The following is a 72089-nucleotide window of genomic DNA, read 5'->3' as shown; positions in this document are numbered from 1 at the left end:
ATCCACCCTTAAGTCCTGTGCAGCGCAGCTTGCCCCAATCTTCACTGCAATCTTCAATGCCTCACTGGAATCATGTATGGTCCCTGCCTGCTTTAAATGCTCAATCATTGTCCCGGTGCCCAAGAAGTCACCTGCAAAAGACCTAAATGACTACAGGCCAATTGCTCTGACATCAGTGGCCATGAAAGTACTCAAAAGACTAGTATTGAAGCACCTTAAAGAAGTGACCAACTCCAATCTAGATCCTTTACAGTTTGCCTATCGTGCGAACAGAAGCGTTGAGGACGCAGTCAACCAAGGGCTACACTACATCCTGCAACACCTAGATCGCCCTGGCACCCATGCGAGTCTTATTCAACGACTTCAGCTCGGCGTTTAATACAATCTCCCTCTGTATCCTGCAACAAAAACTTCTCGCTCTAGGAGTCCCTGAACCAACATGCTTCTGGATTGTCAACTTCCTAACAGGTAGGGAACAGGTGGTAAAAGCCGGAGCCAACATGTCCAACTCACTCACGATCAGCACTGGTGCGCCCCAGGGATGTGTCCTCTCCCCCCTGCTCTTCTCCCTCTATACCAACTATTGCTCCTCAGCTAAGCAGTCAGTTAAAATCATAAAATTTGCAGACGACACCACAGTCATCGGCCTAATTGAGGAAGGAGATGAGAGGCTAACCAAATGGTGCGCCATGAACAACCTTGACCTGAACCCCACCAAGACAGTTGAAATGCTGGTAGACTTTAGAAGAGAACCGAACACCTTGGTCCCACTAATCATCTCCAACTGCGAGGTTCCACAGGTCGAGACCTACAAATTCCTTGGGACAAGAATATCCCGCGACCTCAAATGGGGCCCCAACATAAACACTACCATCAAAAAGGCCCAGCAGCGGCTATTTCCTGAGACAACTCAGGAAATTCAACGTCCCAATAGAGCTGATGCGTATCTTCTACATGGCAATTGTGGAATCCGTTCTATGCTTCTCAATCACAATTTGGTACGGAGGGGCACATGAGTCCAACAAATGCAGATTACAAAGGGTGGTGAGGACAGCAGAGAAGATCATTGGGGCTGACCTCCCCCCTGTACAGGAACTGTACTCAGCCAGGGTGAAGAAACGTGCGGTGAAGATCGCAATGGACATGCTTCACCCTGGACACCACCTTTTTGACATTCTCCTATCGCGTAGACGCTTCAGAGCGATCACTGCCAAGTCATCCAGAACTGCGAGTAGCTTCTTTCCGATAGCTATCCACCAACTGAACAATGTATTGCAAACTAATGCCCAACTGAGCCGCCCAACTATGCTTACCGTAAATACATGATCTATCCGCAGTATGACATTGTCCTACCATGCTCACCACTGAATATGCAAAACATCCACTGTATGTATGCAAAAAAGTTGAAATGTCTTTGTATGTCACACACCTCCCCTTGTGTTTCCCTGCTTGTAGCTGCAATGGAATCCGCAAAAAAATCCTAGTATACGTGAGTATACATGGCCAATAAAGTTGATTCTGATAAAATAAAATAAGACAATAAGCTGCCAATTGCCAATTACTGGCATGATGAGCGATGGTGGGGGGGGGCAGGCAAAGTTTATTGAGAACAATAAAATTCTAAAATATATTTAACCTCTCAATAAGTGCAAAAGACAGTCTTTTTTTGGGGGGGGGGGGGGCACAAGAGAGGCATCTCTACATGAGAGCGGTAAGGCATTTCTGATTTCCTCCTTGTGTGGCTTGGTTGGCTCCACAAGAGGTGGCGGCATCAGTGGCGGGGGGGAGGGAAAGACAGCAGGGGGACACCGAACTGGGGTGAGGGCAGGAAAAGCATGATGCACTCTCCCCAACAGCAGCGGCAGACAGGGGCAGCAGCAGGAGCAACATTGGTGAGTTGCACTGCTGGTGGGAAATGATGGCACCATGGGGGTAAATGTGTTTCTGGCACTGTGGGGGCATACCTGGCACTGTGGGGAAATATCTGGCACCTTAAGAGCATATGTATATCTGGCACTGCACTATTGGAGGCATACATGTATCATGCCCTCATTTCCACATGGGGTGGCCTTTGGCGGGCACACACAGTACGACTAAGTATTTTTTTAGACTTGAACCATAGGCTGGGGGGGCATTGTTTATCTGGCACTTCTGGTGTATCCGGTATTACTGCGGGTATTGGGGGCATTGTGTAACTGGCACTTCTGGTGGCATGTGTATATATGGCATTACTGGTGGCATTATGTGTATATCTGGCACTGCTGTGGGAATTGTGTATATATATGGCACTGCTGAGGGCATTATGTGTTAAAAAAGTTATGCAACATCTATGCTCCCGCCCCTTTGGTAGCTCCACCCACATCACTGCCCACTTCTGCCCCGCGCACAGTTCCTAAACCAATTTTCCTATAAAAATAGCACTGGCTATCAGTATGTTCCAGGCCACATTTAATATGGGGCAGGAATTCAGGGTAATAAATTATGAAACACCAGTCCAGGAAACATGAGAAACAGTAGCTTGGTAGTTCAAGCCCTTATCCCTGAATAATGCCAAATGTAGGGTCCCCTCACTGCCATGGGGTCACAGCGACACTGCCATAGTAGCTGGAGACAGCCCATTTTTTTCTGTATTTGGTTGCATGAAAAGTGTGGAGAAATCACTAATTTCTCTCTGGAGTTGTGCGTCTTCTTACCTCTAGAAAAGAGGCATCTACAGTACGTATTTCCATTTTCCTCCACTGCCAGGACTCCCGGTTACCTCGTACTGTCTTATTTGCTATATCGGCTTCCCGATGAGCATTGGTGATGTCAATAACATCACCAATCAAAAAAATCATGAACCAAACATGATGAGCTCTTTACAGCAAGGGCTACACTAGCTTGCGTACCCTCATACTCTATCCCTCATATCTTATGAAGGTTTCATGAAGTCACATATTAATGGGGTACAATTACTAAGCATCTGTGTTTTTCCTAAACCAAAACTGACTGTTTTCAATGGACACTGATGGCATTTAGCTGCAAAAAAGAATGACTCTGCCAGACTTCAACTTCAATTGAAACACAATGTCAAAGGGAATTGAAGCAAATGGTGGCGCTGGGATTAGGGTTCCTGGAATTGGGGTATGAATCACTGTAGGGAGCATGGATAGTGCATGTGGGGAGCAGTGAGGAAGGAGTTGGGAACAGAAAGTGAGTGAGGGTCAGTGTACAGAAGGTGTGTGGGGAAAACAGATAGGATGGATGCAGAGGCGGAGTTTCCACAAGGCAAACTAAGGTGCTTCCCTAGGGCACAGCAGGTCCTAAGGGGCCTATAAAGTTATCCTGGCCATCAAAAGTCTTCCCAGAAGAGCATTACACGACTACCATGTAGCATCATGACATCACATGAACCTGCCCGCCCTCCCAAAGCCTCTTTGATGTTCTTTGATAGGATAAAAAAGCAAAATGATTTCATCCACTGTATGTGAGCTGTCAGTAGGTGACACAGATATTAAGCCTTCTTCCAAAAGACCTTGAGAATGATTCAGATTAGTACACTCTGCCGATGTTCATGCAGCTGATACCTTGTATCTTGCCTAAGGCCCCATGAGGTGTACAGTATATCAGCCTCTGGATTTATGTAGGGAGTGTGTAGGCAGGCAGTGAGTATGATTAGAGTGGGGACAGGCTGGAAGTTGAGTTGGAGGCAACTCTGGAAAATGGAACAAAGCTCCAAACCTCCCCTTCTCCGTTGAACACTGAACGGTGGCAGGCTATCAGAGGCACAGCAAGGTATTAGTGTGTCAGCAGCGGGAGCCAGCAGTGTCACAGTGGAGGTGGCATAATTATGATGCCAGCCCTGCTCACTTATGAAAGACAGACGGAGAGGTGAAGCTCTTGAACTCTTGCAGCTTGACTGGGCAGCTGGGCCCCATAGTAGGTGCATGGAATAGAAGTGAGTAGGGGCAGCACTGAATTTACGTAGCTTGAGATGCTGGCACCTGGACTACCTGCCTCCAGGCAACACTGCTCTGTATGGGTGATCGGGTGAGTCAGGCAGCTGCCAGTCAAAGTGTTGGAGTACAGTGACCCCTCATGTGGTACACCGCACCAGAGATCCTGGTTGCTGCTTCTTTTTCTCATCTCCTGGGCCCTCAGAGCCTGTCACTTCCTTAGGACCAGTCCATTGGTGTAGAGGGACAGACACAGCAGTGAAACGTGGACAGCTGAGAGCGGCAGTATGCCGTGTCCATGGCAGAATATGTAACCATGATACAGATCAGTCTCAGGTCAGCCTTGGAGATATAAATAGTGCTGGCAACATTTCAAATATGGCACTGGGTGTGACCTGAATGGAGCTTTCAGCCCGGCAGCCAAATGAGCACTCATAAATTAGCTGTTGGTCTGTGAGCGCCGATTGACTCATGGCAAGTATCTGTCTCAATGGCTGCCTGGCCCCCTTCTCATTATGGCAGCAATGTACCTGGCATAATGGACAGGCCGGGTCTGAGCCAATCAGAGCTAGTGGTCCAGCAGCAAATCAAGAGCTGCTGGAGCCGCTTCTGCAATTGGTTGTCAGTCCATCAGCTCTGATTGATGGATGGCAGCTTCTACATTCATTTGAAATGCTGCTGGCCTTGTCTGTGTATATATGTCTGCCCGCCTAAGTGCAATATGCATTGCTGCCCCCAACGTCAGACAGCCAGCAAGTGTTACTAGCTCAGTGGTGCCTTGTACAACTGCGCATGCACAGCAAAGTTCCCAGGATCCCTAAAGCCCCTACCCCTTATTGGTCTCCATTCCTGGCATCAACATCTCTGGCACTAACACACCACAAGCATCATCTAAGGGTGGAAAGAATATTCTAACATAATATATTACAATTGAAAATCAAAAGAAGCAGCGCTGGAGTTACAATGAACAGATTGACCAATTTAAAGTGAAAAAAATCTTTTTACTTTATGATTACAGATTAAAATAAACATTTATATACATTTACACATAATAACATCACACAATAAAATATAAAAAGAAGGTCTCACTCTTTGATTGGATGTAAATCCGTAAGGGCACTGCCCAATTCAATATCAGTCCAATTGATAAGTGCACTAAACCAATGGTATCTCTGCTGAATGGGAAGACGGAAATAAAAGGAATATTATGGGGGACAATTCACTGGTCCTCTCTATGATCACAGATAGCTGTTATTGCTGCTGGAGGAATCGATGAGGAAGTGTCCGTTTTGTATCCCTCTAAAGTCCCTCTGTTGGTTTTGGGGGGAGTTCTGTGGCTCAATACCCAATTTGGGCACCTCCTGTGTGTATGGAAAAGTCACAATCGATGTTGTAAACACTGAAGGAGGGTGGGCATAGGTTCTCCAACCTGGACTTTGTTTGAGGGGGGGGCAGGAACCTCTAACAGGTGGCTAGGATGGTGTTTGCTCACCTTGGGGTAGATGCTGTAGGTTACCCCGGTCACTATTGTGGTGGAGGTTGCCAGTTGCCCACTTGAGGTCTTGGTAGGGGAACACTGTCTCACACAGGTGGCTAAGGATGGCGTGGCTCACCTGGAGTTCAGTGTCCTGTGGAGGGTTTTGGAGGGAGATTCAGGATGGAGGTTCCCAATAGTAAGCAGAGGATGGACTGGATGATGTTGAAAGTCCAATCTGACAAGAGTGAGAGGCTGCATTTGACGCGTTTCGCCACTAACTTGTGGAAAAGCCATGCCTATGCCCACCCTCCTTCAGTGTTTACAACATCGATTGTGACTTTTCCATACACACAGGAGGTGCCCAAATTGGGTATTGAGCCACAGAACTCCCCCCAAAACCAACAGAGGGACTTTAGAGGGATACAAAACGGACACTTCCTCATCGATTCCTCCTGCAGCAATAACAGCTATCTGTGATCATAGAGAGGACTGGTGAGTTGTCCCCCATAATATTTCTTTTATTTCCGTCTTCCCATTCAGCAGAGATACCATTGGTTTAGTGAACTTATCAATTGGACTGATATTGAATTGGGCAGTGCCCTTATGGATTTACATCCAATCAAAGAGTGAGACCTTCTTTTTATATTTTATTGTGTGATGTTATTATGTATAAATGTATATAAATGTTTATTTTAATCTGTAATCATAAAGTAAAAAGATTTTTTTTCACTTTAAATTGGTCAATCTGTTCATTGTAACTCCAGCGCTGCATCTTTTGATTTTCTGTTTAGCAAGTCTCTTGTAAAAAAACCACAGGGAGTGACTACCCCTGTACCCCAGCAGCCGCTTGGAAGAACACCTCATCTAGTAGAGCAGTTCTCTTTTTTCTTTTTATAATATATTACAATTGTTTATTAATATTTGTTATGTAACAGTACAACCAAATTATTTGTCTTGTATGCAGCATATACATAATTTCTAAATAAATGAAACATCGTTTTTAATTTGTTTTGATAGAAAAGAAAAAAAAACACATTATTCTACAAATCTATCAAATTAAATTAGTGCGTAAGTAAGTAATAAGCTAAGACTCGTAATTACCGTAACAGACAGACAAAGAGTTTTTTTTATGGTTTTATGTTCTGAAACTCATAACCTATAGTTCACCTAAAATGATATATAAAATCCTTAAAATCTTATTTTAGTTCATATAATAAAAATGTCATCAATATATTGTTTCTAAGATACAATCTGGGTAAAATCAATTAATTGGTTTCCCGAATGACCTACTAAAATTGAAATCACACATTGCAAGGATGGATCCCTGCAGTGTTATGTATCTGACAATAAAAGTAATAAAAGTGATAGATAGAGATGACCTTATGTGGACATTATAAGGTATCTGACACATATTTTGCATTTCTCCCCAACTCTTGAATCTACATGAATGAAGAACTGTATATATATATAAGTGCTTGGACACCTATTGTGATCCTTTTTGACCCTCAATATTAGCTTACAAGTGATGAAGTACGTTTGTGGCACTTCATGTGGGCTCACATTCACAAATAGCGTTGTACAGAATAGTTGACAATTGTATCACTGTGCTTTCCAACTGTTGGAACGTCCCAGGCTGTTTTCGTTCTGCTCAACAAACACTCAACAGGTCAGAATACAATGTTCTACCTGTTGAGTGGCAAAAAATGGTAATGTTGATGGATACGACCATGTCCGTTTCTGACAAAACAGATCTGACTTGTTTTAAAGTCGGATCTGTTTTGTCAAAATCCACCTTCAATGCTGTGGGAAATGGCAACATTGAATACGCAGCCACTATTTCCCCTTTCGGAAATTGGATACCCGCCTAAATATCTCTTAGGTCTTGCAGGATTGGACAAGTTCCCATGTTGCCCCTAATTATAACCAAAGCTTAAGATCTGTTACTTCTCAATTTAAATAGTTAGTTAGGCTCCCAAATAACCATAATGTTCAGATTAGATAAAGCCACATATTATGTTCTGTAGATTTCTGTTGTGCATGTACAGTAAGTTATAGATACGTTCTCTAGTTCTCTCTATGGAAACCAGTTCATTCAACCTTAATCCCAATGTCGATATGTTTATAATGTAGTCATGAATACTGTTGAAAATTCAAAATGTCAGCATATTATTGATGTTGACACACTGCATGTTAAAATTATAAACATGTAGCAATTCTGACCAAATATGTCGACAACCTGAATGTCAAAATTCTGAACCATTCCATATTGGGACTCATCATCACCATTATGAATGTCAACAATGTAGCTGCACATTTAGCTGTCTGTTGTTTATCTTTATATTCACAATTTTGGGGGGTCCCCTGTCTCCCAGAGAGGTAAACCACTCTCTCACCCCTTCACTGCCCAACTGCAGAAGCAATGATGATACACTTTGTAAATTAAGTGTGTCATTCCAGCTTTTCTTCTAGTATATGAATTGAATCTTGGGCTCTATGGGCCTTATTCTAGTTCACTCTTTCTGACAAAATCCTTCTTAGATGGACAAAACCATGTGCACTGCAGGGGGGCAGAGGTAACATGTGCAGAGAGAATTAGATTTGGGTGAGTTATTTTGTTTCTGTGCAGGGTAAATACTGACTGCTTTATTTTTACACTGCAATATAGATGTCACTTTGAAGTAAAACCCCACCCAAATCTAATTCTCTCTGCACAAGTTACATCTGCCCCACCTGCAGTGCACATGGTTTTGTCCATCTAAGAAGGATTTTGTAAGAAAGAGTGAACTAGAATAAGGCCCTATGCCTGGAAAGTCATCTTTGTCCAGGAAGACGTGAATATCCCAATGGACTTGCCTTTTAGACTATGCAGTAGGAGATGTTCTGGATGGTGAAGTGGTGTTTAGACATAAAAAATGTCAAAAAGACCTGAGGCGAGGAATCTAGCGGCACGTACAGGAGATCATCAACGTTGTATATGGATTTTACCTCATGAGATTGCCAAGGCCTAAATATCAGTTACACTGACAAACCAGAATTACCATATGAGGGTGGTAGGTACACACAACCTTATCTTAGATGTTCATTATTTTTTTGCTTGTTCAATAATGTAACTAAATTAGATGTAACAAGGGCCGCATAGGCCCGAGTGTAATTAAGAGCCTGTGAATTTGCAGAGTTAAATAAAGCTGTAAACATTAGGATAAGGCCGGAGGCAAATAGTGAGTGGCAGTTAGATCTGGTAGCAGGGGGGCGGCAACTTAGAGAGGGGTACTTATAGGCAGGCAGACAGGAAAGGACTTCCTCTTTGAGTCTGGATTTCATCTGGGACACTCGTATTGAACGCGCGCTGGGGCACTAAGCTAAGTTTGGCACTTATCTGTTGCTCCATTTATATCACTCCTATAGCATGTCAGGGCGTCCTAAGCGCACCGCTCCCCCCCCCGTTGGCTGGCCGACGCCGCCAGCCCCCTGGTCACTGTGGCCGGGCACGGCGGTGGTAAAACGGCGGCCGCGGCCCAGTACTCAGCATCCACGGAGCCCCAGCGTGGCTCTGGGCGTCCTGTCTCCCCTCCGCGACAGCGCGGAATTGTTCCCCCTCAGGCCGTCAGTCCCAGCAGCAGCGGCGCGTCCGTCGCGGGGGTCACGTGCTCCCCGTCAGCTGCCCGCTTGGAGCCCCAGGCCGCGTCTAGCGCGGCTGAAGGGCGCAGCGACACACCACCGCATGGGGGGATGCCAAGCACCTCGGCTGAGGTGCTGGCCGACCCCATGTCCCAGGGATCGGGCTCCCCCGGTATAATGGCGGGGGGGCTCGCATCGCAGACTCAGCATGAAACGGAGCGGGGGGGTAGGAGTACCCCTCCGCCAGCGCTAGGCATCCCAGTGTATACGCTGCCTGATACAGGCAGCTGGGGTGTCTCAACTCCACCCGCACCCAGTGTCAGCCCCATGCAGGTTATAACAGGGGGTCAGGCTGCCTGCAATCCTCAGGGGCCCACCCATAGTCACCCTGCAGGCCTCACTGTCACACCCAGCAGATCCCCTGCTCCCAGGCAGTTTCGCCCCGCCTACAGTGTCCTTTAATGGTGGGCAGCATGCTTTAACTCGCAGCAGCGGTGAGGGCAACGTGCCTGCCCCGGCACAATTGTTTCCGGGGCAGCAAGCAGCGTGGCACCAGGGCTTGGCTCAAGCCCAGGCACCACAAGGTACGTTCGCCGCACCAGCACCCTTGCAGCAGGGTGCACAGGGGTTTGGTCCCACGGCCTTTAATTCTGGTTTCCAGCAGTTCCAGCAGCCCCCCGCTACTCACCACCAACAACCGGCCTGGCCTTTTCCCACGCCAGTAGCAGCAGCTCACATGGGGTACCAGCCAGCACAGCACCATTTGACACACCAGCCTACCTGGGGCCAATCTCCTAGCTTCCCATACTTCCAACAAAGTAGTGGGGCACCACAGGTACCTTACGGTTCTGCTTGGCCGGTATTCCCCCAACAGCCCACAGCAAACTGGGCGTCAGGGCAGCAGCACCAATATCAAAGCGGGGGTTATCCACACGCATATACACGGCAACCTAACTTTGCCCAGCAGCAGCCGCAATTTTCACCCGCAGGGAGCGCTGAGAGGGGGCTGGCATCCAGGGGCGACATAGGGTTTTCCGCTCCTTCAGGCTCACTGGGTAATGCCTTGCCTTTGTCTCCCGACCCACCAGCAGGTACGGACAGGGCCATGGGGGCCGCGAGGTCAACACAGAGTGCCGACCAGGGGTTTTCGCGAAGGTCCGGGACGACGCCAAGGTCATCTACCCCGACCGCCACAGCGACCACCAGCGGCAGGGACTCCACAGGCGTCTCCGGGGACGCTGAACCGTCCGGCGGGATGTCGAGGCCCGGACTTCTGGACCCGCCCGTGACACAAGCAGCGGCGGCAGACCCCGAGCAGGGGGCAGAGTCCTCGGAGGGTGAGAACACTGACAATTCATTGTGTGAATCATCATCTTACCACTCCACCGCTAGCAGCGGGGATGAGGAGCAGTCCGGGCGCCCGCGCAAGCTTGCTAAATTGGTTGCGCGCGCAGTTGCAAAGAAGGTTAGAGGCACAAAGCGCAAGCAGAAAGACGCGCCCGCTGCAGTTGCAGACACGGCTGGGGACAAGGTTCACTGTTCAAACACGGCCATCTCCCGGGGCCTTGGTAGAGGAGTTAAGGAAAGGATTAAGAAGGGCAAGTTTGTGGATCTTTTTACATTAACGGCCGACATGAAAAAAGATTTCGATAAGGCTAAAAAGTCCTCAGCCAATGGGGAGCTCGCCTTCAAGAGCTTCCATAATTGGCTCAGGGGTTTCCTCATCTTTTCCTCGTGCTACCTTAGCACCAGGCCAGAAGAGCATCTGAATGTTCTCCGTTACCTGTTTCTGGTGAACGAGACATTCATTAACTATAGAAACGGGGCCTGGCGGGACTACGACGAGAAGTTTCGCCGGGCACATGAGGGATCCACAAACATGCCTATGGGTTGCAAACACGTGGAGATATGGCTAGAGGTGATAGGAAAGTGCCATCCATCCACGGAGACATCTGGCAGGAAGCCCTTTCTCGGGGGGAAACCCAGGGCTAAGTCTTCGGGCAAAGGTAGATGTTTCGCCTTCAATGACGGCAAGTGCGATAGGGGCGCAAAGTGCCGCTACAGGCATGAATGCCGTTGGTGCGGGGCAGGGCACTCAGGGAAATCTTGCAAGTCAGGGAGGGCGCAGGAGCAAGGTGACGCAGGGCCTAGCAACAAATAAGGCACCCTCCCCCATAGTGCTGGACGAGTTGGCTCGCTGCCTAGCCTCTTACCCTGATAGGGAGGCGGCGCAGTTTTTATATAGCGGTTTCAAGTTTGGTTTTCCCTTACCTATTCCGGAGTCAGTTTTGGTAATATCCCAAAAGAACCTCAAATCGGCGAGGGACTTCCCTGGGGTGGTGAGACAGAAGGTGTATGCCGAGATAGAACTGGGAAGGATGGCAGGCCCGTTTGCCGCCGAACCCTTACCCCGCATGTGTTTTTCCCCATTGGGCGTGGTTCCCAAGAAGACACCGGGGAAGTATAGGTTAATACAACACCTGTCTCACCCCCCCGGGAGGTCCATCAACGATGCCATTCCGGAATCCCAGTGTAGCGTGCAATACCAGCTCTTCGACGAAGTGCTGGATATTGTAAAAGGTTTTGGACAGGGGGCACTCATGGCGAAATTGGACATAGAGTCCGCTTTCCGCCTGCTCCCTTTGCACCCCGACTCTTTCCGTTTCATGGGTTTCAGGCTGGAGGGGGGTATCTTTATAGACAAATGCTTACCGATGGGGTGTTCAGTCTCCTGCTCCTACTTCGAGAAATTCAGCACCTTCCTGCATTGGTGCATACAGGAAGGCACGGGCTGCAGCGGTGTAGCTCATTATTTAGATGACTTTCTCTTTGTGGGTCCAGGGGGCGACGACACTTGTCGACGCATCCTAGAAGGGGCCAAGGCCATGCTATCGGATTTAGGGGTCCCCATAGCCGCTGACAAGACGGAGAGTCCCACCAGGGTGTTGTCTTATTTAGGCATTGAAATAGACTCCGAGGGTGGATGTTGCAGGTTACCGGAGGATAAGGTAGCGAAGCTGCAGGCGCTTATTGAGGATTGCCGGCAGAAAAGGAGGGTCCGGCTACGGCTGATTCAGTCGCTGCTCGGATCTTTCAATTTCGCTTGCCGCATCATTCCGATGGGTAGGGTTTTTTGCAGAAAGCTAGAAAGGGCCACAGCGGGTGTAAGAGATCCCCACCATACAGTTAGGCTCGGGCGGGAGATAAAGGGAGACCTAGAGGTCTGGTCGAGTTTCCTTGAGCATTTCAACCGCGAGCTGCTGTGGCCGGTAGACCCAGCCTCCAGTGTAGAGCTGTAGCTCTACACGGACGCTGTGGGCTCAACCGGATTTGGGGCCTACTTACAAGGCGAATGGTGCTTCGCACCATGGCCACAGTCCTGGATTGACCGTGGTTTCACGGTCAATCTATTACTGCTTGAACTTTTTCCCATCATTGTGGCAGCAGAGTTGTGGGCCAGCCAGTTGGCGGACAGGAACATAGTGTTCTGGTGCGACAACCTGGGGGTGGTCCATGCGATTAACAACCAGCGGGCCGCCTCACCAGAGGCGTTGCGCCTGCTGAGACACCTGGTCTTACACTGTCTGCGACACAATATCCATTTTAAAGCCCGACATGTCCCGGGAGTCAACAACAGCATAGCAGACGCACTCTCGAGGTTCCAGTTCGAGATATTTCGCGAGCTGGCACCAGAGGCTGCTATCACAGGGCTCAGCTGTCCCCCTCTTGTATGGCAGGTCATAGAGTCGGCACGAAGTCACTGGCCCTGATATCTTTGGCCCCTTCCACACGTAGAGCTTACGGGGCGGCTTGGAGGGATTGGTCAGCTTTTCGGGTTTCACCGGAGGCCAGCGGTAAGTCGGTCGAGGACCGGTTGCTAGCCTTCGTCTGGAGCATCATAAACAAGGTAGATCAAAGTCGGCTATGGCGGCGGCTTTGGCAGGGATAGCTTTCCATTCCAAATTGCTTGGGGAACCTGATCCCACTAGGTCTTTCATACTGGCTAAAGCATTGAAAGGGTGGGCTAGGGCACAGCCGGGGGTTCCAGACTCCCGTCGCCCAATTGACGAGTGCATGCTGGAGGACCTCATGCAGTGTTTAAATACAATAGCTGAGAATGTCTTTGAGGCAGCGCTTTTCAAGGTAGCATTTTCTTTTGCATTTTTTGGCGCCTTTCGGGTAAGCGAGTTAGTGGCCGCTAACAAGCACGCGCTTTCAGGGCTCCTCAAAGAGAATGTGGTTTTTCGCGAGGGGCGGATACTATGCAAGATAGGGAAATCCAAGACAGACCAAGCGGGTAAGGGCGCCTGGATAACATTAAGAGCACACAGCACTAAGGCTATATGTCCTGTATCTTTGGCTGAGGAATATGTCTCGGGCAGACCGGGGACCGCGGCACAGTTCCTGGCACACAAGGAGGTGTGGCCTCTTACCCGATTCCAGTTTGCGGCTGTGTTTCGGAGATGTGTCGTGGCTTTGGGTCTCCCCGAGAAGGAGTACGGAACGCATTCGTTCCGAATTGGGGCAGCGACTTGCGCAGCTGCTGCAGGGCTTCCGCCCTCCTCAGTACAAGCGGTAGGGAGGTGGAAGTCTGCAGCTTATAAAAAATATGTAAGGTTAGATAAGTTGTAATAAGCGCCTGTTGCGCTGGCCCGAAAACACATTGTTTACAATCAGTTTTGGAACGGGTAGCGTTCCGGAATCGACGGTGTGAAGGGAATTTTTTTACTTTTTTCTCTGCAGGGGACTTAATCACAATTGGCTTCCCCCAACAGTCCACCAGAGGTTTTTTTAAGATTTTTCCCCTTCACTCGGGTCTATAGTCAATGCATTTCGGTTGTGTGTTACAGTATAATGTTATGTGCTAACCTTAGGTTTTCTCTTTTTCAGCCCCCCCCCCCCTCCCTTGATGACTCTGGGCAGGGTTTGGTTAGTGGGGCACTCCTATATATATTGAGCTGCTAGGCACCCTTTGGCGGTCACGGCCCCGGAGCTGTCTCGGGCCCGGGAAGTGCAGTGGCTTGGCATTAGGGGTTTGCAGTGGGATGGCCTGTGGGACCTACTGGTCACCAAAGCCCGAAGATCGGGCAAACCCGACGTGTTAGTCATACACCTAGGAGGCAATGATTTGGTCAAGCGGACCGGCATTGCCTTGACAATTCAAATTGAGACAGACCTGGCGAAGATACAGGCGCGTTGGCCCGGTGTATTGTTGGTTTGGTCCGACATAGTCCCTCGCTTCACATGGCGGGGGTGTCGGAGCATAGAGGCCGTTGAGAAGGCCAGAAAGAAAGTGAACCACGCAGTATCTAGATACATAGTGGCGAGAGGGGGCAAAGCAATCAGGCATCCCACTATTGTAAAGGATAACCCCAGTCTGTATAGGCCTGACGGGGTTCATTTATCGGACCCCGGCATGGCAATTTTTCTGCAGGATATTCTTTCGGTTTTGGTGTAGTTAGGGCGTAGTTTAGTTGTTTTGGGGTGGCGGGCCTTGTCACACAGGTTGACCCGGCTGGGTAGTGGTGACAAGGCAGTGGCGGTTGAGCGCTCTCGACCAGCACTCAGGTGTGGTGTCAGGTGGTCTCCGTGGGGTATGGCCCGCCCCTCTGCCAAGAAGGTAGGCGAGTCCCGACTCAACGCGGTGGGGCGCTGGACACTTCCTGGAAGTGCCCGTGTCTGGCCCTAGGAGGGGCGTGGCATGCCGCCGCGGAGCGGGCTGTACACACAGTGGTTGAGTGATGCCAGCGAGTGGGGCGACCTGGTCGCCGCCATGAGTGGCATCCGCGTGAGGGTGCTGGTCTCAAGTGCTTCTTCTTGCCATCCCTAAACAATTAGGGTCATACCATCTTTACAATAAATATTCTAGATGACCTTTAAACTTACGCAGTTGGTGTCCGTGTCTTATTTATAGTGTTAAGGTGTCAGTGTGAGTTATTTCTAGGCGTAAGTGTTAGATAAAGGTATAAGATAAAGCAGCATAATTCTCTAGGCGCCTTAGATATAACAAGGGCCGCATAGGCCCGAGTGTAATTAAGAGCCTGTGAATTTGCAGAGTTAAATAAAGCTGTAAACATTAGGATAAGGCCGGAGGCAAATAGTGAGTGGCAGTTAGATCTGCCCTATCGGGTAGCAGGGGGGCGGCAACTTAGAGAGGGGTACTTATAGGCAGGCAGACAGACAGGAAAGGACTTCCTCTTTGAGTCTGGATTCCCACCCTCCCTTCCCTTCTACGTGCTACCTGGCTTTCGAGCCTTTACCAAATTTGATTTTAGATTCTATTAAAATCGGCGGTTGAGCGCTCTCGACCAGCACTCAGGTGTGGTGTCAGGTGGTCTCCGTGGGGTATGGCCCGCCCCTCTGCCAAGAAGGTAGGCGAGTCCCGACTCAACGCGGTGGGGCGCTGGACACTTCCTGGAAGTGCCCGCGTCTGGCCCTAGGAGGGGTGTGGCATGCCGCCGCGGAGCGGGCTGTACACACAGTGGTTGAGTGATGCCAGCGAGTGGGGCGACCTGGTCGCCGCCATGAGTGGCATCCGCGTGAGGGTGCTGGTCTCAAGTGCTTCTTCTTGCCATCCCTAAACAATTAGGGTCATACCATCTTTACAATAAATATTCTAGATGACCTTTAAACTTCTTATTTATAGTGTTAAGGTGTCAGTGTGAGTTATTTCTAGGCTTAAGTGTTAGATAAAGGTATAAGATAAAGCAGCAAAATTCTCTAGGCGCCTTATTGTATTGCAGGTAAAACAAAAAAACATATCTAGCAAAACTAATATAAAACAGTAGTTTTTATTTTTTTAAAGAAAGGAGAAAATCATTGTACAGAATCATTAAACTAAGCAGCACATTTTACATATAAAGAAACATAATAATATTTTGGGTTTGGGTTTTGGATCTAGTTTCATATTGGTGTTTTAGTTTAGCAAAAACCACCTCAACTATTTTGGTTCAGATTTTAATTCAGTTTAAAAACGCTAAAAAAATTTGATAATTATATATATATATATATATATATATATATATATATATATATATATATATATATATATATATATATATATATATATAAAAACTCTATAGAAATCAATAAAAAAAACTAAAACATAATATTTCTGAAAAGCAAAATTTGTATTTAAATTTTGAATTCTGAACTGCAGGAATATCCTAACCAATCTCAGGTCAGATTAAATCTACTTGTAAAATTTGGATGGGGTTTTTAAATAATAAACATTGGCTATATGTCCAACAAAATCAAACACTAGTAACTGTTTATATGAAATACATTTATTAAATGACAAAAAAAAAATATTATGAAACCATATTTTTAATAATTTTTTAGAAAATATTAATATTCTGGAACACACTGGAACAAGGGAGGTATAATTGGTTTCCAAGCAGTGAATGAAGCTTTAATGATTGCATTTTATTTAATATCTGGCTACACTATTATTTTTCGAGATGATTTCAATCACATATTTGCAGGTACAATTAAGAAAAAATGAAGAACATTGCTTTAAACTTTCTGCTGCGGTGTGGCTAAAGCTGATTTTACATGTTGGCTTAACTGAAAGTAGAAACTCCTCAACTATAGTCAAACAGATTTAAAATAAAATAAAATTAGATTTTTACTGTTACCGTATCATACCTCCCAACTCTCGGATGTGGTCCATTGAGCCAAATTCGGTACATGCACCAAATTACAGGGCTAAGCAGAGCAGCAAGTGAAAGGTGACTCCCAACTACCCCCCACCATCAAAACTGCCACAACAGGATACTATGACACACAGGTAGGACAACTGGGCAGTCTCAGTAAAACAAGACTATCCTCCAATATAAGGACATTTGGGAGGTAGGCCATATTGTTGTGTGGTTAGATAAATACAGTATATAGATTTTTCACTGAGCGATAAAATTAGTCATTTCTTCTGTACTCCGTTATTGAGGTAGAAACTACTCACCTAAAGTATAACATACAATTCAATCTACTTGAGAAGATGTAATATTATCTTTTGAACTACACAACATAGTACAACAAATTTGGAGTTAGGTGGGCCAGTTGCCTTGTTGGACATCCAGTGCCAGTGCCGGACTGGCCATACCAGAGCCAATTCCATGTCACTCCTGTCCCCTGACCACTAATTCCAGCTGCAGTGCAAAGGAAGCAGAGTCTAAGCAGTGGGGGCGGAGCTACATGGCACTCAGTCAGTCAGTGCCAGCCCAGAGTCATGGAGAGACAGGAGAGGACTCATGACAGAGGAGATGTTACATGCAGTAATTGTATCATGTGTGTGAGGGAGGAAGGAGGAGTACTGTATAGTGTGTATACATATGTATGTGTATGACTATATGTTTGTATATTTGTGTGTATCACTTTTATGTGTATGTATGTATGTTAATAAAACATATATAGAATTATTTTGCACCATACAATGTATTTGTTCACTCTTTAGACATGATTGTCTTGATAAAATTACTGAGATAGTCCTGAAACATTGACTTTGCTATGCAGTGCACTTAAGGACATGCCACCTTTTGGGTGGCCTCCCCTTTTTGGAGCCGAGGTGGGCCTATGTACTTTAAATGCCAGGGCCTATTTTCAGTCCTAGTCCGGCCCTGCCCAGTGCTACAGATGACAAAGAAAAAGATGACATTACTTTGCTCTTTTCACTGAGAAGGAGTCAGCATTGTGGTGTCACTACTTGGCAAGTGTCTACATATGTTTGTGCACTGCTTGTATGATGCCTCTTTTTACCTCTTGGTTCCTCAGGCTGTATATCAGTGGATTGAGCATTGGTGTCACCACTGAGTAAAAAACAGCAGCCATCTTGTGTTGGTTCTCAATGACATTGGATGGAGAGCGTAAGTAAGTGAAGAAGACTGACACATAGAAGATGAAGGCACAGGTGAGATGTGAAGAACATGTACTGAAAGCTTTCTGTCTACCCTCAGCGGACTTCATCCGTAGAATGGAAGAAATGATTAACGTGTATGAGATAAGAATGATCACGAATGAACCTTGGGCACAGGACACTACAGAAAGCACAGTTATCATCTGACAGATGTTAGTGTCCGAGCAGGACAGCTTGACCAGTGGTGGGACGTCACAGTAGAAGTGGTCTATAAGGTTTGACCCACAGAACTGAAGACGGAATATACAGATGGTCTGCATGGATGACTGCAAGAAGCCAATGAAGAATGAAAGGACAACCAGCCCAAAACATTTGTTCTTGGTCATTATAGAGATATAATGAAGAGGGTGGCTGATGGCAACATACCGGTCATACGCCATGGTTGCAAGAAGTGAAACCTCAGTACCTGCCAGTCCAGCAAATAAAAAGAATTGAAGGGCACACTCAGCAAATGAGATGGCCTTTCTCTTGGAAATAAGATCGGAGAGCATTCTAGGAGTAATAACTGAAGAGTAGAGTAAGTCCACCAGTGAGAGATAGCTCAGGAAGAAGTACATCGGAGTATGGAGGTTAGGTGAGATGTGGACAATGACCATCATGCCGATATTTCCTACCACACTCACTATGTAGACATGTAAGAATACTATAAAAAGAAATGGGGAAAGCTTCCCGTTGTCAGTGAGTCCAGAAAACACAAACACTCTCACTTGGGTCTTGTTTATGACGTCCATTTATTCTCTTTGTAGTGATGAAATTAAAATTGGTTTCAAACATCACAATTCTTGAGATAAAAGCATGTTTTAAAATTGGTTCTACTAAAGCAGCAATTGGTAGAAGATCACTGCTGTAATCCTTAGAAATTAAGAAATTGTAAAAAACATTTGGATCAAGCAAATTTAAATAAAACAATGACGGAACTTTGAGACTATTTAAGGTGTTCTAGAAAGAATAATTATTCCCTTATATGTAACTGCTAATTTATGCCTCTAACCTTCTGCCATAGTTCTATGAGAAGCTCTGGCATCTTATTTCTGAGGTTGCAACATATAACGCTACAGAAACATCACCACCAGCTTCAGGCACCTTCCTGGTGCCTGAATTTGGTGGTGATGTTTCTGCAGCTTTATAAGCTTTGTATGCATCAGGCTCTGGTCTAATCACTCTATACTCTATATAAGTATCTACTGGATTCTACAATATATTCAGTGCAACAGACAATAATAAAGTAAATTAAAAACAAAAGCACTAAAATAGAGAGGACCGCCATGGATCCAGTCATCCCCCCTTGGTAAGGAGCCAAACTAACCTTGTCTCTGTGGACTTCTGTGGACACTCTCACATCCATGGAGGAGTAATTGCACAGAGAAAACTGGTGTACATAGCAGCTACTGGGGACCCCACTACAGGGCCAAATCAACAATGGGGCTTTTAAGCAGTAGCTCTATAGCCACAATGAAAATAGGCCCACAATATCCTGCATCCATTGAAACCAGGAAAATAAATCCTGTATACAGCTGCCAGGAAACCAATTGTTACATGCTATCTGGTGGGTTAGATAATAGAGGTAGGAGGGTCCTGCTTGCAAGCTGCAGATCTTATGGGAAATAGGACTGTTATATGGGCAAATAAGTGCTGCGAATTGAATTTCAGCCCAGCCAGACTGCATAGGATCTTGTTGGGACAGTGTCATCATTACGGCGGTGCGAAGGGGCGCATCTGCTCAGTGACAGGAACTGTAGCAGTACATGCAGCACCCCGGTGTAGGAGCCAACAGCTGATTGCAAATATTAGATTGCTGCACTAGGCGAATGTCACTGAGCAGGAGCCGGCATTCTGGAGTCATTACTTGATGGATGACAACCATGTCCGTCTGGCACCCCTCTTGTGATGCCGCTGCATGTAGGGACTGACAGAGTAATAATAATAGTAATAATAATAATAACAACAATAACAACAGGTAATAACTCATCTTGCTGTATTTTGTGATTATTAATAAACTAGAATTGTACTATCTGGTTGATATTAAAAATGCAACAACGAAAAACAATGTAATACAGGGAGTAGAAGGGCCTATACATTAGGATATATTGATCATCAATCCACCACAAACAGCACTTTTTGGAGGCTTTCCACACTACTTAAGCACGGGCTATGTATTAAAAGGGTAAGTATTATTATTTTAAATAAATAAATTATAAGATCTAAAACTTGTACCTCAGGATCCCAAACAGTTCGTGTTTTCCAGGTCCACATTGGTAGGGTAAAACAGATGATTGATGATCTAGGTAGATGAGAGAAATGGTCAAGAGCATGGCAACTACATTTGTTGTATGTGCTTGGCTGACATTGCAAATGGTATTGAAGGGAAAGTGTGCCTTTTTGCAGATGACACAAAGATATGCAACAGAGTAGACACACCAGGAGGGGTAAATCAAATGACTGATGATCTAAGTAAACTTGAGAATTGGTCAAGAGGCATGGCAACTACAGTTTAATGCAAAAAAATGCAAAATTATGCACTTGGGACTCAAAAACCCAAAGGCTCTATATATTTTCAAGGGTACTATAATGGAAACTACTGAGGAGGAAAGAGATCTAGGAGTCACTATTTCAAGTGACTTAAAGGCAGGAAAGCAATGTAGCAAAGCAATGAGGAAGGCTAGTCAGATGCTTGGTTGCATAGGGAAAGGAATCAGTAGCAGAAAAAAAGACGTAATAATGCCACTGTATAGGTCATTGGTACGGCCTCATCTGGAATACTGTGTCCAGTTCTGGAGGCCATATCTTCAGAAGGATATAAATACATTGGAGAGTGTACAAAGAAGGGCAACTGGCCTACATCACAAAACTTACCTGGAAAGACTAAAATATCTTAACATGTATAGTTTGGAGCAAAGAAGGGAAAGGGGGGACATGATAGAAATCTTCAAATATATCAAGGGTTTTAACATAGTACAGGAGGGAAATTTTCTTCAAAGGAATAGAAGTAATAGAACACGAGGACATGCACTGAAACTGGAAGGAGGTAGGTTCAGGGGAAATGTTAGAAAGAATTACATCACAGAAAGGGTAGTGGATAAGTGGAATAGCCTCCCATCAGAGGTGGTAGAGGCTAAGACAGTAGAACAATTTAAACATGCTTGGGATAGGCATATGAATATTGTTACAAAGAAATAAGGATTAAAAAGGGTTGAGATTACCTGAAGGGTAAAAAAGGGGCAGACTAGATGGGCCAAATGGTTCTTATCTGCCATCAAATTCTATGTTTCTACGTAACTACAGTTAATGCCAAAAATGCAAAATTATGCACTTGGGTCTCAATAATTCAAAGACTAAATATAGTATAAATGGCACTATAATGGAAACTACTGAGGAAGAGAGGGATATAGGAGTCTAGAGACTTTCACATACAGTATATCAGGGGTTTTACCAAGGTCCAGGAGGAAAACACTATTAAAATGATTAGAACTCAAGGACATGAACTGACACGAGGGGGTAGTTCAGGGGAAGTTTAAGGGAAAATGACCTCACGGAAAGGTAATGGAAAAGTGGATTATCCTCCCATTAGAGGTGGTAGAGACTAAGACCAGATCAAAAAGGGTTCAGATCATACCTAATGAATATAAGGGGCCAGACTATAGGGGCCAAGTGGTCATTATCTGCGTCACATTGTTTCTATGTAACTATAGAAAAGTGCCATTTTATTAAGTTGTTGGAAAGTGATATATTGCAGCATTTGGTCAGAATTTCTTCTAAGAAATTGCAAAAACCTCTTCTAAAGTGTATGTACGTAGTTCAAGTAATAAATAAGAGAATAGGGGCAGGGGTGAGGGTTTGCGGCTGTCCCGGGAAGTTTGGGTTATTTATACAAACAATGTGATTAATGTTCCATCACTAAGCGTAAATACACCACCAGTGCGGCCTATACACACAAGACCTTCACCTAGAGCCCCCGAATGCAATAGAAGAAAGAGAAAATTGGTGTAGAAATGGCGCTTACTGTAGGTAATTTTTTAAACATGGTGAAAAAAAATATTTTGCATGTGTGTTTACGCACAGTATAATATATACAGATGGCTTCTTTTGGCGTGCAGTACTCTCATGTCCAGCAGAATTCTGGCAGCAATCAGGTGCCCTAATTTAAAGAACAAAGATCACCAACATAGTGCAATATGTTTCAACACTATAACAATTTATTGGTCTCACAATACACTCACAAAGGAACAGGAGTAAAAGCATCTCACCACCGATTGTGGATTCCACGGATTCAACCTTAGGCAAAGTACGAATCTAGGGGGTTATTTTGGTTCACTCTTTCTGAAAAAAATCCTTTTTAGATGGACAAAACCATGTGCACTGCAGGTGGGGCAGATGTAACTTGTGCAGAGAGAATTAGATTTGGGTGGGGTTTTACTTCAAAGTGAGATCTATATTGCAGTGTAAAAATAAAGCAGTCAGTATTTACCCTGCACAGAAACAAAATAACTCACCCAAATCTAATTCTCTCTGCACATGTTATATCTGCCTCACCTGCAGTGCACATGGTTTTGTCCATCTAAGAAGGATTTTGTCAGAAAGAGTGAACCAAAATAACCCCCTAGTCCCAGGATGGCATTACAGAGAGTTAGGGAGAGGGTGCTGACTCCACGCCGGCTTCACAATGTGTAGAGAAAATGTTGGTTGGCAAATGGGTAAATATGCCTTTGTGAGTGTATTGTGAGACCAATAAGTTGTTAAAGTGTTGAAACATGTTGCACTATGTTGGTGATCTTTGTTCTTTAAATTAGGGCACCTGATTGCTGCCAGAATTCTGCTGGAGATGAGAGTCCTGCACGCCAAATGAAGCCCTCTGTATATATTATACTGTGCGTAAAAAAAACATGCAAAATATTTTTTCACCTTGTTTGAAAAATCACCTACAGTAAGCGCCATTTCTACAGCAATTTTGTCTTTCTTCAGTTATTTCCACAAAAGAAGAAATAAAGACGTACTGTATACAGTATATGTACAATGTATGTCTATGGGCCTCTTACTTGTCTACGTAAGTGTCCGGGATCACAGAACATCTCACTGCTGCGTCTGAGGATCCTTTGTTATAGAAATCTCAGTGACCCGAGAGTATAATTCTCTCCTGTCCCAGAGAACATCATTATTGTAAATCAGAAACAAACCAATTAGAGTTTTCTGTAATTGGAAGATCTATTAGCCATACATTGTATAAGACGATTCATCTATTTTATCTTTAACTCATGTTGGTGGTATACATTGGTATTAGCAATGTCATATATCAACATAACACAGTGGTTCCAACATTTTCTTGAATCACAGCGCCGTAGAGTATCAGCTTTGTTTTTTTTTTTTTTCATGTCACCTCTAGGATAAAAGTTTTTATTGATCCATTTTGGGGGAAAAAAAAATTCTGGATATTGTTTTGACCCATCATCCTTGGCTTCAGTTACATATAAGACCTTATGCTGGTCCGTTCGTTCAGACCCTTTTGTCCGCAAGGGGTCCGATGGTGGGTGCGTGCTCAGTGGCATTGTTATGCATGTGCATAAACATAGAAACATAGAAACATAGAATTTGACGGCAGATAAGAACCACTTGGCCCATCTAGTCTGCCCCTTTTTTAAACATGTTACCTCAAACCATATTTGATCCTTATTTTTTTTGTAAGGATATCAATATGCCTATCCCAAGCATGTTTAAATTGTACTACTGTATTTGCCTCTACCACCTCTGATGGGAGGCTATTCCACTTATCTACTACTCTTTCTGTGAAGTAATTCTTCCTCAAATTTCCCCTGAATCTTCCTCCCTCTAGTTTCAGTGCATGTCCTCGTGTTCTGCTGCTCCTCTTCCTGTGAAGAATGTCTCCCACCTGTACCTTGTTAAAACCCTTGATATATTTGAAAGTTTCTATCATGTCCCCCCTTTCCCTTCTCTGCTCTAAAGTATACATATTAAGATCTTTTAGTCTTTCCTGGTACGTTTTGTGATGTAGGCCATGCACCATTTTAGTTGCCCTTCTTTGTACAGTCTCTAATGTATTTATATCCTTCTGGAGATATGGCCTCCAGAACTGAACACAATACTCTAGATGAGGTCGTACCAATGACCTATACAGTGGCATTATTACTTCTTTCTTTCTACTGCTGATACCTCTCCCTATGCAACCAAGCATCTGACTTGCCTTCTTCATTGCTTTGTTACATTGCCTACCTGCCTTTAAGTCCCCTGAAATAGTGACACCTAGATCCCTCTCTTCCTCAGTAGTTTCCATTATAGTGCCATTTATACTATATTTAGTCTTTGGATTTTTGCAACCCAAGTGCATGATTTTGCATTTTTTGGCATTAAACTGTAGTTGCCATGCTCTTGACCATTCCTCTAATCTACCTAGATCATCAATCATTTGTTTTACCCCTCCTGGTGTGTCTACCCTGTTGCATACCTTTGTGTCATCTGCAAAAAGGCACATTTTACCCTCAATTCCATTTGCAATATCACCAATAAAGATATTAAAAAGCACCGGTCCAAGTACAGATCCCTGGGGTACTCCACTTGTAACCTTTCCCTCCTTTGACTGTACTCCGTTTACTACAACTCTCTGTTTTCTGTCCTGCAACCATGCTCTTATCCATTCAACTATCTTAGAATCCAATCCCAAGCTTTCAAGTTTATTTAACAGTCTGCGATGTGGGACAGTGTCAAAAGCCTTACTAAAGTCTAGATAAGCTACATCTACAGCCCCACCTTGATCTATTACTTTAGTCACCCAGTCAAAAAAGTCAATAAGATTTGTTTGACATGATCTTCCCCCAGTAAAACCATGCTGTTTTGGATCCTGTAAATTGCTGGTTTTGAGATATTCTACAACTCTTTCTTTTAAGAGTGTTTCCATCAATTTCCCTACTACTGATGTAAGGCTCACTGGTCGATAGTTGCTTACCTCTTCTTTGCTTCCACTTTTGTGCAGTGGGACTACATTCGCTGTTTTCCAGTCCTCTGGGATTACTCCAGTAGCTAGTGACTGGTTGAATAATTCTGTTATTGGTTTTACCAGCTCCCCTTTGAGCTCTTTTAGTATCCTTGGATGTATCCCATCTGGCCCCATTGATTTATCCACTTTCAGTTTTGAGAGTTCTGTGAGGACTTTCTCCTCTGTAAATGTACTTGTTTCTCCCTCAGTTTTCTGACTATACTTGCAACTTAATTGTGGCCCCTTCCCCTCTCTTTCAGCAGTGAATACTGAGCAGAAATAATTATTAATATTATCTGCTATTACATTGTCCCCCTCAAGAAAACTTCCACTCTCTGTCTTTAGTCTTATTATTCCACTTTTTGTTTTTCTCCTTTCACTTATATACCTAAAAAAAGTTTTCCCCCCTTTACCCACTGATTGGGCCATTTTCTCTTCAGCCTGTGCTTTTGCACATCTGATTACCTTCTTAGCCTCCTTCTGTCTAACAAGATACACCTCTTTGTCCTCATTCTTCTGCGTCTTCTTAAATTTCTTAAAGGCCAACTTTTTTGCTTTCACAATACTTGCTACTTCTTTTGTAAACCACAATGGCTTCCTTTTTCGTGTGTTTTTCCTAACTCTTTTGACACAAAGTTCTGTTGCTTTTAGTATTGCACTTTTTAATTTTTCCCACTTATCCTGCACTCCTTCCAAGTTCCTCCACTCTGCCAAAGAATCCCTTACAGAGTTTCCCATCTCTACAAAATCAGCCTTCCTAAAATCTAACACCTTTGTTTTTGTGTGCGATGAGTCAGTCTCTGTCTTTATTTTGAACCATACTGCTTGATGGTCACTGGATCCCAGGTTTTCACCCACATTTATGTCAGATATTCTGTCACCATTTGTAAGTATTAAGTCTAATATTGCGTCCTTACGAGTGGGCTCCCTCACTAATTGCTGGAGGGATGCTTCTTGCAAGGAATTCAGCATGTCCCTACTTCTGGTGGAACTTGCAACAGGCAGCTCCCAGTTTACATCAGGTAGATTAAAGTCTCCCATGATTATCACCTCTCCTTTTAATGCCATTTTATTGATGTCCTGCAATAGGCTCTTGTCAAGTTCCTCTTCCTGACCTGGTGGTCTGTAGATCACCCCAATACGAAAAATCGCCTTCTCCCCTGTTTCTATGGTCACCCAAAGGGCCTCAGTTTTTTCTTCAATACTTTGTATTAAGGTAGTCTTTATACTTTTTTTTCACATATATTGCAACCCCTCCCCCAATTCTTCCCATTCTGTCCTTCCTAAATAAAGTATATCCTGGTATAGCTATGTCCCAGTCATGATTTTCATGATTTTACGTCGGGTGCACGCACTCAAGGCTGTGGCTGGGGGGGGGGGGGGGGGGGGCATGTGGCACTGGCGGATAGTCATGCCCATGGGAAAGCCCAGCATTTTATTGTTTGCAGGTTGGCGTCTGGGGAAATTAACCAGAATAACCCCCATAGCGTGCAGTTGTGCTTCTGACTGTCTGCATGATTTATGATTGGCGGCCACCAAGACTGGTTTTGTCTATCACTTGCAATGTAAATAATAATAGTCCTTGACCACCCCTGTAAGAGCCCTGCTGCGCCCCAGGGTGCCTAGGCACAGAGTTTGGGAATCACTGACATAAGCTTGCGCTGGAAAGAATAGAAAATTCCCAGTGAAGAACGTGAAGATTCTCCCAATTACATCATCCTTAGAGAACCAGGAGTGTTTCCTGGATTTGGGGAAATTGGGGAAACCAGTAGTCTCATTTTGAAATAATGTTTACACATCAGACCCCGTGACCAATACATTCTCAACAGTGTTTTCATAGGAGAAGATCTAAACAAAAGTCCAGACCAATATATTATGTGCTAACAGGCAGCCTTAGTCACACATCCAAAAAATTGAAGAACCATTCAAACAACATATACGATACCAAATAGATATTGGAGGGTTCCCTAGGCGCTAGATGTGATGATTTTTTGGGTGGAAAATTCCAAGATGTTAGCCCCCCCCCCCAAAAAAAATACATATAATATAAATAGCTGTGTCTGTAGTAAAGTCTCACCATAAACTCCTATGTCATTGGTAAACTTTCCGGATGTACCCAGCTATTTCCAAATATGCCACTGTATAATGGGGTGCCGGACGGGGTTCCGACAGTCGTGATCCCGACAGTCGTTATCCCGACAGTCGTTATCCCGACAGTCATTTACCCGACGCTGGGATCCCGACAGTCAAAACCCCGACACACGGGTCCCGATGGCCACCGGCTATTCTCCCTCGTGGGGGTCCACGACCCCCATAGAAGGAGAATAGAATAGGTGGCGAGCGTAGCCAGCCACCGTGCCTCAAGGGGCTTAGTTGCGCTCACCATGCTGTCTGGGTGCAGCCAGTCGGGATCCCGACATCAGGCTAATGACTGTCGGGATCCCGACTGTCCGAACCCTATACCACACCCGTATAATGTCAGCTTGCTGGATTCAAAATAGGATAGAACTACACATGACCAATGGAGTGAATACAAATAAACATTTTAAAAGTAACAAACAAATTACATAGTTAACTTTTGTTCAATATATCAGACAAACATAAGGTTTTGTTCACCCCTCTGTTCCCAGTGACTGGAGTGGCCAATACACAGACATGTGTCATACTGCAGTTCTTCAGTCCTGGCATGATGCATAAGGCTTATTGTCTGGAACCTGCTTAAATTTCAAAACCTGAGTGTTGCTTACAAATAATAACCCATAGTAGGATGCACCATGATGCTAACACCACCATGTTCATATTAGATGCTCACTGGCACTGCACATCTCAGCTAATGTAAAGGACACCAAACTAGTTCTAGTTTTATATGTCCTGTATGTGTTACTTTTTCTGTATCTTATCGGCGAGGGTGGATTCTTACTCACTTTTTCAGTTCTCTATCCTCTTAGAAAGCCAGAGAGGTAAGGAGGTTAATTCGAGGCACAAATAATTCTACTTCTTTAAATTTTAATTTTCTTAAATCAAACAGAAATTAAACTTGTCAAAAGAACAAATACAGCGTCTAACAACTCTTCTGCCCAAAAGAAAAACTTTGCATACAGGAAACATCTGTATAAAACACACCATCCAAAAGATATTAGGAATAGAATGGTTTAGTGCTAAAAAGTTCCAAACTCTATAAGAACTGGAACACAATTCATCTAGCAGCGCTGTAGACGTAACAAAAATCGACGACATTTAACTTTTATTAGTCACTGAGAAAAAATCAATCTAACACTTCATTCTAACAATCCACACTGACATTCCTGTTTCAGAATATAAATAATAACTACAATAAGTACATTTATATTACACATTTTAAGAAATTGCAGTTTTTGGAGATCGGTAGAATAATGACGGTATTACATTGCTGCAATTCAATTTTAATTACATTTTATATTTCTGCATTACATTTTTTTGTTCTTTTAAGAACTAAGAGGAAGATTTATACCCACTCATAGCAGACTGAATTTGTCCCCTTCCCCGTTGTTTGGGGTTTGTGCAAACACCAGGAGACGTTCGCTCCAGTTGGGGCGTCCCCATAAAAACGGTGGATGTTCCCCTGGGTATGCAGGCATGGCAGCATGCGAGGGGATGTGTTCCCATGCACATCCCCTCGTATGCCAAAAAGGGGATGGGGTGCGGGCGGCAGGGTGGTGCTGATCTATTTGCTATTCGAGTATACGCAGCCTAACAAACAGGTCCGAATCAGGCTCAAAGTATTATGACTCTTTTTGCCACAATAAATACTTCTTTGTTATGTTCTGCCTTCGTGTTCTTAAGGAAGTCATTTGTAAGATACATTTTAATTGTAAAATGCTATGTTTATGCAAGAAATTGGTTAACAGTAATGTTCATTTTAGACGTTATTTTTTAAAGCTGTTATCATATTTTTTACTGGAAGTCTAAGTAGGGATTTTAAAAGGTAAGTATATGTGGAGCGCCAAAAATGGACGGACCAACTGGATATTACAATATAAGTAACAATATTTAATCAAATTAAGCAAAAATTGTGCATTTAAAAATTAAAACTAAGCAATTGCAGATATCAAAATTAGTACTATATATTGGCATATATTCAATGCTCCTATGTCGCCGTAAATAACGGTGAGTGTGCATGTTTTTTGGAGAGTGGTGAACTTTTCTCTCCTATTTTGTGCTTCCCTCTATTCAGCTCTGTTGCTTTTTCAAAAATATTTTGCGAAGCTAACTCAGTTCACCCTGCACTTCTCCCCATTTCTGTTCAATGGGGATTTTAGTGTCTCTCTCCAAAAGTGTATTCAATGCACAAATTGCGAGTCCTGCTGGTTTCTTTTTTTAGAGCAGTTCTCCATTTTTCCCTCGGCATCTTTTTTAGGTGAACTGTAAGGTTATCTTTGTTAAAGTTGTTATTTTTTTTGTTTTTTATGGCTTACAAATTAAAAAAAATGTACTCTAATGTATTTATTGCAAGTGCCATAATGCTGTACTTCTATATTAATTTATTTGGAATTAATAAGTTATTTTAATGGTAACCAATAAGAAATCATTTTGGAATGCTCCTAGTAATTTCCCATGCTTCCTCTCTTCTTCCTCACCTAACCCCCAAACAGGCTTTTAAACACGCTAACAATTATAAAATAAATTAAATAAAAACACAGGGCAAAGAAACAATGCTAAAAGCACAACACAAGGATATAGGCCAAACAGAACAAAATACACCCGTCTGCACAAACCCAATTAAAATAGTCACACAGCCATTTGTTGTAAAATAAATACTGAACAAAACATTTACCTTTCTAAACCTTTGTAAAAAAATACAAGTCCACAAATGTGAGGAACACGCTGCTGAGAATATCCCAGTCTGACCAGCTCACGTGGAGAGCAGGAGATAACAGATGTCTCCAGTTACAGCTCTCCCATTTGAACTCGCATAATTATGCTAAGTTCGCAAAAGGGGCCGGCGAGCTGGCCACACGTTGAATACTGAGCACTTCAGCGAGATCACAGGGACACAGAACAGTGAGCCAGACTCTCAAAAAACATTGAATACTCCTGTATATATTTATCAAAGAATGTAGGTTACAATACGTGTACCCAGAATATTAGACAATAAGGTTGTATACTTATGGGTGCTGGAGTTCTGCTTATTTATATTGTTCTCCTATGGAAATGGCGCGCTCACTTTTCCACTGGACAATGTTCCAGATGCAAATTGGGGGAATCCATATATACTATGCCGGATAATTAAATAGCGCTGGAGGATGGATTGTAGTCCTCAATTGAGAAAGGGGTCCTCACAATTGGTGCAATACTTGTATTCCACAGTAAGCTGGTGGTGGTGTCCCATATGCTAGTAAGGTGCTGGTAACATTTCCAGAGGTGAAGTCCCAGGGTGAGCAAGGAGGTATAATAGCAGTAAATACCAGTGTAGCCTTAGAGTCCAAAGTTCAATCACAGGATGGAAGTGCTGCTTCGGGTAGGGAGTTTGGTATCCTTATTTGCTAAAATGAATTCAAGGAACCCTAAATGTCTGTTGATATAAAATGAAGTTCAACTGTCTTCAAGTTAATATAGTTTATTTATTAACATGTATAGCTTATGCCATTTTATACAGTAGTTGTGAACAACCCAGCAGTACAATTAGACATGGGTACAATAGACATAAAGTATTATGACTTTTTTTGCCACAATAAATACACTTTGTGTTATGTTCTGCCTTTGTATTCTTAAGGAAGTCATTTGTAAGATACGTTTCATTGTACAATGCTATGTTTATGCAAGAAATTGGTTAACAGTGGGAGCAGGCTGGGGGAGCTGCAGGGGAGCTGCTGGTGCTGCGGGGAGAGCAACAGAGGGTGGAGGAGGTCTGCTACAGCCTCCAACAGAACGGGCCATGCAAGCTTCTCGTGCATGTGTGCCACCTTCCGTCTGAGGACGGCAGACGACGACTGGAGATAGAAAGGCCAGGAGCAGTTCAAATAAGAGCTGATCCATCTGTAGGTGAACACATTCACTAGATAATTTAATTGTCTCTCAGTGTAGTCATACACATGCTAAGTGGAGGACTCTATCGGGACAGTCAATAGGTTGACCCCTATTCGTCAATATGTCATAGGTCGACACATGAAAAAAGGTCAACCTAGCTTAGGTCGACATGGTTAAAAGGTCGATGTGCGGCATGACTTAGCTGCTGAACCACCGGTAGCCCTCAATGTACTTTTTTACTAAGTTTATATCTTATTTGCTTCTTAGTCCCTCACAAATGAACTTACACTGTAGTGTCCTGGATAGTTAGGATTAGTATGTTGGTAGGAAAGGAATTGGTCAATTCTAACAATACAGTATGTGGTGCGAGGCATGTCATTGGTCAGTTGTGTCGTACCTCTGACTTTTGAATTTACAGTAGATTAGCATCTGAGTCATGCACAGCATTGCCAGGTATCCGGGCCTTGTACTTTTGTCACCTTTTTACATAATGGGAATAAGATGCATATTTTGTGAAAACAGTTTTGACAAAATTCTTGTCACAAAGTCAGTGGTGTGCCAATTTGGGCTCTTTGGCTCTAGGTGTATGAGGTAGATCTGCACGATATCTGTTGGGTACTTGATGATATCCAATATGGTGATAAGAAAATCAAGTAACAATCCTGACAACCACAGATTAAACATAATTTAACACATTTTATGGAAGTAAATAAAAGCATTTAGCAGATAAAGACTTGGTAGAACTTCTCCAGTGTTTACTAGGGTGTCAATATTTTTGACATGTCATGGACTGTATAAATGCAGTGTCCAGGAGCAGTACATACACTGTGTGGTGTCTCAGCAGGTTGGGAATGAAATTCCAGTGGCCAGGATATCACCGGTCATAATCCCTTCCTGATGGTCTTTATGACGATGGTTTCCCAGGAGTATTCTATCCATAACAATAACCCACCCCTCCTGTAGCCTGACCCAATCTGTCGGCCTTTACAGTCTAACCCTAACCATCTCCTCCCACTGCTTTTCCCTAACTGTCCAATTAGTACTCTTGGCTGCCAATCATAAAATATATTTTTTGGGATCTTTCACAGAAGTGCAGGCACTGCTGTGTAATCTGCGAGGTTTAAATTTGCTTCCCCAATCCATGGGATGGCCATTTTGAACTACACTTGGTAAAAAGAAAATGAGACCACAACAATATAAAGTAAAAAAAATCTTTACACTAAGCTTAGGAGAAGAAACAAATCATTAGTGAAACAAAATATTCAGGAGGCGACCACCAAGTATCCACAGCTCTGCACCAGCAGTCTTGTAGTTCATGGTACTGCCACGTACAGTCTATTTTGAAGCTCCATTTGTCAGTGGTGGCACCTAACTTGCAGCTCCGAATATGAAGTTTAGATGGGAGTGCTGAATAAATATAATCTTTAATAGAAAACAATTTATAACCTAGTGTGAAATGTATATTCAACCCTGCTATTCTGTTTGGGTCTTTTTGACTTGAAAATAAAATAATTTTTGTGGTCGATTATTATTAACCCTACCCACTTAATGCCTTCCCTAGCTATTCCCCTTTAGTGCCTAACCCAGTGGTTCCCAAACTGGTCACCCAGGCTACCTGGGTTGCCTCGGAATACTTGCAGAGGTGCCTCAGGGTTGGTGGTCCAGAACCAATTGAAATTAATTATGGTCAATGAAATAGGCAAAATTAGTGCTTGTGGCTTCCAATTATAAAATATATGGGTAAACAAAAGTGAATCATGTTCCCCACCACATAACTGGACCTAAGGATACAATTTAATCACAACTTATTTAATTTAATATTTTGTATCTGTTCTCAGTAGGAAACTTTTGGTCTAGGGGTGCCATGAAAAATATTCTGATACTGTATGGTGCCATGATTTGGGAACCACTGGCCTAACCATAACCTTCTTACCTTGCAGCCTAAACCTAAGCCTCATCCCCCTAACACCCTCTTAGAGCCTAAATCTGGACCCACTCCTCCCCATGGCCCGACACTAACAGTCCCTGGCATTCTTACTATTGAGATACCAGGATTCCGGCATTGGCATTTCCAAAGATATCTGGATTCCAGTGACAATGTTGAGGCCTCCGCTTGGACTCCGGTACCGGGATTTGGACTTCAGCATCCTGACCAATGGCATGCTAACCGCATCCTGTAGCAACAACTAAACATGTTCCTTCCAAGGAAGGTCAAATTAAATTGGAACTTGATCTTTGACATCCTGTTCTGAAGCCAAAGTTATCAAGAATATTCACGGTGTTCCTTTCTATTGGCCCGAATCAAACCCATCCGTACGTTCGGAGCCCAGCAAGCAGTTTAATGCCACCCTGCCGAACGCACGCCCCCTGGCATGTGTATGGTACACATCAGATAGAACCCGCACAGAGGAGAAATCAATTGATGGCCACTTACCATCGAATGATCTTTCCTTCTCTCTCCAGCAATCACAGCCGCCATGTGACTCAGGATTTAAGCGAGTTCAGGATGGGCACCGACTTCAATCGCTCACCCCTTACAGGCAAAGGAATGCCTGTGTTCGGCCATGCACTCCCAGCATTTCAATGGGCAATTACCATCTGCAGCACTCCCTGGCTTCCTCAGCTATCCTTAATAGCTTCTTTCATTGGTACAAGCTCAATCCCAGTATTCCTGTCTAGCTGGTCTGTATTATCCCCGTGGCTCTCTCATCGGTACAAGCTCAAACCCTGGTGTTCCCGTAGAGCTGGTCTGCATTATCCCAGTGGCTCTGTCTCACTAGTAAAAGCTCAAACTAATATGGTGTCCTGCATAGCTGGTCTACATTATCCAATTAGCTTAATCCTGGTGTAGCTGTATAAGTGGTCTACATTTTCACAATGGCATTGTCTTATCAGTACAAGCTCAAACCCAATGTTCCTGTTTAGCTGGACTGTTTTATCCCAGTCCCTCTATCTCATCAGTACAAGCTCAATAAAGGTTTTCCTGTATAACTGGTCTGCAGTCATCCCAGCGACTCTGTATCACTGGTTCCATTTATCACAGTTTTCCTGTATAGCTGGCTCTGCTATATCTCAGTGGTCCTATTTAATTGTTCTCATCCATTCCCAGTGTTCTAGTATATCCGGTGCTGACTCTACTGAAGCTTTCCCTCTGCACTGGTACTGCTCCATCCCAGTGCTAATAATTGTCTGGTGTATATAAATCTTTTGGTGAATCAACAAATATATTATAGAATATAGTCCTTCATTTTGTTAACAAATCCATCCATTTTGACAGAGTCCCATAGACAAACCTGCTGCTGTAAGAGAAAATGGAAAAATGAATCAAAGTTCTTCCAAAGTTCTATAACCGATTGGAAAATGTGACCATAGATGAAAAATTCCAACCCTGATCTGACAAGTTTAGGGCTGGTTTTTCAATGGCAGGGGATTCCAAACTGTGTGTCCCCATACAATAGCACTGGCTTTCCCAATTGGTTCACACTAGTACGGTTATTGATATATATGAGAGAAAACACCATTGATTCTCCTAATTTCTAATAATACTCTAGGATTAGACACCCAGTGCTGTTTATTGAATTGGGGGGTCCCCCCTGTCATTTTTTACTCAGCCTTTCAAACACATACATACACAAATCTTGTCAAAGCCCATAATGAAAAAAGGTCTGCAATGGTCCCTTATGTAGTATATTAAAAAGTACTTGCAAAGTATAACAAACCAAGCACTTCAGTGACAGGAAATGACATTTTTGTGGCTAAAGGGCTTCATTTGTTTAAGCCAACACAAAAGTGGATTTACATTATACAACTCATTGCATATAATAATATGCCCAGGCCAAGCTGTATGTTGTATACTTAAGTTAGAAACACATGATTAGGAGCTGATTGGCTGATTAGTTTTATCATCCACAACAAGTTGTATCACTCATTGATGAATGAGTCCCTTATTCCTTTTTTTCTATTGTTGATCATGTCTATGACATTTTTTTAAAGTACTATAGCCTTTTATGCCGATCATTCATAAGGTTCTCAGCTGTGCTTAACACTATTCATGAGTTGAGGGTGGACGGCTTTTGTGCATCATAGCAAGTTTGTACAAGGGGCCCCAAACTGCCTTTGTTTCTCCCGGTACACAAGTTATACATTATCATTACTGTAATCCTCAAACATTTTGATGATGTTTACCGTATTAGATTGAGTCATGGTAGAGGTGTTAAAGAATGTAAAAATTCCTTTAACCCCTTCCTGACACAGCCAGTTTTTGCCTTCCTGACAGAGCCATTTTTTTCAAATCTGACATGTTTCACTTAAGTGGGGATAACTTTTTTTTGCTTTTACTTATCCCAGTGATTTTGAGATTGTTTTCTCGTGACACATTGTACTTCAAGTTAGTGGTAAATTTGGGTCGATACAGTCTGTGTTTTTTTGTGAAAAATACCAAAATGTCGTGAAAAAATGGAAAATTTAGCAATTTGCAAAATGTCACATTTTCTGCTTGAGAGACAAATAAACATACCACTCAAAATAGTTAATAACTAACAAAGACCATATGTCTACTTTATGCTGCCATCATTATTTCAACCTCCTTTTCATTTTTTTGGACACTAGGAGGCTTCAAATATGAATAGCAAATTCTCAAATTTTCAAGAAAATTTCAAACACTGATTTTTTTAGGGACCAGTTCAGTTCTGATGTGACTTTGAGGGACTTGTATGTGAGACACCCCCATAAATGATGCCATTTCAAAAACTGCACCCCTCACAGTATTCAAAACAGCATTTTGGAAGTTTGTTAACCCTTTAGGTGTTTCACAGGAATTAAAACAAAGTGTAGGTGAAATTTCAAAATTTCTTTTTTTTTGCAGAGTTTCAATTTTAATACATTTTTCTAACGAATACAGTAGATTTTACTAGAGAAATGTGACTAAAAATTGATTCCCCCAATTCTTTTGTTTTCATAAATATCCTATATGTGGCCCTAGTGTGCACGTTGACCAAACCACAGGCTTCATAATAGAAGGAGCACCTACTTGATTTTGGAGCCTCCTTTTTAATGAGATTTTTTTTTCGGCACCATGTAGGTTTCTAGGCACCATAAGTGCTAAAAGTTAGGAACCTCCCCCACAAGTCACCCCATTTTGCAAACTACACCCTTCAGGGAATTCATTTAGGGGTATAGTGTACATTTCAAACCCCCAGGGGTTTCACCAATTTTGATACAACTGGGCTGTGAAAATGAAAAAATTTAATTTTTCATTTTCACAGCTCAGTTGTATCAAAATTGGTGAAACCCCTGGGGGTTTGAAATGTACACTATACCCCCTGATGAATTCCCTGAAGGGTGTAGTTTGCAAAATGGGGTCACTTGTGGGGGGGTTCCACTGTATGGGTGCTTCAGGGGTCATTCAACCAGAATCTGTGCTGCAAAATCCAAAAATCACTCCTTCCCTTCTGAGTCCTGCCATGCACCCAACTGGTATTTTTTGGTCACATGTGAGGCATTGCCATACTCAGGAGAAATTGGGGCACAGATTTTGGGGTGCTTTGTCTCCTTCATTCCTTGTGAAAATGAAAAATTTTGAGCCAGATCTGCATTTTTGTGTAAAAAAATGTAATTTTTTACACAAAAATGCAGTTCTGGCTCAAAATTTTTCATTTTCGCAAGGAATGAAGGAGACAAAGCACCCCAAAATCTGTGCCCCAATTTCTCCCGAGTACGGCAATGCCTCATATGTGACCCAAAAATACCATTTGGGTGCATGGCAGGACTCAGAAGGGAAGGAGTGATTTTTGGAGGTGGAATGAAAGGTGGGTGCTATGTCGCATTAGCAAGACCCCCGAAGCACCAATACAGTGGAACCCCCCACATGTGACCCCATTTTGCTCACCAGCTTTGGGAGGGGGGCTGGCGCTGCGGCTGGTGGGGGGGTGGGAGGGGTGCTGGCGCTGCGGCAGCCGGGTGGGTGGGAGGGGGGGCTGCCGGGTGGGAGGGGGGGGGGGGATGGCGATCGGTGGTGATCGGTGCTGTACTTAACAGCACCGATCACTGTATATATATATATATATATATATATATATATATATGTGTGTGTATATATATATATATATATATTTGTATATATATATATATATATATATATATACACACATATATATATATATGTGTATATATATATATATATACATATATATACACATATATATATATATATATATCTATATATATATTTATATATATATATATATATATAGGTCATATAAATGAATTTATACCCAAAATCAAATATTTAACTGTGCTGCTGCTGGAGGGGGGCTGGCGCTGCGACTGCTGGCTGGGTGGGAGGGAGGGCTGGAGGGAGGCTGCCGGGAGGGAGGGCGGGCTGCCGGGCGGGTGGAAGGGCGGGTGGGAGGGCGGTTTGCCGCTCGGTGGTGATCGGTGCTGTACTTAACAGCACCGATCACCACCGATCTCTGTGTTACCGAGCGGCTTAGCCGCCGGTAACACAGAAAACGCTGCAATTGGCTGTTCACTTTTGAACAGCCAATCGCAGCGATCGCCGACCGGGGGGGGCACCCCTGCCCCCCCTGGGCGGCGAGGGGGGATGTCTACTGTCAGGGACAGCAGACATCTCCAAACTGTCACCGCGTCTATAGACGCGGTGACAGTTTAAAGTCATGACGTATATATACGTCATGTGTCGGGAAGTCCTTCCCGACCATGACGTATATATACGTCAAATGTCGGGAAGGGGTTAAGGACTGACCAAATGCCACAATGTTGTTGTTTCTCTGTTTTGCTCTGAGGCAGCAGCATTTGCAGGAGAAGCTGAAGCAGGAGATGTTGTCATGTCATCTTACAACTTGTTGCAAGGAGATCTTTGCATCTGTGTCATTTGGAAAAAAAAGATATTACATATGCCTTTAACCTGTGATTAAGCATTGTTACTAAAATGTGATGATCCTATTGTAAGATTTTGCAAACCCTTTGGGACTAAGAAAGCAAGTAAAGAACTTGACCTACAAGTCTGTATATACTTAGCAAAATTAATGTTTTCATCTCTTCCTTCAGGTTCTCCAACTGCTTTTCCAGCAATACAGGGAATCACAGGCTGTAGGCCGGCAGTGTCTGCAATCATTTCATTGGTTACACATGTATTCATTACTGTAGCTTGCATTAAAAACGGAGAGGTTTACCCATTGTGCCCCCCCATTTTTCCCTCTCTCATTCTTGATACTGTATGTACACTTGGATGGCTTGTTACTGTTCCTCCAGTTGCTGAAGCATATAAAGGTTGATATCCTGCTTCTGAGGTAGCTGGGTGTTTATACCCAGGGAAACGCGTTGAGCTTCTCAGATTTACACTCCCTAGACATCATTGGACTCCTGGGGAATACTGCCTACTTACAAGTTCCACTGGATACGGGTTTCATTCTCTCTACCTGGTCATCCTGTTTATAACACATCCGGATTGGACCTGCAGCGATCATTCCGAATACATCAAGGTTTACCGGACCACCAAATATACTGCTCTGCAAACTGCATCAGGATTCGGCTACCTTGCAATCACATGCTGCTTTAAGTAGAGACATTCCCGCAAGTGGAACAAAGTACAGTATCCTGCATATAGGAGTCCACAAATGTCCTATCAAATCATTTTAATCCTACCTTTAATAATTATTTTGAGTGTCTATATATTCAATATATGTATGTTTTTTAATTTTATCACTTTATTTGAGAAACAAGCCAGCGCTGGTTAACTCCTTGTTTAAAGGTTGATATCCCACCTGGTTACCAACTCTTGCTTCAGATGGTGGTATGGCATACCCCCACCAAATAATTGTTTTAGGGCTTGAAGGGGATGTCCCACTAGATAATGATGGGAGCAGCTCCCAGAGTTAGATGATGGGGGAAATTTCTGGTCCACCACATGCTAGCCAGGAAGTGTTATACGCACCATCGGCTAAGAGTAGCCATGGGACTTAAGTTTATATAAAGGGCTGCACTATGACTATTGGTGGTTTGTGCTTTGGATGTCATGTTGGACATCGGGGTTGCATTACCAGAGCCTCCTGTCAGAGCAGTAGGATATGACAGCTGTGATAGATGAGGTATCATGACCATATACAGGGTGGAGCAGAGGTGCATAGCCAGCATCAGACAGGTGGCGACTAAATCCATAAAACTGAAAGGAGAAAATAGCTGGCTGATGGGTCTGATCTGTTCCTTCCTTTCCAGGGAGAGTTCAGCAAAGAGAGGTTCTTGGCTGCCATTGATTGACACCCAGACAACCTAAGATGGCTAAATGGGTGATGAATCTGCCTAGGAGACAGAGTAAGTTAAGCAAACAGTGCATTCACCCTACAGGAACTTTATACAGGAGAGCACGTTTGTCCTCACATAGAATAGTGTTTAAGGTAATGAGGGAGAGACACATCAGAACTGCTCCTTTCAAACTAATTTAAAGGTTAAAGAGTGACAAATGACACATCTCATGGTACTTGTTTAGTTTCACGGTGGCAGCATGGCCGCCCGCTACTTCCGTGTTTGGCGCTCGGCAAACTTTCTAAAATAAAGTCCATGCCAACGTGGATAGTGGGGGTATGAACTATTCACGTTGGCATGGACTTTATTTTAGAAAGTTTGCCGAGCGCCGAACACGGAAGTAGCGGGCGGCCATGCTGCCGCTGTGAAACTAAACAAGTACCCAATACATTCCTCCTGAACCAGTGAAATATGGTGCGAAAAAGCTGAGCTCCCACTCTCCTAAGACATATATCCCTGGGCTGACCAGTTTAGGGCTGATTTTTCAATGGCAGGGGTCTCCAAATTGTGTCTCCCCATACTATAGTATCAGCTTTCCGAAATGGGTCAGACTTACAGTATGCTGTTATTGGTGTATGTGGGTGACCACACCATTATTTCTCCTATTTTCCAATAATAGCATAAGCCTAGATGCTCAGGGCTGTTTATTAAATTGTGGGGGACCCCACCCCCCCATCAATTTTTACTCAGCCTATTAAAGCCGATATGCATTGACGATCGACCTCCCAACCCTGTCCACCTTAGCAATGTCAACCTATTTTAGGTGTCTTCCTAAGGCATGTTGACCTTTAGTATTTAACCAAATGCACATCAACCTATATTGGGTAGACCCAATGACCCATACCCATTTCAACCGTCTGTACGTTGACCATACCCATTGACTGTTGACCTAGACATTGTCTGCCAGCCAACCGGATACCATGTGAAATTTCGACTGAAATCATAGGGTTGGGACTTCATACCTCCAAAATGTCTCTTATTGCCCACCACAGTATCATTTTATTTGAACTTTCCAGTGCCCGCATGCAGTCGGCAGTGTCCCATGGTGGTGGTGGGGGCATTTGGGAGACCACCATGTGCACTGCATCTATGCATGGAGGTTGGGGTACAGGGGGGCCTGGCCAGCCGATCACAGAGTGATGGAGATGCCCCCAACATTGATGGAAACGGGCATAGCGGCACCGGAGTGCGCGGTGTGTGGGGGGGGGAGGGGCGGCTATAGGCCTTAAATGATATCCAAAACACGCAAGATCCATGATTTTTGGGGCACATTTTACAGGAGGAACTGAGCCAGGACTCAGTTCTACTTGGAAACCCCAAATTCTGACTGCTCATCTATACTAACAAGAGAAAATAATTTAATTTAAAATGCATTAATTGTTCAGAGTTAAACTAGTCCACAAATGAAAAGTAATACTGTAGGTCCCTAACTGATTTGTATCTAACTCATTATAATAATCACCAGCATGTGCTCTGTGGCAGAAGATAATTATACCCCTGTGTAATGAACATTGTATAAAAAGGAACAGGAAGCACACAGAGGAGAAGCTTTGTAAATCCCTGACATGAAGCAGACAGGTAAGAGATTCCAAACACAGGGATCATTTTATTTTAATTATTTTAATGATTATTTTATTTTATATTTAAAAAACAAGACAAGGACCAGTTGACTTAAATATAGGGGGTAATTCAGGTTGGTTTTCAAAAGCAAACTCCTTTAATAAACAAAACTATGCTGCACTGCAGGTGTTGCAGATGTAACATGTGCAGAGAGAGCTACATTTGGGTGGGGTGTGTTGCAGTGTAAAAACCAAGCGCCCATTATTTACCATGCACAGAAACAAAATAACACTCAAATGTAACTCTCTTTGCACCTGTTACATCTGCCCCAGCCACAGAACCTGTGTAATTCACGAGTGCCCAAGTTTAAAAGGATGGTAATTCTGTATAGGACAGGTGTGTGGTTCCTGTTTGCTACCAGATGGCATGACCGTAAAAAAATGTTTCCTTCTAAGGGAACGAATTCTTCTTTCCTCTAATCTAAACTCATGCCCACGTGTCCTAGGAAGGAATCTAGGACACGTGGGCATGAGTATAAATTAGAGGAAAAAAGATTTTGTTCCGTTAGAAGAAAACATTTTTTTACGGTCAGGGCAGCAAAACTATGGAACTCTCTTCCCGGAGAGGTGGTGTCGGCAGACACAATAAATACATTTAAAATGAGTTTGGACAAACATCTATTGGGTAAAAACATCCAGGATTGCTAACAATAATCATAATCTGTTTTTGAAGACATCAGAAAGCACTAAGTATAACTATAGGATAAAATAACAGATTATACTCACTAAAACCAAGGTTAACTAGATGGACGCAAGTCGTTATTCAGCCTTAACTACTACGTAACTATGTAACTATGTAACTATGTAACTACAGTATGTAACTATGTAACTATGTAACTACAGTATGTAACTATGTAACTATGTAACTACAGTATGTAACTATGTAACTATGTAACTACAGTATGTAACTATGTAACTATGCAACTATGTAACTACAGTATGTAACTATGTAACTATGGCCCTTATTCTGGTTGGTGCGGCCAGAGCCGCACACGGTGCTCCGGCCGCACAAACCAATCCCCGCCCACGAGACGGATCGCCACGGCCGTCCGTACACGGACGGCTGGCGATCCGCATAAAAATGGTGGGGCGTACGCCTCCACCATGGTGGGAGCTGCCCCCTGCATTCGATGGTCGTCGACCATCGAAGGCAGGGCCGCACGCCACAGCAGCTCCCGCAAGCTGAGACCACACGGACAATCGTCCGTGTGATAGCTTGTATGGGGGCTGAGAGCTGACATCCGGCGACGTCAGCTTTCCGCCCCCATCAGTGGCGTCATACCCTCATTACCATGCATACGCCCCGCGTTTGCATGGGAACGCCCATGAAACGCGGGGCGTATACATAGGGAAATGAGGGTATGAAGCCCCTCACGCCCCTATACGCCCCCTTTGCGGCGGACGAAATACGTCTGCGGCGAATGGGGCTGCACATGCGCAGATTGACCTCTGCGCATGTGCAGACTAAAAACATCGGCGGTACGGCCGCACGCGGGCCGTACCGCACGATGCAGAATAAGGGCCTATGTAACTACAGTATGTAACTATGTAACTACAGTATGTAACTATGTAACTATGTAACTACAGTATGTAACTATGTAACTACAGTATGTAACTATGGGCCTTATTTTGGTTCATTCTTTCTGACAAAATCCTTCTTAGATGGACAAAACCATGTGCACTGCAGGGGGGGCAGATGTCACATGTGCAGAGAGAATTAGATTTGGGTGAGTAATTTTGTTTCTGTGCAGGGAAAATACTGACTGCTTTATTTTTACACTGCAATATAGATCTCACTTTGAAGTAAAACCCCACCCAAATCGAATTCTCTCTGCACATGTTACATCTGCCGCACCTGCAGTGCACGTGGTTTTGTCCATCTAAGAAGGATTTTGTCAGAAAGAGTGAACTAGAATAAGGCCCTATGTTACTATGTAACTACAGTATGTAACTATGTAACTATGTAACTACAGTATGTAACTATGTAACTATGTAACTACAGTATGTAACTATGTAACTATGCAACTATGTAACTACAGTATGTAACTATGTAACTATGTAACTACAGTATGTAACTATGTAACTACAGTATGTTACTATGTAACTATGCAACTATGTAACTATGTAACTACAGTATGTAACTATGTAACTACAGTATGTAACTACAGTATGTAACTATGTAACTACAGTATGTAACTATGTAACCATGTAACTACAGTATGTAACTATGTAACTACAGTATGTAACTATGTAACTATGTAACTACAGTATGTAACTATGTAACTACAGTATGTAACTATGTAACTATGTAACTATGAAACTACAGTATGTAACTATGTAACTATGTAACTACAGTATGTAACTATGTAACTATGTAACTATGTAACTACAGTATGTAACTATGGGGTTTATTCTAGTTCATTCTTTCTGCCAAATTCCTTCTTAGATGGACAAAACCATGTGCACTGCAGGGGGGCAGATGTAACATGTGCAGAGAGAATTAGATTTGGGTGAGTTATTTTGTTTCTGTGCAGGGAAAATACTGACTGCATGATTTTATACTTCACTATAGATCTCACTTTGAAGAAAAAACCCACCCAAATCTAATTCTCTCTGCACAAGTTACATCTGCCCCCCTGCAGTGCACATGGTTTTGTCCATCTAAGAAGGATTTTGTCAGAAAGAAATGACTAGAATAACCCTCTATGTAACTATGTAACTACAGTATGTAACTATGTAACTACAGTATGTAACTATGTAACTATGTAACTACAGTATATAACTATGTAACTATGTAACTACAGTATGTAACTATGTAACTATGTAACTACAGTATGTAACTATGTAACTATGTAACTACAGTATGTAACTATGTAACTATGTAACTACAGTATGTAACTATGTAACTATGCAACTATGTAACTACAGTATGTAACTATGTAACTATGTAACTACAGTATGTAACTATGTAACTATTTAACTATGTAACTACAGTATGTAACTATGTAACTACAGTATGTAACTATGTAACTATGTAACTACAGTATGTAACTATGTAACTATTTAACTACAGTATGTAACTATGTAACTATGTAACTACAGTATGTAACTATGTAACTATGTAACTACAGTATGTAACTATGTAACTATGTAACTACAGTATATAACTATGTAACTATGTAACTACAGTATGTAACTATGTAACTATGTAACTACAGTATGTAACTATGTAACTATGTAACTACAGTATGTAACTATGTAACTACAGTATGTAACTATGTAACTATGCAACTATGTAACTACAGTATGTAACTATGTAACTATGTAACTACAGTATGTAACTATGTAACTATTTAACTATGTAACTACAGTATGTAACTATGTAACTACAGTATGTAACTATGTAACTATGTAACTACAGTATGTAACTATGTAACTATTTAACTACAGTATGTAACTATGTAACTATGTAACTACAGTATGTAACTATGTAACTATGTAACTATGTAACTACAGTATGTAACTATGTAACTATGTAACTACAGTATGTAACTATGTAACTATGTAACTACAGTATGTAACTATGTAACTATGTAACTATGTAACTACAGTATGTAACTATGTAACTATGTAACTACAGTATGTAACTATGTAACTACAGTATGCAACTATGTAACTATGTAACTACAGTATATAACTATGTAACTACAGTATGTAACTATGTAACTATGTAACTACAGTATGTAACTATGTAACTATGTAACTACAGTATGTAACTATGTAACTACAGTATGTAACTATGTAACTATGTAACTACAGTATGTAACTATGTAACTATGTAACTACAGTATGTAACTATGTAACTACAGTATGTAACTATGTAACAATGTAACTACAGTATGTAACTATGTAACTATGTAACTACAGTATGTAACTATGTAACTATGTAACTACAGTATGTAACTATGTAACTACAGTATGTAACTACAGTATGTAACTATGTAACTATGTAACTACAGTATGTAACTACAGTATGTAACTATGTAACTACAGTATGTAACTATGTAACTATGTAACTACAGTATGTAACTATGTAACTATGTAACTACAGTATGCAACTATGTAACTATGTAACTACAGTATGTAACTATGAAACTACAGTATGTAACTATGTAACAATGTAACTACAGTATGTAACTATGTAACTATGTAACTACAGTATGTAAATATGTAACTACAGTATGTAACTATGTAACTACAGTATGTAACTACAGTATGTAACTATGTAACTATGTAACTACAGTATGTAACTATGTAACTATGTAACTACAGTATGTAACTATGTAACTATGTAACTACAGTATGTAACTATGTAACTACAGTATGTAACTATGTAACTATGTAACTACAGTATGTAACTATGTAACTATGTTAGCCTGTTTTCTGAGTCTGTATACTGTATTACTATTTTCTATCTTTAAGTAAATATTTTGTATCCGCTGAAGAAGATCTATGGGCCTTATTCTAGTTTACTCTTTCTGACAAAATCCTTCTTAGATAGACAAAACCATGTGCACTGCAGGTGGGGCAGATGTAACCTGTGCAGAGAGAATTAGATTTGGGTGAGATATTTTGTTTCTGTGCAGGGTAAATACTGGCTGCTTTATTTTTAAATTGCAAAATAGATTTCACTTTGTAGTAAAACCCCACCCAAATCTAATTCTCTCTGCACAAGTAACATCTGCCCCACCTGCAGTGCACATGGTTTTGTCCATCTAAGAAGGAATTTGGCAGAAAGAGTGAACTAGAATAACCCCCTATGTGCATGAGGAATACTCCAAAGATAAGTCATCATTATCAATTGAAAGCTTTACTGGTTTAACGTCAACTATTGTGTTAGTCAGATGAATGTCTACTATTATCAAACAGGATTATGGCAGTTGGGAAATTGTGTTACATTTTGGCTTTTGGATACTAGGATTACATTGCAGGGACTAATATTTTCCTGGATGTTTTTATTTGTTCTTTTAAAATGTATTAAAATATGATTGACTTAATGTAATCTAAAAGCTTATTTATTTTTGGGTTTCTTTCAGATATGAGCTACAACTTAAGGTGGGCATACATCGAGCCAGATTTATCTGACCACAAATCTGACTAGTTTCCCCTAGAAAATCGCATGTACCTGATTTGGATGGGCGCCCGAAAATGCAACTATGTGGTCCCCATAGCTGCTAAGGGGTTACGGGCAGCAGATGGTGGTGGGGGCGGGCAGCGGACCTTGCGAGAAACAGCGGCGGCGGCTGGGAGCTACGGTAGCGACATTTGCCGGGAGCTGGGGCGGGATGCAGAATTTTGAAGTGACTGGCCTGATGTTCATTGGCTGAGAGAATTCTCTCAGCCAATCAGATGGAAGGCATCTGATTGGCTGAGAGAATTCTCTCAGCCAATGAACATCCATTCCGGCCAGTCACTTCAAAATTCTGTATCCCGCCCCAGCTCCCGGCAAATGTCGCTACCGTAGCTCCCAGCCCGAAGGTCCACTGCCGACCCCGCCGCCATCTACTGCTCACCGACTGCCACTAGGAGCTGCTTTCCCCAGGTGCCCCACTGCCCGCCCCCGCCGCACGGACCCACTGCTGGTTGCACACACCTGAATCGGACCTGACACATCGCGGTTGCTAAAAAGCACCTGCAATGTGCCACTGATGTGTCCGATTGCGACGGATCTTATGTCCCGCCGGTCCGACTCCTGGGGCTGGGTCCGATTCGCACGGGACCGCGCATCGGACCCGACGCCATGTCATGAAGAAACGATTTGGTCTGATTTAACGGGCCGATTGATCACAATCGGCCGAAATCAGTCCGAATTGGATTGATGTATGCCCACCTTTACAGTACTTGACTAAACACTCTTTGTGATGGAATTAAAAGGTACATTTTTTTGGTGTCTTATCCTTATCCACATTTCTCTACGACATATGTCACATTTTATTTGTTATTTAGGAGGTCTATTGTATTTCAAACATTTTACCCTTTCTTCCATATAGAGAAATAAATGTATATGGACATCATAAACAAGACCCAGGTGAAATTCTTTGTGTTTACAGGACTAACTGATAATGATGGTCTTGCCCCGTTCCTCTTCATACTCTTCTTACACATTTATATGGTGACCCTCCTGACAAATGTTGGCATGATGGTAATAATCTATAGCAGCACAACCCTCCATACCCCGATGTACTTCTTCCTGAGCTACCTCTCTCTGGTGGATATATTCTACTCCTCAGTTATAACTCCTAAGATGACGCAGGACCTAATTTCTGTAAGTAAGACCATCTCATTCAATAGCTGTGCTCTACAGTTTTATTTCTTTGCTTCCCTAGTATCTACTGAATCTTTTCTTCTCTCCAACATGGCCTATGACCGGTACGCTGCTATCTGCCACCCGCTCCACTATGTGTCTATAATGACTAAGAACAAATGTCTGTCCCTTGTTCTCCTTGTCACATCTATTAGCTTCCTGCAGACATTGGTGCCGACCAGCTGTGTGTTCAGTCTCCGGTTCTGCAGGTCAAACCTTATAGACCATTTCTATTGTCACACGCCATCATTACTCAGACTGTCCTGCTCCGACACGTTCTCCTGTGACATGGTAACTTTTTACTTTGTAAGTGCTTTTGGATTTTTTTCTCTGGTGATGATCCTGGTCTCCTACATGCTCATTATTTCTTCCATTCTAAGGATTAAATCTTCTGAGGGCCGGCAGAAAGCATTCAGCACCTGCTCCTCACATGTCCTGTGTGTCTGCATCTTCTTTGGGACTGGTATGTCTACTTACTTACACTCTCCTTCCAGTGATTTTCAGAAACTAGACATGGTTTCTTCTGTCCTTTGTTCAGTGGTGACACCAATGGTGAACCCACTGATATACAGCCTGAGGAACCAAGAGGTGAAACGGATCATTATACGAGCATTGCGCAATCTTCCCGCAGTACAGAAGATATAAATTAACTCATTTGAGATTAGAGATTTTATGGTCAATATCCTTCATAGAAACATAGAATTTAATCGCAAATTAGAATCATTTGGCCCATATCGTCTTCCCTTTTTTAAGTGCATAGCTGAAATATAAGTAATTCTAAAGATTATGTAAGAAGGGCAACTAAAATGGTGCATGGCCTACATCACAGAAAGACTTAAACATCTCTATATGTATAGTTTGGAGCAGAGAAGGAAACGGGGGCATTGTCACATATATCAAGGGTTATAACAAGGTAGATTCCAGCTACGGGATGCGGTCATTTGGTCTACAGCGTTATGGTTGACAGTCATTAGGTCGACACCATTAGGTCGACATGGAAAAAGGTTGACATGGGAAAAAGTCGAAATTTAAAATGGGCACTTCTAAAGTGTAAACATGATTGGGTATCAACTTTTTTTATTTCATTGGAAGTAATTATACATGAATATTGAATGCTTAGAGATATGTCCACGAAGTCTGTGTGCTCTTGGTCATAGGAAAAAGTGAAAGATTAAGTGAAGTGACAAATTGGTGTGCTGAAGTAGAATCCCCTTCCCAAATAATAAAGAGATCGTCTATGTAACGGCCATAGAAGACCAGATCCGCTCCATAGTCGCTCCCCCACACATGGACGTCTTCAAATTCATCCATGTATAGGTTTGTGTAACTCGGCATGAACCTGGTCCCCATGGCCGTCCCCATCACCTGCAAGTAAAAAGTGTCTGAAAAAAATGAAATAGTTGTGGGTCAAAATAAAGGAGATAACTGATAAAAGAAATTCCTCTTGTCCCTGGGTAGAATTATCATTTGATTTTCTGTTCCAAGTGTGTAAGACCCTCTTTGTGGTGTATTTTTGTGTGTAAGGATTTTACATTCAATGTGAGGAAAGCATAGGTGTTTTTCCAAGGTATGTTTTGAATTGTAATCAGAAAGTGTTTAGTGTCTTTAATGTGGGATTTGAGCCGAGGGCCAAGAGGCTGTAAAAAATAATCTACAAACTGTGAAAGATTACAGGTAAGTGAATTGATTCCTGAAATGATAGGTCATCCCGGTGGTGAGGTGAGGGATTTGTGCACTTTAGGGAGGTGATAAAAGATGGGAATTGTGGGGTGTGGGTTAAACAAAAAGTGCCAGACTTATTTGGCTATACCTCTATCTGTGAGGGCTACAACCAACAGTGCTTTCAACTCATTTAGGTATGTAATTGTAGGGTCACGATCTAGAACTCTGATAATTGTTTGGTGGCTTCCTTGACGCAATCAGTACGGTCAAGTCAGGGCCGTTTCTACAGGCGGACAAGCCGTGCAGCAGCCCGGGGCGCCGCACGGCTTGTCCACCTCTGTTACACAGCCGGGGCGCCCGGCCGGCAGCTGAGCTCCCCACAACGCTGCCGCCGCCTCCAAGTCTCACCCGCCGCCTCCAAGTCTCCCCCGCCGCCGCCTCCTCCAAGTCCCCCCCCCCGCAATGAACAGGCGCACAGGTGAGCCCCAGGGGAGGGGAGCACATCGCGCGTCTCTCCTTCCCCTCACTCACTGTGTCATTGGGCTGCAGCCAATCAGAGGACCTCGCGGGCTGGCAGCCAATCAGGAGCCAGCCCGCGAGGTATGAATGGCTGCCGGCTCAGGGACACATCGAAAGCAGCAGCAGCATGGAGGGGGAGGGACTGGAGGGGGAGACCCAGAGAGAGAGAGTGAGTTGTGCTGCTGGCACTTTGGGGGAATGTGTGGCACTGTGGGGGCATATATGTGGCAATTTGGGGGCATATCTGTGGCACTGTAGGGGCATAACTGGCACTGTGGGGGCATATGTGTGGCACTGGGGACATATCTGTGGCACTAGGGGCATATTTGGCACTGTGGGGGATATATATGTGGCATTGTGGGGGCATATCTGGCACTGTATGGGCATATGTGTGTCACTGTGGGGGCATATGTATGTCACTGGGGGCATATGTGTGTCACTGTGGGGGCATATCTGGCACTGGGGACATATCTGGCACTAGGGGCATATTTGGCACTATGGGGGCATATATATATATGTGGCACTGTGGGGGCATATATATGTGGCACTGTGGGGGCATATGTGTGGCACTGTGGGGGCATATGTGTGGCACTGTGGGGGCATATGTGTGGCACTGTGGGGGCATATTGGTAAAGGGCATGAGTTGTGCGGCAGCGGCATGTGGGGCATAATGTGTAATAGGCATTACGGTGTGGGGAGTATTGTGTAATTGCCATCACAGTGTGGGGTGTAACGGGCATCATAATGTGTAATTGTTATCACGGTGTGCGACATAATGTGTAATTGTCATCAAAGTGTGCGACAATGTGTAATTGTCATCAAGGTGTGCGGCGTCATGGATAAATAGTGTATAATGATTCAAGTAACCTGTCATTGTTTGGCCTTGATCTGTGAGGCGTACTAGGTCACTGTGTGGGCCTTTATATTTTTATGTCACTGTGTGGCCTTCAGCCCGCCAACTAAAGTGCGGGAGTACAATGACAATTCCTGCGGTAACCAATGTCTGGACATGCAGGTTGCAAAGGTGAGTTGTAAGGTAATTTTTTTCCTGCTAGACCACACCCTTATATTAAGCCATGCCCATTTGAAAAATAAACCACGCCCCCTATTTCGACGCGCGCGCCTTCGGAGAGCGCAATTTCTTCTATGTCGTGTTAACTTTTTTTTTTGGGGGGGGCGCATTTTTATTCCTTTGCCCTGGGAGCTAAATTGCCTAGAAACGGCCCTGGGTCAAGTATTACCAGACCACATCCTTCATCAACCTCCTTAAAAATGAAGGCTGTGTCAGAAGTAAGGCATTTCAGTGCTTGTCTTTCTGAGTTAGTTAGATTGGTTTCTTATACTTGAATTCTTATTTCCATAGGGTTCTGAAATCATCCAGAGTCACCCTATAGAAAGTTTCAATAGGACCACTTTTGGCCATAATCGGAACAAATTCTGATTTGTTTTTTATCTTTTCTGGTCTGTGTCTTGCATATCAAAGTGATCTGGAAGTGATCTGGGGATAGGGTATTGTTCTCATCCCATAGCTCCTGTAGGGAAGCCAGGGTTGGATCATCTGCCAAATCAAATTGGAAAGGCCTCCACTCGTTCTTGCTTAATGCTTTTATTGGCAAAATAGCATTTTCTGCAAAGGGTTCTGATGAACCTATTGAGGTGCACATATAATTTAAACATGTTTGGTCCAGTGGTGGTTGAGAATTTGAGACCTTTAGAGAGTAGCGACAATTCACTTTCACTAAGTGTCTTAGAAGACAGATTGAAGACATTTGGTTTGTCCTTCAAATCAGTGTTATTACTGTTTTTTTGTTTAAAATTTGTTTCTGTTTCTTTTTTGAGTGTACACATCCCCTATACTTTGATCTCTCTGTTTTTTTGGTGTTTTTTGATAGGAAGGTACTTGTTTTGTTTCCCAATGATCTGGTCATTAGTTCGACAGGTCGTTCATTCGACAGGTCATTAGTTCAACATTGTCTAGGTCGACAGTCAAAAGGTCAACATGGGGTTTTTCACAGTTTTTTGAGCCAACATGAGCCAGCATTTCATGCCCTACCATCCACTAGGGCTTGGTGGTCGAATAAATTAGTGTGCCGAGTGAAGCGAGGCACCGTGCCCGACGCGCTGCGAGGGGATGCGGTGCTCTTTAAACTGTGTACATGTTGACCTTGTTGACATTCAGGTAAAAAAACAGTGAAAAACCCCATGTCGACCCTTTGACTGTTGACCTAGACAATGTCGAACTAATGACCTGCCGAACTAACGACCAGTCGAACTAATGACCTTTTGACCTATAACCATGTCGACCTTTCCCATGTCGACCTAAACACATGACAAACTTTTCCCATGTCGACCTAATGGTGTGGACCTAATGACTGTCAACCATAATGCTGTAGACCAAATGATCCCAACCCTCCAGCTACTGAATCCTAGATGTTTTGTTGAATAGTATTCCTCAGGTTTATGAGAGATTTAAGGACAGCATTATTATTATTATTATTATTATTATTATTATTATTATTATTATTATTACACCAGTGTGACATTATTGACAACATAGAATGATAAATAAAATAAAAAAATTTTGTTTGCAGGAAAAAGTCCTTAAAAGCCTACAGTATACAGACACAAACCACCGTGTTAAAGCAACAGTCTTTAGACGTTAGGCTTGTGTGTGTGTGTCCGCGCCCCCAAAGCAAATAATTTAATAAAAATAGCGTCTATAAACACAAACCAACAATCATCCCATAGCCATAACTGATGGCAAGGGATCACTGCTTACATTGACACATGAGCATGGTGTCGTAGGCCAGTAGATAAGTGTGACACTCTCCATGCTCAGAGACACGGGTTCGATTCACTAAGTGAGAATGTTTTTATTTTATCTTTTCTATCTCTATGTTTTTGGTCTAAGATTCATAATTTTAAGAAACTTACATTTAATAAAAGTATGCACACAAAGAAAGACCTGTTTCCATAACTAACTTTCCAAGCGTCTCAATACGCACAATCTAAACCGTTACTGTTACTGCATTGTACATTTACTCGGGCTTTCTCTATAGAGCCTTTCCACAACCAAATCGAGTCACGCCGGCCTCCTTTTTAATGAAAAGAGCAGTCACCCCCCTATTGTATCTTCAAAATGTTGATACGCAGCAGACCGAGGGCCTGAGTCATCAGTGATCCATCGCCGGTGTATTAGCTATGGGGAACGTTAGTTTCGCACTGCGCATGCGTTTAGGTGGATATATGCATGTGTTTCGCATGCGTTTAGGTGGATATATGCATGTGTTTCGCATGCGTTTAGGTGGATATATGCATGTGTTTCGCATGCGTTTAGGTGGATATGTGCATGTGTTTCGCATGCGTTTAGGTGGATATATGCATGTGCAGTGCTGCTGTGTAAATGCTTTTGTCAACTATTACAGTCGCCACTTTTTCCCAAATGCGCTCGCATGCTAGTGGATGTGTCAGCGTATACATCTCTTCCCATGCTTCTGAGGGGATTCACGTGGGTGGTGCGGGCAGGCATTAGTTCGCCCAGCGGGTGGCATTATCCCGCATACTAAGCAGAGAAAGACCACTTCTTAGTGAACCAAGCAATGCGATGTGGGGTGGGACCCACTGCAACTGCTTAGTACATCCCGCCCTGTGAGAGATGTGCAAAATATCCGCTAAAAATGCCAGGGCCGTATTTGCAGAATAGGAATCACTTAATTTATTGCCGGCAAATGATCTGAAGTCAATTGATTGAAGTTTGGTTAAATATCCCTGAGGAAGCTAAAATCTGTGAAGCGCGTGCCGGCTAGCGGTGCGCAGGCAGATGTTTGCTACTTTTGTTATTTTTCATACTTATGCATTTTGATTGCGTGTGATTAACAGTGACACGCTGCGATAGCCCCCATACCGGTGCTCACTGCCCAGCATTTGCAACCACTTGGAGGCGGCTCCATTTGGACCTTCGCAGTCAGTTACCCCCGGTGGTGTACTAACACATGTACGATCTTAGAGCATTTCTACGCTAGATACTGTACACACTGGGCAATCTGTACTGGCGAATTGCACAGATACAGAGGGGGCTACAATATCCAGGGAAGAGTGGCACGCTGTGACAGCCCCTACAACGGTGCTGACTGTCCAGAACGTACAGTCACTTGGAGGCGGCTCCACCTGGATTCCCGCAGTCAGATACCCTGGGGGTGCATTGACACCTGTGTAATCTCAGAGCGTCTTCACGCTAGATACCGCACACACAGGGCAATCTACATTGGCAAATTGCGCTCATATAGAGGGGGTTATAACCTCAGAGGGATCTTCTTCAAGAGTTAGAAGTGAAATTTCACTCACACACTGTGCTACTTTCACAGTGCAGGTAGATCCCCACTGATGGTATTCTGACCCTATAGGGGCAATAACCCCATATGCACGCATATGAACCTGTGTCACTAAGAGCTATTATAAGAGGTTTTTTCTAACCCGCTCTCATACACGTAACCTGGCCTGTCAGATAAAAATTTCTGTGCAGACCAGGCACACACTGTCTGAAGTTAAAGAACAGTATTACACAAAACACCTCTGCAACGTCTGCCTGCCACCTTGGTTTTAAAATTGTGTGAACCCACCCTTGTTTGCTGTTATATGTTTACATTTTATCTCGCAGTTCTTAAAAAGAAATGATTAAAAGTTAAATTTTACTTTTGTTTGGTGCACCAATATAGGACATCTCTTTTCTTCTCTTGTATCTGGTTAAATATTGTGCTCGGTGTGAGCAAAGTTGGTGTTTTTGTTTTTTTAATACTACTTTTTATTCTTTTTCAATTCAAATAGCATACAACATTACAATGCAGTTTTTATCCTGTCTTGACCTTAGTTCATATCCAGATACTGCACGCATTTACATACAAACAACAGTATACATTATATATCTAATTTGCCGGCGTATAAGACGACTGGGCGTATAAGACGACCCCCCAACATTTCCACTCAAAATATAGAGTTTGTTATATAAGTGCACCGGGCGTATAAGACGACCCTCCCACTTGGAGGCATGTTTTTCAGGGGAAAAAAGTAGTCTTATATGCTAGCAAATACAGTACATTATATATTCACGCATCGGTAATTTTTTATAGCCGGGCTCCGCAGTACAATTCTGAGCAAGGAAAGCGGGAAATAGCGTACATAGAGGCTGGTTGGGCATACCGCAGTTTCAACAGTTCATATCTTGTGTAGGATGACTCCTACATTTTAACTCCTACGTGTTCTTTATAGAAGCTCTTGATCTTAACTAGTGCACTTATATCTCTATGTAGTCCTACTGCTTTGTTCTCTATTATTCCAGACTCTATTCGTGCTACTAAAATCTTATTTACTGTGCAATTATTCCTGTGATTACATACTACTTTATTCTTAATTGTTTCCAATCTCTACAAATGGGGGTTATCGGAGTGCCCTCTAACAAGTACCACCTTGCCAATTCATAGTTAGTCCATTCAACTGATACAGTAATCAGGTTTCCAGAAAAAAGTACTTTTGTCCGTTCTTCAAAATAAGTTGGAGACTCCAATCAAGTGAATGATCCTTTATTCATAAAACCTGTGTTTTGATGTCTGCAGAGTCATCAATTTCCCCTGACCAAATGTGTTTCAACCAAGCAGATAATGTCTGCATTGCACTGCCTGAGTTGGTTTATCAAAAGGGACCTTTTGATCTTATCATTTATGCCCCTTATATTTCAAGACAATAACTTAATCATTTTGCTTTAAACCTAGGTTGCCGGCCATGCCTCACCTCGTTCCCCATCCAGTGACTGCTTTCCATCAATTTTACATAATTCTGCCGCCACAGCATAACAATGCATAACGCAATTATAATAATTTAAATAAAATCCAACCATACCCTCCCCCTCCCTGTATACCTCTCCTCCCCCGGCATACCTTTACCCATAGACTCCCCCCCCCCCCCCCCAAAAAAAAAAAAAACACACTATTTAAATCCCCTGTCTAGGGGACTATACCAAAAAAGCCACCAATTTGCAGGGAGCTCCCTGACATGACATTTTTCTTTTACTTTTTCAATAGCCTATAGCCTGACAGTCTGCCAACTGCCGAGCTCCTGAGGACTTTTTATCCAGCCATTTTGCAGCCTCATTGGGCGTAAGGAAAAAGAGGGCTTCGTCATTATTGATTACCCTTAGCTTGGAGTGAAATACCATTGAGTACTTTAGGTTATTTTCTCGCAGTCTTCTTTTAATTTCGGTAAATTTTGCTCTGTCTTTCTGCACCTGTAAGGCAAAATCTAGAAACACCTAAATTTTTATCCCATTATGCTCAAGTGGCTCTTTGGAACATATCAGGCGCAATATAGTATCTCGGTCCTGGAAATGTAATATTTTTACAATCAGTGTCCTTGGAGGGTCCCCTGGTGGCAGAGGCTGGAATGGCACCCATTTCCACCGAGAAATGATCTGTGAATGAGGCACAACCAATCTACTATGAACTTGGGTGGATCGGCACCTTCCTCATGCTCTGGCAAACCCACAAATCTAAGATTGTTCCTTCTTAGTCTGCTTTCAACATCTAACATCTTATTCTTCAACTCAGACATTTGCAGGGCTCGACTAGTGATCGTTTCTGTCCTCAAGTGCAGATATTCGCACCTCGGCCTCTTTTATCCTCTCTGTGGTTGCCTTAAGCTCAGTTTTAATTGCAACCATTTCCTGCTGTACCCCATTAATTTGTTCAGACAAACGTTGTTCGGAACTGTTTATTGCTTCTAATACCTGTTGAAGTGTAACCTCAGGGACATAGGTCGGACTTTTACTTTTAGGTAGAGTATGCACTGGTCCCGGTACCTGTCATTTGTATCATACAGGCGGCGGGACCGTGATTCCCTTCTATGGGCTGTTGCCGAAGCAGCCCATAGTAGCTGGCTGCATGCGCAGTACAGAGATTTGTACTGCGCATGCGCCAGTCCCGGTGCCTGTCAGCAGAGCACAGAGCAGTTATTTGGTCGATTCCCCCCCCAGCTCCTTCCCACCAATATAACCCCCTACCAAGTATATTAACATTTTGTCCTCTTACCTGGCCACTATTTCTCTGAAGTCCCAAAAAGACTCCCCAGCTAGTGCAAGCTGTGGCCATGTCAGCTCCTCACTCTGGCTGTGGGTCGCGTCGCAGTCAGATTTCACGTGACGTCACCAGAGCACACAAGACAGTAGCAGAGTTTACCCTGGCCTGACAGGGCACCAATGAGCGCACGCCGCTGGTAGGCACTGCACACTGCAGCTGCTGTATTAAAGCAAATAGGCTATGTGCCGGGCTGCGGGCAGAACGAGGACAACTGAAAAGGAAAGTGCCGCACGGGGGGCGGGGGTCATTGTCTCCATCAAGTCACTTCTGCCTCTGCCTCCTCAAACTTTCTCTGGGGTGCAGGTGCCTAGAGTCGGCTCTGCCAGGTGTAGACTAGTATGGAGACGGCGGCCAGCATGAGGGGCGGGAGCCGGGAGGGCGCACTGTTCGGCTGGGGACATACACATGCAACAGCCTCATTCATAGGAAATCCCAGCGCTCCCCACATACCCCGCGGCACTGGCTCCCCCAAGCCACAGCGGGATCTGCGGCCTCATGATAGTTACACCACTGCCGGGACCTCACACTAGCGCCCCCACCCTCCAGCGCCCGGTGCACGTGACCCCCAACACCCTCCCCCCCTAGTTACGGCCCTGCTATGAGGTGTACTGTACAGCACTGTACTGTAGCCATGCTTTGTGATTTTTCTGAATTTTCTTCTTTAATATGGTACTTTAGACTGTACATACTGTACTTTACTGTATTTTCCTACGGCAAACAAAATGTTGGTACAGTAGGTTGGGTCCATAAATACAGGTACTGTATACTGTAAGTTTTCAAGGACCTTTGCAACAAAGAAAGACTTTTCCAATTAATTGTAAGACTTTTTTAAAAAATTATCTGTAAAAATATATTGATCCTTGTACATGTGTGGCATGCTGTGAGCGCATTATCGGGACAAACGCCATAGGCCAGATAGATTAGGGTGGCTCCACCTGTATCAGCGCAGTCTTAAAGATGTGTCCTGTTCATGATGCATCAAAAGTTTCCTCCCAGTCTCTGAATTAACCTTAAATTTAGTTACACTATGAATAGAAAAGGTACACCGTCTAAATCCCCATACAGCCCAGGAAGTTCTCCCCCTAAAAATGATTTCCTTTCATAGTCCTGTTCATCTCTTCATCTTTGATTAACAGTGGCCAAAGTCTTTTTACAATTCTCTCCACTTCCATATGTTAGTTGTTAAACTGTGTTATAGAGATGGGCGCTGACCCCTGTATTTTGGCTTTGGATCTTTATTAAGTTCTTCTTTTTTTTTATATAACTTTAACCAAAACCACCCTCATGTATTTTGGTTTTAGAGCTGAATTGTTTTTTAAATTTAAATTGATAAAAACAGATAATAATCACATATTTGGGCTTTTTTTTTTGTTAATACAAAATTATACACTCACTTCCTGTCAAATGTGACCACCTTATAGCTTACAATTCTGTTTTCATCCTTTTTAGACCTAAAAGTTGCAACAAGTGATAGCACAAACACGTGGCAGATCAACTTTAACCTTGGCACATATAGGAAACAGAGTGGCAATATAGTGGCAGACAGAATGGCATAATAAAGATAAATCATGACCGTTTTCATTAACCAAGAACCAGATCAGAAACCCGATGGAAGTACAGGGAAATTGAGGTGGAGTATACAGTAAAAAACAGATGAAAGAATGATCGATTGAATGTGAAATAACTACATTTGAGAGGTAGACAGGTGCCGGACGGCTCCCCAACAGTCGGGATTCCGACAGTCATTCCTCCGACGTCGGAATCCCAACTGCTCCCTCGTGGGGGTCCACAGCGAGCCCGCAAGGGGCTTCATTGAGCTCCCCACACTGTGCAGTCAGGATTCCAACGTCTGACTAATGACTGTCAGAATCCCGACTGTCAGGCAAATATAGCACACCCAGGTAGACTATGTCATTCTTCTGTTTTGCAGCAATCCAGTAGAGAAAAGTGCATACAAATACAAAAATGATTGCTTTGATTTGGCGAGATAACAAATAAAAATTACCTTTGGCACTCCAACCCACTTTTATGTTGCATATTAAAAAATTACATTTACTATAAAAAAAAAACAAGAACTTCAGAAAACATGCATGAGATGTGGGATACAGGGAGGTCAGCTAAGAGGAGGTTACAGTAGTCTACTCTGGAGATTACAAGTGATTGGATGGGGATCTTAGTAGCCCTTCCAAAAAATGTTTTATGAGAACCCAAACAAACCAATCACTTCAGCCACAAAAGTGTATTTTGTGGCTGAAGTGATTGGTTTGTTTAGGTTCCCACAAAATATTTTTTGGAAGGGCTAACTTTGATGTCAGCGGCTACCCCATTCTCGGACATTTCCAAGCAAATAAAAGTCAGGATAGACTTTTATTTGTGAACGAGGGAAAAACCATTTGATCATCGGCGAATGATTTTTCCTCCATACGCTCCCATGTGAATGGATGTATCAGTGTACGTATCCATTCCCATGCTTCTGAGGGGATTCTGGTCTGGCGACGAGGTGGGTTTAGTTTGCCTGGCATGTGGCGTTATCTCAGTTGCTAAGCAGTGAAAGACCGCTGTTTAGAGAACCAAGCAATGCAATGTGCGGCGGGATTTACCGCAACTGCTTAGTACATACCACCCTGTGAGAGATGTGCAAAATATACTGTATGTTTGGTACAGTAGGTTGGGTTCATAAATACAGATAACGTATACTGTAATTAAGTTTCAAGCACATTTGCAACAAAAAACACTTTTACTGTACTATAAATTTAATTTTTACAGTAATGTACATTTTTGGCCACAGGAAATGTGTATTAGAGGCATACTGCAGATATGGACTACCGTAATTTGCTCATTGTACTGTTGTAGCATAACATTTTTTTTAAATAAATTCTTTATCTGTTGAATTTTTCAAAAAGTTACCATTTTCCAGAAAGTAACATACATCAACACTCCAGTGTACAGTTTGTTGACATGTCAAGTATGTTATCAATAGAGTGCGGTTCAGCACAATGTAAATAGAAAGGCACACCAAAGTATGATGATATGAAACGGTATGATTTGAAATAAGTATTCATCTATTACAACTTTTTGTTAGACTGGAGACTGGAGTATTAATTGAAAGAAAAAAATGTGGTGGGGGGGTAGACACATGAGGTAAGGAAACTAGGGGAAAGTTGAGACGTGGTTAGGTTTAATTATCTTGTTATACAGATGGAGCCGGGCTTGTCTTTGCAGGGGATGGCGGCAGAGTCACCAGCCGTCATCCCCCGCCAGCCGCCATCTATATCTGTGAAATGGGATGCGCGCACGTCCCCTTCTGACGGCGCTCCCCCCGGGTCCCCGCTGGCTTGTTGGCGGTCACCCGGGGTCCCCACCGCCTCCCCGCACCCCCCCATAACCCTGTCTGTCTCCCTGAAGCGGGGACGGATGGGTTCCCGTCGCCCGGAAACTGAGACGTGAGATGGGTGAGGAATCAGGTCCTTATAAGTGGATGTAAGTTTGTTCTCCAACCAGCTAAACCAACGTTCAGTAAAGTCGGATTGTTTTTCTGGGGAGGAGAAGAAAACATCATCCATATTCATATATAAATCTAATCTTTGACACCATTCCCATACAGTCGGTGGTGTTGTGGATCACCATTTCACCGGAACAACTGCTCTAGTTGCGTTATTCATGTGTCTGAGGAGAAATTTTTTGTATTTAAACAATGGTATAGTTGAATATGAGAGTGAGCAGAACTCTGGACCTTTCAGAACTTGGAAGCCCAGAATCTCTGAGGACCTCTCCATGATGTTGGTCCAAAATGGTCTGATCAAGGGACAGTCCCAACATATATGGATCAGCTTTCCCCTCTCCCTATTGCATCTCCAACATGTAGAAGGGACGCTAAGAGAGAACTTACAGATGGGGCAGGACTCATCCTTGCTGGGGATCGCAATGGCGACGCCAGCCGCCATCCCCCGCTAGCCGCCATCTGTACAGCGAGAAGGGGACGCATGCATCCCCTTCCGACGGCACTTCCATCGATTCCCCCGGGTCACCGCCGGCATTTGTCGGCGGTCACCCGGGGTCCCCGCCGCCTCCCCGCACACCCCCCCCCCTAACCCTGTCCGTCTCCCTGAAGCGGAGACGGACAGGGTTCCCGTCGCCCCGCCGACGGAAACTGAGACGCACGTGCGCGTGAGACGCACGCGCGTCTCAGTCAGATGGCGAGCCGGGCTGCTGGCGGAACGCCAGCGGTGACGTTCTGGCGATTCGCCAGCAAAGAAGAGCATGGCCCCATCTGTATGTATTATATCTGGACAGTAGTACCACCTCATCAATAGTTTATACTGCGTTTCTATGACCTCTAGACTAGATGAGCAGGTACTCGTATGCAGGAAGACTTTATTCCAGTTCAATTGGATTCCCTTACTTTCCATATCTCTGTCCCAGTCAGTTTGGAATTTTGTGTGGTCGGGTAAGCAACTGGACAATAAAATCTGATATATAGTAAAATAGTGTGATGAGGGGTATTTTCTATTTTTGACATTTTCTATCCCGAAAATATGGCAATTCGCATTCGTATTGATAGCACATCAATACGAATACGAATTGCCGTATTTTCGGCATAGTAAATGTCAAAAATAGGTGTATTTCTGGATACAAAACACCTATTTTTTTTACAAATTTCCTTTAGTAAATTTCCCCCAAAGTGTTGAGTTTGTAAGTAGAACCAGTGGTCTGATTTAGCTAGTCCTGATTTGGTCATGAGTGTACTAAATGATTTAAAAACTCCTTCTGAGAACCAGTTACCTAATCTGTCAAGTCTCAGGGCAGACCACTTAGAAAGCATTTTTTAAGTCTTGCCAGGTTCGAAGAGAGGGTTTTTTGTTATTGGGGTGAGAGGGGGAACTTTAGAGGATATGCCTGGTTTATTTCTCAATTTGTTTCACAGAATGAGAGTCGGTCCTACAGTTGGGTGTTTGGGGTGGGGTATTTTTAGGCACCATGGAGTGGTAGCCAGGTGTAATTTTTCTCATCAGTGTTTACCAGGAGAGAACGGACAATGGAACTTACAGGTACCACAAATGGAACGAGCAAGCCAGATCTTAATATTACTTTCACGGCAGATGAGATAACATTATGGCTCAGCAAAATTAATACAAACAAATCCCCAGGCCCAGATAGGATTCATCCTAGGGTACTAATGGAACTAAGGGAGGAAATAGCAACACCACTGTATTACTTTTTGATAACTCACTTACATCAGGTAAGGTACCAAAAGACTGGAGATTAGCTGAGGTAGTGCCAATATTCAAAAAAGATAAAAGGGATGAACCAGCTAATTACAGACCTGTGAACAAACTATTTGAGGGATTTTTAAGGGATGGTATTCAGGAATATTTAGATCTTCATAGTTTAACTAGTATTAACCAACATGGGTTTGTGAAGAATCATTCATGCCAGACAAATTTACTTGGTTTCTATGAGGATGTCAGCAAGAATATTGATAATAGAAATGCTGTAGACGTGGTCTTCTTGGAGTTTGCTAAGGCCTTTGATACAGTGCCACACAAGAGGCTCATAAACAAAATGGAGGAACTGTGACTAGGGGTAAGAATCTGTAGATGAGTAGGGAACTGGTTGTGTAATAGAGAACAGAGAGTGGTTGTAAATGGCGCAGTATCAAATATGATACCAGTACTAAGTGGAGTGCCACAGGGGTCGGTGCTAGGGCCCCTTTTATTTAATAAATGTATTAATGATATTGGGGTGGGTATACTCAGCAATGTTTCCATCTTTGCTGACGACACAAAATTGAGCAGAATAATTAGATCAACAGAAGATGTCTCCGCGCTTCAAAATGATCTTAATAAACTAGAGGAGTGGGCTAAAAAGTGGAAAATTAGGTTCATTGGGGATAAATGCAAGGTCATGCACCTGGGGAGACATAAGCAATGTGCTAGTTATAACCGGGCTGGAATCCCCACAGTGACACCAAAAGAGTACCAACATTCCAAGCCTGCCAGTGTAAGACACTTGCCTTCATGGGACATCTTTGACCAAGTGGATGTACAATACATTGCTGGAATTTCCCGACTGATGCGTCCCTCCTCCTGTGATCAGGACCCTGCCCCATCCAAGCTTCTTTTAGGGTGTATGGAAATAATTGGCCCTTCATTCGTACAAATAGTTTAATGCTCTTTGCAGACAGGCGTTTTTCCCAAACCACTAAAGGAAGCAATAGTCAGACCACTTCTTAAAAAAATCTAATTTAGACCCTGACTGCATGACCAACTACAGGCCAGTATCAAATCTTCCTTTTCTAGGAAAGGTTATTGAGAAAGTGGTTGCAACTCAACTAGAGACCCACCTGTCAACCCAGGGCCACCGACAAGGGGGTGCTGTGGGTACATCTGTCCCGGGCCTCTGGAGGGGCCTGGGCAGCTGCCCACAGTGACAGTGGCCCGGGCAGCTGCCCACAGCGACAGTGGCACCCCCATCACTGCGGCCACACGCCGCGGCCCTCCAGCCAGGCACGCACAATACACAGTGCAACCTGCAGAGTGCCAAGCATAGGACACAGAGTGGTTCGGTACTCTGCAGGCTGCACTGTGCAGTTTGCGCTCCCGAGGAGATGTGCCGCCGAGGAGATGCGCCGCCGCAGCTAGGTAAGTGACGGTACTGGGGAGGGGGCAGCGGACGTAATGGTACGGGGGGGGCGGACTGAAGGCCAGTCCCAGGCCCAGTGATTCCTAGTGGCGGCCCTGTGTCAACCCATAACATTAATTATCCATTCTAGTCAGGATTCAGGAGAAGACATACTGTAGCACAGAAACAGCTCTGGTATGTGTGCTCAATGATCTTCTAAATGCAAGGGATAGAGGAGACTGATCAATCCTAACCTCTCTGCATCATTTCATACCATTGACCATGGGGTTCTAATTGAGCGGCTGAAGAATTTCTGTGACCTGGGTGGCACAGTCCTTAGCTGGTTCAAATCATTTCTTGCTGGCAGGTCACAGAGAGTTTCATCAGGAGTATACTCTTCACCACCAGTGCCGTTGTCCTGTGGTGTCCCACAGGGTTCTATACTCTCTCCCATGCTTTTTGCAGTATACATGCTTCCACTTGGTGACATAATCAGTCGCCATGGCCTGGTCTACCACTGCTATGCAGATAATACACAACTCCACCTGTCCTTTGCTCCAGGCACCGATAACACAATAACTACATTAAATGGCTGCCTAGCTGAGCTCCAGGAGTGGATGAGTGCCAGTTGGCTGAGACTGAACCCAGATAAAACAGAAGTCCTGATGATAAATCACAGGACAAGACAGCAGCATAGCCAACTGACAGGTCTTACGCTGGGGGCACAGTACTAAAAAACTCTGATCATGTGCGGAATCTTGGTGTTGTCCTGTATAGTGGCCTGACATTTAAACCAGGTGTCAGCCACAATCAAATCCTCATTCTTTCATCTGAGAAACATAGCCAGAATCAAGCACGTAATTCCCTCAGAAGACCTGCCTTAAGTCATACATGCGTTTATATCATCACGCCTAGACTACTGCAATGCTCTCTACCTGGGTCTTCCAGCAAAAGAATTGCACTGCTTGCAGCCGGTACAAAATGTAGCCGCCAGACTATTAACTAACCAGCCACATAACTCCCATTCTCTACGCCCCTCACTGGCTACCTGTAAAATGGCGAATTGTTTTCAAGATTGGCTTACTCACTTTCAAGGCCCTACAAGACCATGGCCCATGGTACCTGCAGCAGCTTCTGATCCCTTACTGTCCTACTCGATTACTACGATCCGCTGAAGAAGGACTACTAACAGTACCCAGAATCTCCCTGAATTCATCTGGGGGTCGAGCTTTCAACTTTGTTGCTCCAACTCTATGGAACTCCATATGAAGCCCCCACTGTAGAATCCTTTAACAATAGACTAAAGATGTTCCTATTTACTCAGCATTTTACTGACATCCACTATTAAGCTTGTTTTGTATTTCGAGCTGTAAAGACAATGGTGAATCACTTTGAGTCCTAATGGGAGAAAAGCGCTATATAAATATCATTTTTATTATTATTATTATTATTATTATTATTATTATTATAACCTAATCGGGGAGGCATTTGGTAATTCAGAACTTGAAAAAGATCTAGGGGTCCAAATACATAACAAATTGGGGTGCAGTGCTCAATGTCACATAGCAACAAACAAGGCAAACAGAATACTATCATGTAAAAAAAGGGGCATGGAGACTGGGGACTCAAATGTAATTATGCCACTGTACAAAACATTGGTTAGACCACCCCTGGAATACGGAGTACATTTCTGGGCCCCGCACCATAAAAAGGACATCATAGAACTGGAAAGAATCCAAAGAAGAGCAACAAAGCTAATAAAGGGAATGGAGAATTTAAGATACAAGGACAGATTGAACAAATTGGGATTATTTAGAAAAGAGAGACGTTTCAGGGGGGACATGCTCAACATGTACAAATATATCAGGGGCCAACTATATGGAACTGTCAAGCACTCTTTTTACTACAAGGAAGGACTCTAGGACACGAGTTTAGAATAGAAGAAAAAAGATTTTGTTCTCTTAGAAGGAATTTTTTTTTCACGGTCAGGGCAACCAAACTATGGAACTCTCTGCCTGGTGAGATGGTGTCAGCAGACACAATAAATATGTTTAAAATAAGGTTGGACAAACATTTATTGGCTAAAATCATCCAGGGGTACTAATAAGAATAATAATCTGTCTTTAAAATATCAGTATTCACTACATAAAACAAGGGATAAGCTAATAAACCAAGGTTGAACAAGAAGGACGCAAGTCTTTTTTCAGCCTTAACTACTATGTTACTATGTATCCCCAGCAGAGGTCACCATTGGCACTGGCTAGCTGTCCCTTGCTAGCTCCCAGGCTAAAACTATACATTGGCTCCTAGGCCGTCAACACTTCTACCGGCTCCCAGGCCATATCCAAGTATCTATGGCTCTCAGTCCTTCTACAGGCTCCCAGGCCATCTGCAAGAATATACGGCTCCCAGGCCATCAACACTTATTATTTATTTATTTACAGCGTATTATATAGCGTAGCAGATTCCGTTACAGTGTCTTATATAGCGCAGCAGTTTCCGTTACAGTGTCTTATATAGTGCAGCAGATTCCGTTACAGTGTCTTATATAGCGCAGCAGATTCCGTTACAGTGTCTTATATAGCGCAGCAGATTCCGTTACAGTGTCTTATATAGTGTAGCAGATTCCGTTACAATTTCTTATATAGTGCAGCAGATTCCGTTACAGTTTCTTATATAGCGTAGCAGACTCCGTTACAGCGTCTTATATAGCAGCAGATTCCGTTACAGTTTCTTATATAGCGCAGCAGATTCCGTTACAGTGTGTTATATAGCGCAGCAGATTCCGTTACAGTGTCTTATATAACGCAACAGATTCCGTTACAGTGTCTTATATAGCGCAGCAGATTCCGTCACAGTGTCTTATATAGCGCAGCAGATTCCGTTACAGTGTCTTATATAGCGCAGCAGATTCCGTTACAGTGTCTTATATAACGCAACAGATTCCGTTACAGTGTCTTATATAGCGCAGCAGATTCCATTACATCGTCTTATATAGCGCAGCAGATTCCGTTACAGCGTCTTATATAGAGCAGCAGATTCCGTCACAGTGTCTTATATAGCGCAGCAGATTCCGTTACAGTGTCTTATATACGCAGCAGATTCCGTTACTGTGTCTTATATAGCGCAGCAGATTCTGTTACAGTGTCTTATATAGCGCAACAGATTCCGTTACAGCGTCTTATATAGCGCAGCAGATTCCATTACAGTGTCTTATATAGCGCAGCAGATTCGGTTACAGCGTCTTATATAGAGCAGCAGATTCCGTTACAGTGTCTTATATAGCGCAGCAGATTCTGTTACAGTGTCTTATATAGCGCAACAGATTCCGTTACAGTGTCTTATATAGCGCAGCAGATTCCATTACATCGTCTTATATAGCGCAGCAGATTCCGTTACAGCGTCTTATATAGAGCAGCAGATTCCGTTACAGTGTCTTATATAGCGCAGCAGATTCCGTTACAGTGTCTTATATAGCGCAGTAGATTCCGTTACAGTGTCTTATATAGCACAGCAGATTCCGTTTGTGTCTTATATAGCGCTGCAGATTCCGTTACAATGTCTTATATAGCGCAGCAGATTCCGTTACAGTTTCTTATATAGCGCAGCAGATTCCGTTGCTCTTTACAATTGTAGACAGTGATAAAACAAACTGGGTAACAACAGACAGACTTGGGGGTTAGAGGGCCCTATAGGGATATAGGAGGGAAACACAAGGACAGGCACCAGTAATAGTATAGCAGTCCCACCAAGTTACAAGTCCACAAGGAAAGCTATGTAATACATAAGTGCCTCAGAGGGTTATGCGTGTAGAACTTAAATATGATAGGCTTGCCTGAAGAGGTGAGTTTTCAGTGAACGCTTGGAAGTTTGGAGACTAGCGGAGAGTCTTATTGTGCGTGGAAGGGCATTCCATAGGATGGGAGCAGCCCGATGAAAGCCTTGTAATAGTGATTGGGAGCTAGTGATCCGTACAGAAGAGCGACGCAGATCTTGTGCAGATCGGAGTGGTCGAGATGGGAAATATTTTTTGTGATAAGTAAGGAGAAATATACTGGTGCATTATGGTTAATAGCTTTATATGTGAGTAGAAGTGTTTTATATTGAATACAGTAAAACACAGGTAACCAATGGAGGGACTGGCAGAGCGGATCAGCAGACGATGAGCGTCTTGCAAGGAAGATCAGCCTAGCAGCAGCATATAAAATGGATTGTAGTGGTGAGAGTCTGTTCTTGGGAAGACCAGTTAGGATACTATTGCAATAATCAATGCGGGATATAATGAGTGCATGCATATGAGATTTAGTAGTGTCTTGCGTGAGATATGGTCGTATTTTGGATATGTTTTTTAGATGCATGTTACATGATTTGGAGACAGATTGAATGTGGGGAAGAAAGGACAATTCAGACTTCTTCCAGCTCCCAGACCGTCTCCAAGTATCTCCGCCTCCCAGGCCGTTAACACTTCTACCGACTCCCAGGTCATCTCCAATTATTTCTGTCTCTCAGGCTGTCGACACTTCTACTGACTCCCAGGTCATCTCCAAGTTTCTCTGGCTTCCAAGCCGTCAACAACCTCTAGCGGCTTCAAGGCTACCAACTGTCAACACCGGCTACCTGATTATCCATACTTACCCCCGGCTCCCAGGCCGCATGCTCAGGTCATCTCAAGACTCCAGAACATCCACTCCTGCAGGGGACCACAACCTGCTCGTCGGGCGCAGCTAAGCCCAATGCCCCTTCGTGGTTCCCTGGTGAAAACCACTTTCGAGTTAGACTCCACGCCCCTGTTCCTGGTCTCCGCCAACACTCTCATCCAGCTGCTCCCTGGTATCCCAGTGTATGACCTCAGCATACATCAAACCTCCCTACTTCAGCTTCCCAGCGCCCTCCACTGGTCCACCACGGTCACAGCTGGGAACACAGGAAGCCCCAGTGCTGACAGGACTATAACATGACAGAAGGTGCAATGGATACCTTAGATCAACTTGTGAACACGTACACTTGCAAACATAAAACAAATCGATGGGCACTAATAATATTTTATAAAACAGATGGGATGCCTGTCAGCCAGTATCTGACGGGGATGCTCAAGTATCTCACACGCTCGAGTGTCCGAGTCAGCAAGGCGGGGGATGGGCAGGGAGGGGGGGCTGCGAGGGGCTGTGGGGGTGCTGCCGGCTGAGGGCGCAAAGAGCTCGAAAAGAACAAGGCACACTGGAAGAGCTTGGAAAAACACTCATCAAGCCCCACATTTCCGCAAGACAATATATGCCATGGACAGTAGAGTCATGTAATATTGTGAAGAACATACAATCAACTACTCATGATCCTCAACCAGGAACTTCTGTGGGGAATGTTACAGCAATCAAACATGCTATATGCAGATATTTTCTATCCAAAAATGATAATAAAACAAACATTACAGGTGAAATTTAATAGGATGAGCAAAGGCATAACTACCATAGGTGCAAGGGGTGCAGCTGCTGTGGGGCCCAGAGCTGAAGAGGGCCCATCTTTGCTGTCTAAGTTTATGTTTTACATACATTTATCACAATAAGTTGCTAAATAGGGGGCCTTTTCAAACTTTTGCTATGGGGCCCACGATTATCTAGGTACGCCTCTGAGGATAAGAGATTCAGAAAGTGAGAGATTTGGTAAGAAATCTCCAGTATTTTTAAAGCGGCAATCATTGACACTGCAAAATCAAAGTAGCTTTGCCGTGTAATTGATTGCCGCTTTAAAAAAACTGACGAGAAATCTTACCAAATCTCTCCCTTTCTGAATCTCTCATCCTATTACATTTCCCGCGATATGTTTCAAGTGCAATAAACATGTTTGTAAATCCCATGTCACATATTATTGCCCAAATTGTGCAAAGCACCATAAAAACGATGTAAAACAGCTTTAGAAAATTGTCTGCAATTTTTGTTTGTTTTGGTCAGTTCACCTGAATGTTTATTTACTCTAAGGAAAGTTTGGAGAATATTCCTTGTTTTAAAATGAATGAAAAGTGTAATTTTATGATATGGTCATATGACCCAAACAGTACAAGAGTATAGTAAACCGGAACAGGACAGCAGGGTTAAACTAACCCAATCTATAATAATAAATGGGATTCCTCTGCATTGTGATCATCGGGATTCTTCTGTTGGGTCTTTGATCACAGGATCCTGACTGCAGAAAATCTGACCATCTCTTCACAGCATTTAGATCTATCAAACATGCAAAACATGGGATTATCTAATGTTTGATCAGTAGTGATATAAGCTTGCTATACAACTGTGAAGGGATTTATTTCATGTCCGCCGGGTGCCACCCCTTGGAGTTATGTATGTATGCATGTGTGGTCTGGACACTGCGGCAGTTGACTCTGTTTATTATATGAAGGGTGCTGGCCTTTTGGGAAATGTGTGTGTGTGTGTGTGTGTGTGTGTATATATATATATATATATATATATATATATATATATATATATTTGGGAGGGTCCGCACTCGGGGTAGATTGTTTTCATAGGGGGTGCTCCAACAGATGAATGAACATCACAATGGATATAGAAGTATATGAAATGGGCACTCACCAAGGTCTTTAAATTCAGCAAATAAATTTTTATTCATGAAAAGGTAGTACATCCATATATATATATAGTTGCAGGGTTCGGCACTCACTGCTGCATAAAGTACAAAGTCCCGGTGCCCTCCAATGTAGGGTAGACAATCGACACAGATAGCGGCGGCACTCACGGGGAGTAAGAATCACAAACAGCCAAATTTAGCTTAACGTTTCAATTCTTTTGGAATTTTCATCAGAAGCATAAGAAATACAAAAGTAACATACCTTAAATACACCCGATAACCCCACCACGTGAATGCGGTAGCCTCCTGTTTCCGTCCCCGCTTGGCGCGTACACGGGCGCTACGTCGCGTCATCCGTGACGTCACCAGCGTCTCCCGGTTGCTAGGTGACCTGCCGCTGTAAGAAAGCAAATACATGTATAAGTGCATAAAGTTAAACCATGGCAAAATATAGTAGCACCAGCATACAGTAAATGGCAAGAACATTACAGAAAGCAATTAAGATTTAATTGTTCATTTAAACCATTCGGGCTGTACGTATTAAGAAGGTAAATCCATTTAGCCTCTTTTTGTAGGAGGCTTTTAGCACGATCACCCCCTCGTATAGACCAGGGTACACCATCAATGATTTTGTAACGGATAGATGAGGGTCCATGCTTGAATTGTAAAAAATGCCTTGCTACAGGCTGATCTATATTTTTACCCTCATAAATCTGATGGATAGCGCTTCGATGGAGCGCCATACGCTCTTTAAATTTACGTATGGTCTTGCCCACGTAGGCAAGACCACAGGGGCATTTAATAAGGTAAACCACGTGGGTGGAATTGCAGGTGAAGACTTGATTAATTTTGAAAATCTTTCCCGAATAGGGGTGTGAGAAAGTGTTGCCAACCTCCAAAAAGTTGCAGGTTGTGCAACCTAGACACCTGTAATTTCCTGTTTTTTTACTGAGGAAGTGACTGGCAGGTTCCTTCTTTGTAACTGGGTTGGTTTTAACTACCCAATCCCTAATATTTCTTCCTCTTCTGTAGCAAGGGACCAATTTAGAATTCTGCAAAAGTGGTAGCTCTGGGTTGGAGTAAATAATTGGCCATAGTTTTTTTGCTGTGCTATTAATGACTTTACTTGATGGGGAAAAGTCTGTTATAAATACTGTTTTTATGTCCTTAGTGTTTGGTATTTTCTTTGCCAAGAAGTGTTCTTTGGGTAATGCTGTTACTCGGTCCATGGCATCCTTGATGATGTGAGTAGAGTAGCCCCTCTCTAAGAATTTGTTAGCCATCACTTTAAGTTGTAGATTCTCCTCTTCAATGGTGTTACAAATTCTGCGTACTCTGCAGAATTGTGAAAAGGGTAACCCTTTTTTTAGGGGATCAGGGTGGAAACTAGAGGCTAATAATAACGAGTTACCGTCCGTCGGTTTACTGAAGAGAGTAGTGGAAATTTTTCCCTCTTGTAAGGATATTTTGACGTCCAGGAAGGTAATTTCGCTAATGCTGCTGCTGTAAGTAAATTTGATGTGTTCATCCTGGGTGTTAGCTGATGACATCATTTCATTAAATTCCTCGTCAGTACCTCGCCAGACTACAAACACGTCATCTATGTAGCGTTTAAAGTACTGTATTTTGGAAGCATATATTGGTTTGGACAAGAACAGATCCCTTTCAATATCAAACATAAAACAGTTCGCGTACGTCGGCGCGACGCAAGCGCCCATAGCACAGCCTTTCACTTGAATGTAAAAGCTATTGTCAAAGATAAAGTAATTTCTAGTTAATACTAGGTTTAATAACTTCAAAAATAGCTCCAAGTCAGGGCCTTGATATGCAGGATTGTCAGTTAGAAGTTTTCTGGTGGCTAATATACCGCGATCATGTGGAATGCTGGTATATAAACTAACGATATCTATCGTACATAACAAACAATTGTCTCCTTCAAAATTCAGTCCAGCTATATCATTAAGAAACATTGTAGTATCTTGTAGAAATGTTTCTTGCATTTGTACTACTGGCTGTAAATAGGCATCGAGATACTTGGAGACATCATACAGTAGTGAACCTCTACCCGATATAATGGGTCTACCGGGTGGCTTTTGAAGACTCTTATGGATTTTAGGCATTAAATATAATACCGGAACTATGGGATTTTTATTGACAAGAGAGTGATGTACCCGGACCGGAATGATGCCTTCTTGAACAGCTTGATGAAGTAAATCGTCCAGTTCTTTCACAAATACTGGTGTAGGGTCTTTGTCTAATAGTCTGTACACTGTATTATCTTGTAATTGATTTTGAGCCTCTTGGAGGTATTCATGAGTATCAAGAATCACGATTCCGCCCCCCTAATCGGCAG

At 43.2% G+C, this 72089-nt stretch overlaps 2 protein-coding genes across 2 annotated transcripts; one reads left to right on the top strand and one right to left on the bottom strand.

Annotated features, from left to right (window-relative positions):
- Positions 1 to 17742: 17742 nt before the first annotated feature.
- Positions 17743 to 18672, bottom strand: LOC146072885 (olfactory receptor 5AP2-like). Its single transcript, XM_083180066.1, has one exon. The coding sequence runs from the start codon at positions 18670 to 18672 to the stop codon at positions 17743 to 17745; it is 930 nt and encodes a 309-aa protein (XP_083036192.1).
- Positions 18673 to 46934: 28262 nt separating this feature from the next.
- LOC146073512 (olfactory receptor 5B12-like) lies at positions 46935 to 47879 on the top strand. Its single transcript, XM_083180688.1, has one exon. The coding sequence runs from the start codon at positions 46935 to 46937 to the stop codon at positions 47877 to 47879; it is 945 nt and encodes a 314-aa protein (XP_083036814.1).
- The last annotated feature ends 24210 nt before the right edge of the window (positions 47880 to 72089 follow it).

Source organism: Crinia signifera, chromosome 4 (genome assembly GCF_055691185.1).
Source record: "Crinia signifera chromosome 4, ASM5569118v1, whole genome shotgun sequence".
NCBI classification, from domain to species: Eukaryota; Metazoa; Chordata; class Amphibia; order Anura; family Myobatrachidae; genus Crinia; species Crinia signifera.
The sequence above is the reverse complement of the archived record's forward strand: the minus strand, read 5'-3'. Positions and strand labels throughout refer to the sequence as shown.

Coding starts and splice junctions, on each gene's coding strand:
- LOC146072885 (XM_083180066.1), bottom strand. CDS start 18,672: ATGGACGTCATAAACAAGACCCAAGTGAGAGTGTTTGTGTTTTCTGGA.
- LOC146073512 (XM_083180688.1), top strand. CDS start 46,935: ATGGACATCATAAACAAGACCCAGGTGAAATTCTTTGTGTTTACAGGA.